We start from the raw sequence: 72,089 nt of genomic DNA, 5'->3' as shown, positions 1-72,089 counted from the left end.
ATAGGTATACATTGGCAGCAGTGGACCTAGTACCCTATAGATGAGCACTGGCAGCTGCGCCACAACCCGTAGATGTTTTAGATCTACGGTAAACGTCCTAGCAGCTGCGCTCTAAGGACAGTATCGGCAGCTGCGCCTTATAGGGAGCCTTATGACCATGACAGTAGCGTCTAAAGGTCAATACCGGCAGAAGCGCCTCATAGAAAATGTCCCAATTCTGGCAGCTGGGCCTAAGTGACAAGATTAGCAGTTGCGCTTGACCAAAGTGTCATTGGCAACAATGGACTTCATGTTGTTTCCTTAGGATGATCCTTAGGAATGAATGAATGAGAAGTAGCTGGTTCTTAGGGTAGATCCTTAAGAATAAAGAGGATAATGGGGATGGGTAATTGGGTTGATTGTTTGATTGTTAAAACATAATAATTATATTATTGTGGGTTGAAAACCCTATGTACTCACCAGGTTTCCCAACCTGACCCACTCAGTTTATTTATATCACAGGTGTTGATATGAAGTGACATTACACTGAGAGATTTAAAGAGATGTAGATCACTAGTGTAAATAATTGTAAGTTCTGTTTATGCTTATGTTTCTGTATTAACGATGACATCCCAAACGTTTTAAAATGAAATAAATACGTTTCTTCGAAAATGTTTTAATAACGTATTTACCATGTTTTTCTAGGAACAAATTCCGCAACATTTTTATAAAATGAAGTACTCTGATTTTTATAAAGCATAAACAAAAATCGGTCTTTTCTGGCCGTGATTTTGGGGATGTCACAGCCACCCAAACGTCGGCCAGACCATATAAGGGATCACTCCCAAGGTGTAACCAATGTGGCTTCCAACACAATGGGGATTGCTAGGAGATGCACTGTAAAAACTGCAACAGGAAAGGGCATACCGTCCATTTCTGTAGGGCCCCGACTCAGTACATCGCTTCAACCCCCAATACCAAAGTAATTCCAGTGTGCTTCCTATGTGACGAAACAGGACACTTCAAGAGAAACTGTCCAACTGAGAGTAATGACAGGGGAGCCGGAGGAGTGTTACAAACAAACCAAAAAGGGTAACAGGGAACCATATTAGGACTTTTGTAATGTTTCCAACGACAAAAACGTTTAAGTACCATATGTTTGTAATGAATTTGGTATGTTTGCTAAAATCACCGTCTTTCTAAAAATAGTTAAAATACTCTCTCGTCAAATCAAACCAAAGACATTCATATATGACCTTAGGATCATTACCTGTAAGATGTGATGACTCTGTACATACATCTGGGTTAATTATAATCAAAATACTGAAGTCTTGAAACAAATAATTCCATCCTGACTCCTATTCCATGTCTAGTAGTAGGAATTGAGTGGGGCCACCCACTCGACGATTTCACCAACATCAACTTACATACGATGTTCATATACCGCTCGATCGTAGGGAGACCTGTCAGGGATCATGATATCAAGTATCATTACTGGCTATCGAAACACACCCACTACCAGTGCTAGACGCTGTGGTATGAATCATCTACAGTAATAATAATATCAAACAAAACCGAACACCCTAAAAAGAAACACAAGATACTCTATCACTCTAGTGATCTCTTCTTATGAATACAGCTTAACACATGTTATCTAAAAAGATATTGTCGTCATCATCCAATTTTGATTGATACAACCCTCATCTTCCCGATTTAACTGCTACAATAGGACCCTTCACCTAACCCACCGAATATCGGAACCTTTGTCTCCCATAAACACGTCCAGCTCGGATCTCCGGGTCATCTCTCGCTGTGAAACTCAAAAACATGCACCAGAGGAGTGTTATACTTCCCGAAACCTTATCACAAGTAATTACAGGAGACCTTCGGGAATATCACACATGCAGCAGACAAGGTTCAAGCACAAAAGCTTGGGACGGATACGGTTAGTCTACCACTACTACGTGTATACGCGAGGATAATGTATAATTAAGATTCTACGGACATTGGATGTGTGCTTCCGCCTTATTTCCTGTTCCATGTCTGGTTGTGGACTTGGGGCAGAGTCACCCATCCAACTGTCTTGCCAATCTTAAGCACATACGACCTATATGCGCAAGTAAATGATAGATAGACCAGGTACGAGTCCTGCCATGAACTTCAGGCCAAGGTTTCCCAGGAGGACGAGTGAACGTCCTACCATCCGAAAAGGTCTAGTCACGTAAACCAAACCCACATGCTTCCTACCGAGCTACAAGAACTGTCAGGTCAAACCTGTCGAACTACTCAACAATGAAATTGAAGAACCAAGCTTCTCAACCTAGAGAGCTCCGGTCTTATTCTTCAAATAGAAAGACAAATTACTCGTAGGTCCATTGACCTCAGAGGCCCCGACAATATCTCCAGTAGAAACCTTTATTATCTGCCTCGCATAGACGAATAGGTCGACTGTGACATCCCCAAAATCTCGGCCAGAAAAGACCGATTTCATTTATGCTTTTAAAATAATTTTCAGAGTAAATCCTTTTGATTTGAAAGAGTTGCGGAATTTGTTCCCAAAAACAAGACATGATAAAACAATGTTTACCAAAGCATTTCGTAAAAGAAACGTATTTTCATTATAATCAAAACTCGGGGTGTCATGTTCCGATACAGACCAATAAGCATAAACGAATACATTACAAGTCATTTAACAAATATAAACATATGCAGACTTGTAAACAAAACAACTTGATGGTTCATCCATCTCATGCCCTTCCGCCACTTCCTGTAATACAATTAAAACTGAGTGGGTCAGGCTTGGGAGCCTGGTGAGCATATAGGGTTTTCAACCCACAATAAATATCATATTTAATTTTCACCAACCAACAATAACCCAATTACCCATTCCCGTTATTCTCACTTTAATGTCCCTAATACAACTAATCATAAGGGACCTAGTCTAAGAATAATTTATCGGGGCGACAACACATGCTTCGGGGGTACCTCAGCAATATAAGTCAAATAAGGCAACCATGAGGGGGATGGAGTGCAGCGAATGAACACCCAAGTTCATTAACACCTACAGGTGGTGAACCTGCTAATGTTTCCATAAGACTGTCTAGAATAGCCAGTGGTCGTCAGCTAAACTCCGCTAGATGACTCAATCAAACAACAACGAGGCCTCTCATCTGTTTATTACCCACCAACTATCTACCCAACATATTAGTAGATAAAAATATACATTTGTATACATAGTTAAAAACCTGTATAGCATGCTTTGATCAACACATATATCACATAACAGATGAGGCACACACACACATAGCACATATCTCATAGAGAATAAATCATATCTATGAGATAGAAGAGAGTGAATACACATTCACACATATAAACAACAATATACTATACACATAGCACGTATTTTATAGAAAATACTTAATATTTATGTGTTAGAAAAAGGTAACTACACACTCACACTTATAAACAACAATATACTTAATACACTCGAACCAAACTTGTATTATTATCGTGTTTATGAAAGTTAGTATACACTCACTTGATCAGAAGATGATCGGACAGCACTACGACTTGCAGAAGTAGTAATCCTCAGCAGATCTGGAAGATCTCCTCGAAAATCGAACTTCTCGCGGGCAGAGCTTCGACTCGGAAACCGCACTTCTCGGGATTTTCGGGATCTCGGGACTTGCCTCGGGGCTCGGGAATATTACCGGGGCTTCGGGATGGCTTCGGGGGTTTACGCGCAGAGCTTCGGCACAAAAACGAGAGGAAATTAGCAAATGAACCCAGAACCCTCGCATCCTATTTATAGGAGGCTGGAAGCCTCAATTACGTGGGGCGTACAGTAGTACGCGGGGAGTACTGCTCCAAGTTCGTAAGCGCATGTGTCATCCGAAGCCACTTGCTGCGATGTCGACACCTTCGAAGTACGCGGGGCGTACTCGAGTACGCGGCGCGTACCTCGGATCAGATCGATGACTCGCCTTCGGATAAGGCTTCCGAATTTTGATTTAAATTTAAATACAAAATGATTAATAAACTTCGTAAATTCATAACTTCTTCATACGAACTCCGTTTTCGACGTTCTTTATATCCACGCGAAGGTGAGACTACGCTCTACGACTTTCATTTAGACTTCGTCGGCTAATTTTGACTTTATTTTTATTATTTATTTTTAATAGGCCGGGACAGAAACTTTCGTTATAAATTCATAACTTCTTCGTTTGACGTCCGTTCTCGCCTAACTTTTTATCGCTTCGACACCAACAATGAGATCTTCGATTCTCATTTAGATTGCTTCGGCTAAAAACCCCTCGATCTCAAATCGAGTAAAACAGGTTGCATACTGCTAAGCCGAAACTTCGATAAATCATAACTTCCTCATACGAAGTCAGATTTGGGCGTTCTATATATATTCAGAAACCTCGTTTCAACTACTACAATATTAATCAAAGTTATTAAGTTTACATTACACTTAAATTTTGACGCTTATTTTTATTCTTAATTAATCAAACCACATAATTAAGCAATTAAGCACAAAACACATAATACTCAAATAATACAATCTTATTACTTCAAAATGGGTTACAAAGGTTGACCTAGACTATTATATTGCTACAAATGGCAAGCCCGGAAACACAGGCGTTACATCGACCAACCGCAAGGAACGAGGTACCCTTCAGGAATTGGACCCGAGATCCGAATATCACCAGTCGTGGGTATTGGATAAGGATGTCCGAGGACAATCCTCCAAGTTTGATGCGGACGCTACAAGTTCGTAGTGATACCCCTCGGATAGGACCAACCTGCTCGCAGTCTTCATGAACTTAACGAATAGGGTACGCCATTCTTACTGGGATCAGTTCGTCATTGTCCTTGAAAATGACTTGCTTATCTATCCTAGTAGTAAGAAGAAAACCAAAAAAAAAGAGCAGCTACAACCAACCGTGGGAACAATTCGATTAGAGAAGCCTTACCTGAAGTTCTCTAGATACGAGTTTTGGAATTGAAGAGTCAAATTCCTAAGACACACTATTATTGATGTGGAAATTCTTGAGGACCCTTTTCAATTAATCAAAACCATTGAGAAATTGTCAGCACCAAAGGCGTCGACAGGAACACGCCGAAATTTTGGGTCTCGCTGAACTACCGTCTTAGTCCCTAGAGAACTTCTCGTAAATTACGGAACCCCCCTTACGACTTTGACCCTGAAGGGATCAACCCTTTCTGGGAAGAGAAGCAAGAGGGAGAAACCTTTAGAACTCTAGAGTAAGAGACCAAATTCCTCTGGAAGCCTCACTCTGGGAAGGCTTAGTATGCTTCGGAAAGCGTGGAAAGCTAAAACTCAGGATAATTAGGTCCTTCGGGATTCTTGTCAGAATCAGCCCTGTAACTCGCAGCTTCAATCTACCTCCGCTAGCTTGGTAAAGTACATTCTACCTGAAACGTCTCGAACTTACAGAAGTATCTATCCGACGAGACTCTTGTAATCCCCCATGACGAGATCGAGTTCCACAAGAGCCTCACCTTCGGGGAAGAACCATAGTGACCATGGACGGAGAGGTCAAGCGGACGAAGCAACGCCGCTTCCCATTAGTGAAAGTTCGCTGGAATACTAACCAAGGACCTGGAGTCACTTGGGAGCGCGAGAAACAGTCGATTAGGAAGTATCCCCACTTCTGGGCTCGATTGTTCATGCCTACTCCTTGCCTAAATTCAAATTTTGGGACGAAATTCCCGCTAACGGGGGGATGATGTGACAACCGTCAATTTCCGGTCAAGTCAAAGTCAACTAAAGTCAACAAGTCAAACCGGTCGACTCAATTAGCCTGTGTGTTCTAAGGCTTACGTTAGGTAATTGATTCACAACTCGCTATTCTAATAAGAAGTCATAATTGAAAAGTACGTACATCTAGATCTCCTTAACCTAAAATTATGGTAAGTAACGAACCAAACCGATGAAACAATGTTGTATACTCATCGGGAGTGTGTAAGATCCTTAAAAAAGGCTTAACGGGGTTTACGGACCTTGCATTGCAAAGCCGGACACTCACATTTGTCACACACGAAACCTCTCTCAATCGTTTTCACTCTATCTCTCTCTATTTTGAAATCTCTCCCAAATCTCTCTAAGTATGTGAAATCTCTCCCAAATCTCTCTTTGTATAAGAAATCTCTCCAAGAATGTGAAATCTCTCCCAAATCTCTCTTTGTATGAGAAATCTCTCTAAGCATGTGAAATCTCTCCCAAATCTCTCTAAGTATGCGAAATCTCTCCCATATCTCTCTAAGTATGTGAAATCTCTCCTAAATCTCTCTAAGTATGAAAAATCTCTCCCAAATCTCTCTTTGTATGAGAAATCTCTCCAAGAATGTGAAATCTCTCCCAAATCTCTCTAAGTATGTGAAATCTCTCCTAAATCTCTCTAAGTATGTGAAATCTCTCCCAAATCTCTCTTTGTATGAGAAATCTCTCCAAGAAGGTGAAATCTCTCCCAAATCTCTCTCAAAATTTCCCGTAATTTTTTTAAGTCTTTCGGGCCATCCCGACCCTTAACCGAGTCAAAAACCGCTTAAAACGGGGTAAGAACGAATAAAAAGGACTTAAGGACCCGAAACCCTCTTAAAGACCCGAAACCCATCTTAGGAACCGAACTTGTCAGAAGCGAAGGCATCAGAAGCGAACCCTCCCTTCGGACCGAACCTCGCATAAGGACTGAACCCTCCCCTTCGGACCGAACCTTCGGTCCATTTCGGTCTATTTCGCTCCATTTCGCGTCTTACTCCTTTCGCCCCATTTCGCCTTCGGCCCATGATCAGAAGGGACCGAACCTCGGGCTAGGACTGAGAGGCTTCGCAGGGAGCTCATTCTCACCCGGTTTTCGACTAATTTTGCGTTTTAGGCCCGTTTTTAATTGTTTTAACGCGGGATTTTCACCCAAAACTTTATTTTAACATATAAGGCCCCATATTTACCAATTATCCACGTTTTTTGGGATAAACCTTATCCAAGAAGAGTGAGTGAAGTACAAGAGGTGGAGTGTTGACTTTTCTTTATTCTATGACACAAGCAACCACTCCCATACCCACTCCATGTCACTATTCACCATCAGCCCATACCTAGTCATTTCATGGTACTTTTCCCACCATTTTTCAGCCACACACTTGGTCAAGGGTAAGAAAACCCTCCTCTCTCCTCACATTTCTTTCATTTCCTCTCATTTTTCCATCAAGAACAAACTTCATTTTCTCTCATTTTCTCTCTCTAAAATTCGAGATTCAAGGCTATACTCCAAGCTTTTCTTCTACTTTTGGTAAGTATTAACATCCTCCATATGATTATTTCACTTCCTTCTACTCAAATCATAGATATCTTACACAAACTCCATCCTATTGGTGTTAGATCTTCGAATCTTCAAGCAATCTCCCAAACTGTTCTTGAGTTGAACACTTCTTTTCTCCACCATCCATCTACTAAAATCACCTAAGGTGAGTTCATACCCCTACATTTTCATGTTTTCTTAAGTTTTTTTTTTTTTTTTTTTTTTGGGGGGGGGGGGGGGGAATACAAGTTAAAACACTACGAACATAACTAAACATTTATAACAGCTTTCATCAGAAAAGTTAAACATTTTTGTTTTCAAAACTATTTTAGGTGTAAGTAGTTCCAGTTCTTAGCTTTAAAATGATGACTACTTGAACATCTCCATAAGATTTTTCTACAATTTATGGTGATTTTTACAAAACTGCCTACCATTTTAAACACCAATCCGGACCAGTCTGTGATTATGGACTTTTTCACTCAAGTTGGAAGTCATTAAAAATTATGAGTAAACTAGACATGTTTTGGAAACTCTCAGAATTTACGGATTTAGTTTTCGACTTCGTATGATTTTTATATGAATTTTCTAAAACAGCGCAGAAAGGTTAAAAATTAGTTAACACCTTATAACTTTCATAACACTTTGTATTATGTCGAGCAAAGTGTATAACAATAAGTTCTAAATATTGAATGTGTTTCCTTGTTAGTTTATCATCATAAACTGAAACTTAGTCATTCATGATAAGATTATTCATTCATTTGGAACACGTATATTAAGCTATAATAAGCATAGTTTATGGATTCATAACACTAATGCATTTTCATAAAAGAGTTCTTATACATTACAAACATTTTGGATAAACTATAATAGGTATAGTTTATGTATCATTTACTTCGCAAACTTATTTACCAAAGGTTTTCAGTTTAGTTCACGTAAATCTGTTAATGAATAAATTTGTGAGTCATTCGCTTCGGGTTACATCCAAAGTAACCAATTCAAAAAGTCTTGTAAATTGTAACCAGAGTCTCTTGTAGGGAGAACGTGATAGTTGTGTATAGATCTATATTGGGTCTGACAAACCCACACCTGAGCTGCTTGCAACAGCTAGACCGGCAGGTCTGGGGTGACAAGTGTCATTTAACGGCGACGCCTGAAGAACATCGCATTACGAGGCCGTCTAAGTCAAGTATGGTTATGATAGCTCACTTGTGGTATTAACAAATCATAAGATTTACGGGTTCTAACTTTAAATTAGCGAGTTATGTAGATTCAGCTCACAAAAATTACTTTAAGTATGGAAAAATACTTGTACGCCTTCATATCAAAAAGGGTTTTATGTCGATTTAAAATCACTTTTTATGTCAATAATTACAGATATTGCTGTATATTTTCAGTCTTGGTATTTAAGACTGTACACCATTCATTACGGGAGTTTTCTCAATTCAGAAAGGGTTTTTACGCCAATTTGAAACCACTTTTATATCTTTAAGTATGACAAATACTTGTTCATTTCGGTCCTGGTATTTAGGACCACATAACTTTTATAAGGAAAATATTGGATTTTTCTTGGTAACATACATCTCTTTACAAAGATCGCTTTTCAAACTCTTACTGTCAAAAGCTTATTAACTCACCAACCTTTGTGTTGACACTTTTCAAAACTACTTGTATTCTCAGGAATTCAGTGAAACAGGAAATCAACAGCGTTTTGAGGATGGGACGATAAATCGTCAAACAATTCATTTTGTATCATAATGTAATTGATTTGAATCATGTAAACATATACTTTGGTGTAACTTTTTCAATTATATTTATGATGGTTGTATTTACTTTGAGCACTATTATACTCGTTGTTGTGATACTCTACATGAAGTCCTCCACCCCCGGACGTTTCCGCCATCCTTGGTTTGGGGGTGTGACATATATGGTAAACATATAGCATTTAGCACATAAAAGCATTTTAGGCAACTTTCCTAAAATATACTAGTGCTCACACCTCACAATCATCGCTTAGCATTATAAGTTTAAGTCTAGAAATCCTACAAATTCCTAGTTCGTTTAAACTAATGCTCTGATACCAACTGTGACATCCCCAATTTCACGGCCAGAAAAGACCGATTTTGTTTATGCTTGTTTGAAAATCGGAGTAATATTTTACATAAAAGTGTTTGCGGAATTTGTTCCCAAAATAAAAATATGTTAAAGATTTATCAAAGCATTTCCGTAGAAATGTATTTCATTAAAAAGACTCGGGATGTCATGTTCGATACAGATCAAAAGCGTAAACAGTACATTATAAGCCTTACAACAGTTATTTACAACTACTGGCCTATAATCCAAAAATCCCTCATCATCATCCAAATTATGCTCTGGGTCCACTACCTGTAAAACAGAAAGCTGAGTGGGTCAGGCTTGGGAGCCTGGTGAGCATATAGGGTTTTTAACCCACAAATAATAATAATAAATTTATTAATTTCATCGATCAATAATAAATTTATTAATTTCATCAAACCAACAATAACCCTGATTACCCATTCCCGTTATCCTCACTTTACGTCCCTAAACACCTATACAAGGGACCTAGTCTAAGGATTTTATCATTGGGATGGACTTTACTACTAAGGGGATTCCTCAGCCATATATGTCCATAAAGCAACCATGAGGGGGATGGAGTACACCGGTGAACATCAAGCCCACAAACACCTACAGGTTGCGAGCGTGCTAGCGTTCCACTAGACTGTCTAAAACAGTCCATGGTCGTCATCCATACTTTGCTAGATGACTGGAACAACAACATCGAGGCCTCTCATCATTTTATCACACACCAACTATTTCATCTACCCATGTTATACCCAACATATTTGTAGATAAAATATATATACAGTTTAAATCATTTTAAAACTTGTATAAAACATTCATTCAACAATCATCTCAAATAAACAATCAATATATATACACATAGCATGTATTTATATAAAATACTTCATATATATATGTAAGATGGAAGTGACTATACACTCACTTGATTTGATGATAACCGGGCAGCACTTTGTTACTTAAAATGATCGTTTATGATAAAATTGGGACCTTAATGAAAAATCGGGCTCTGCGAGGGTGGAGCTTCAAAACTGAAAAGATAAAATTTTCGGGTCTTCGGACACTTCGGGACGTGTTTCGGGTGTTGGAAATGATACCGGGGCTTCGGGGGAAGTCAAAATAGTCAAAATATAAGTTTAGGGGTGAAAAATGTCATTTTTCTAATTCTAGCCAGGAGATCTCGCAGCCCCCCTATTTATAGGGTGCGAGACCGAAGTTTGAATGACTGAGAAGACTCCACGTAGCAGCTACGAGGCTCGGACACGGAGGGGAGACGTGGCTCGTGCAAGCTTCTGACACGCGAAGGGCAGGTGACGCGCATGCGAGGCTCGGAAGTGTGACACGGGGCGAGGCGCGTCGGACGTGCATTGGACCGAAGCTCTGGGCAAATCGGACTGCGACGCGTGTCGGACACGAGGCGTGATCTCGCAAGGGTGACGTGGCCAGCTCCAATCCATGCGAATTTCTCGGAAATTGCACCCAAACCTTCTAAAATCCATAATTTTTGCATACGAGCTCCGTTTTTAACGTTTATTATATGCACGCGTAGGTAAACATACGTTCTATAACTTTCGTTTAGACTTCGTTGGTTAATTTTGACTTTAATTTTTATATTATTATTTTTAACAGACCGGGACAGGAAAATCCGTTAAAAATTCATAACTTCATCATCCGACGTTCGTTTTCGTCAGTCTTTTTACCGTTGTACTACTATTGAAGAGACCTTCGATTCTCGTTTACGATGTGTCGGCTAAAAACCACTTGATCTAAAATTCGAGTTTTTAGCTGTCTACTGCTAAGCTAAAACTTAGAAAAATCATAACTTCCTCATACGAAGTCAGATTTGGGCGTTCTTTTTATGTACGCTCTCGGTTTAACGAACACTACAACTTTCGTCTAGACTGCTAAGGCTAAAAAGCACTTTATTGTAAATTCACTTTTTACGCTTCCCGATGTCGTACCGGTTCCGTTGCGAAACTTCGACAGGTCATAACTTCTTTGTTATAACTCGGATTTTGGCGTTCTTTATATCTCCGGAATCCTTGTTTTGGCCACTACAATTTTCTTAAAAGATATCGGCTTTTCCTAATATTTATTTTCAATGCTTATTTTTATTATTAATAAATTAAATCATAATAATTAAACAAATAAGCACATAATTCACATAATATTCACATAATTCCTCTTTATTACTTCAAAATGAGTTACAAAGGTTGACCTAGACTATTACACCATTATTAATGCTTTTAGCTCAGAAACACGGGTGTTACAGAAACCTTGTATGATTGATAACAACGCTCTAGGTGAGCACCTATATTATCAAAAATAACAATTAATGAATTTAATTATATTTGATTTAAAATAAATTAATCAAAGAGTTTTCAAATCATATATGATTTTATTCATATATAAGTAAAATCATATGCGATTGATTAATCCGATATGTAATTATTCATGTCTTAAAACATACTGTCATTAAGAAAGCTATACCTGTTTCTAATTGTATCAAAATGCTTATTTACAGTCTTCTTCTTTCTTTTTTAGTCTCTTTTGTTTCAAAAACTGGGTCTTCAGCTTTTCTTTTCTTTTTTGATTCATTTTTCTTCTTTGTGATGGGTTTTGAGCATTCTAACACTTCCTAAGTGTACATGCAACCCTAATAACCTTGGATCTATGTTTGTCTAATTATCATGCAAAGTGAATTCCAAGGTTATATTCCTATCTAGCATACATGGGGAACAATTTTAACTTGAATCATAGATAGAATAACTTACCTTGTTGTTGCTTGTGTTCCTTGAAACCTTGTGAGCCTAGCACCCCAAGTGTGATGCCTCAAATGCTTCACACAACACCAAATGCTCTTGGAAAGACTCTTGAGATAACACACACTTCTCAAAATCGGCCAAGCCCTCTTGTTTCTTCTTAGTCTAGCCGTTTTTGGTGGAGAATGGGATCCTTATATAGTGTTGACACATCTAGGGTTACACCATGTAAACCCTAATGTGTCATGACTCTTCATTTCCATGACCCATGGGTTTGTAACTCCCATGGAGCATCCATGGAGCATCCTATGGGTAGAACCCAACTTGATAATCCATGGAGCCTCTTAGCCCACTATACAAGATATGGATGAACCCATATATTTAATTAGTTAACCTTTGATCACTTAATTAATTCCAAATTAATTCTTGATCAAACTAATCAAATAATATTATTAATATATTAGAACTTATAATATATTAATAATCTCCAAGTGTTATTTCTCTCATTTAGTCTAACCAATTGCATGGTGCCATGCAACCCAAATGGACCATGCCGGGTCGGGTCAAGTACAAGCCCGAAATAGTTATGGACTTAGACACCTTATCCAACAGTCTCCCACTTGGATAAGTCTAATAACTATATCTCTAGTACTTCAGGAACCGACCGGCAATCGTAGCTCTTTCAAGGTTTCTCGGAACTGAGAAGATGCTAGTACGCCATTTAAGATAAGTGATCATATAATCCTCCGTTCTAGATATCAGCCGGACAAATACATGGAACAATGTCTTACTTATTGTCCAGCAGTTTGTTTCCCGATTTCCGATTTGTTTGACATAGAACTTAATTGAACACATCAACTTAGTTCTGACCGGGCCCGGTACATGGGTCAAAACAAAATCATCGAGGGGCCCAGATATCAGCTTCTAATCCAAGAAGGAACAGATAAACTTCGACTCATATGTTTGTTCTACCACTCATTGAATTACACACAAAAGTACGTTTTATAACATCGAGTTACCAATGCGGTTTCATACAGTCAATGCATAACCAACTTGTAAGTAACAAATCATATCTCTAGGTTTGAAGACTTATATGATATTACCGTCTCACGATCACTCGAGATAGAATTCCATGAAGTGATTCCAGTGAGCGTGGGTTGAGTCCAATGCTCAGAACTTATGAGCACTCATGATTGTTGTAGCCTTGTCCAACACCTTAGACCTCTACAACCCATCATGACAGTCTTGATTCATACCTACTTCCGACATATGACCGACTGTGGAGGTTTGAATAATATGTTACACCAAACAAAATTATTCTGGAAGTCAAAACATGCAAAAGAAATATAGTAAACGATTGACAAGAGATAGCAACACTTTACTTATAAATAAAACACCTTTTATTCATCATCAAATGTCAATTACACTTTACAAATTTCTGGGTTATCTAACTACTAAAACTTATATCATCCTTCAGCCCTATGCTCCGAGCATGCTGGAGATGCTTAACCCTACTCAGTCCCTTCGTGAGGGGATCTGCTGGGTTCTCATCCGATGATACCCTCTTTGCCACGAGGAGTCCTTCTTCGATCCGATGTCTAATGAAATGGTATTTTCTGTCGATGTGTCTGGATCTCCCGTGATCCCTTGGTTCCTTAGCTAAGGCAACAGCACTTTCACTATCACAGAAAATTTCCATTGGCTCTTTAATAGCTGGTACAACTCCAAGGTCTCCAATGAAGTTCTTCAGCCATATAGCCTCCTTTGCTGCTTCGCTAGCTGCAATATACTCTGATTCACAAGTAGAATCTGCCACTGTCTCTTGCTTGGAACTCTTCCAAGAAATTGCTCCTCCGTTTAGGGTAAAGACCCAGCCCGACTGAGAGCGGAAATTATCCCTATCAGTCTGAAAGCTAGCATCACTATACCCTACAACTCTCAAGTCATCACTTCCACCAAGGGTAAGGACCCAGTCCTTAGTCCTCCGTAGGTACTTGAGAATATTCTTTACCGCAGTCCAGTGTGCCTTGCCAGGGTTCGCCTGATACCTGCTAACCATGCTCAAGGCAAAAGCTACATCGGGTCGAGTACACGTCATAGCATACATGATCGATCCTACAGCCGAAGCGTAAGGTGTTCGACTCATTTCTGCTATCTCAGCCTCAGTGCTAGGGCTTTGTGTCTTACTCAATCTGGTGTTACTCTGGATGGGTAACTCTCCTTTCTTGGAATCCTGCATGCTGAATCGCTTCAGCACTTTATCCAAGTAGGTACTCTGACTAAGTCCAATTAGTCTTTTACTCCGATCTCTCAAGATCCTTATCCCTAGAATATAGGCAGCTTCACCAAGGTCCTTCATAGCGAAACACTTCCCAAGCCAGGACTTTACTTCCTGCAGGGTTGGAATGTCGTTTCCTATGAGTAGTATGTCATCCACATACAATACCAAGAAGCTAACTATACTCCCACTAGCCTTGACATACACACAAGATTCATCTTCACTCCTAGAAAAGCCAAATTCCTTGACCTTTTCATCAAAGCAAAGATTCCATCTGCGAGGTGCTTGCTTCAATCCATAAATGGATTTCTCAAGCTTACACACTCTATTAGGGTACTCGTTGCTGACAAAACCCTCTGGCTGACTCATGTAAACATCTTCAGCCAGCTTCCCATTAAGGAACGCGGTTTTGACATCCATCTGCCATATTTCATAATCATGAAACGCAGCTATGGCTAACAGAACCCGAATAGACTTAATCTTGGCTACTGGAGAAAAGGTCTCATCATAGTCCACTCCAGGAATTTGAGAGAAGCCCTTTGCAACCAGTCTAGCCTTATAAGTGTGTACTTTACCATCCATGTCGGTCTTCTTCTTGAAGACCCATTTGCACCCTACTGTCTTACGACCTGGTACATTCTCAACCAAGTTCCAAACTTGATTGTCATACATGGATTGTATCTCGCTATCCATAGCCTCTTTCCATTTAGCAGACTCGGGGCCTGCCATGGCTTCCTCGTAGCTGTTAGGGTCATCTTGACTTACTAGTGTTTCATCACTAATAAGTGTCTCACCTTCTGCAGTAATATGGAATCCATAGTAATGCTCAGGTGCACTCCTAACTCTCGTGGAACGTCTCAGAGGTACAGATTTGTCAATTTGCTCAACAGGAGTTTCCTCCTCAAGTTGAGGGCTAGAGTTTGAAGTTCCTTCACCGCTTGATTCTTGAATTTCTTCAAGATCAATTTGCCTCCCACTGTCTCCTTGGCTTATAAACTCTCTTTCTCGAAAGACTCCTCTTCTTGCTACAAAGACCACATTGTCACTAGGTCTGTAGAAGAGGTAACCAAAGGAATGCTGTGGGTAACCGATGAAAATACACCTCTCGCTTCGGGGTTCGAGCTTATCATGAGTCTCGCGTCTCACGAAAGCCTCGCAACCCCAAATCTTGATGTGGTCTAGTTTAGGTACTTTACCAGTCCACATCTCGTGAGGAGTTTTGGCAACTTTCTTTGTAGGGACTAGATTGAGGATATGGGCGGCAGTCTCTAAGGCATACCCCCAGAATGAGATTGGTAGCGTAGCTCGACTCATCATGGAACGAACCATATCCAACAAGGTTCGATTACGCCTCTCAGCCACACCATTCAACTGTGGTGTCCTGGGAGGTGTCAATTGTGAGACTATCCCACATTCCCTTAGATAGTCGAGGAACTCTGAACTAAGATACTCACCACCACGATCGGATCGAAGCATCTTAATGTTCCTGCCCAATTGATTCTCGACTTCCTGTTTAAATTCCTTAAACCTCTCGAAAGTCTCTGACTTATGCTTGATCAAGTAGACATATCCATATCTACTATAATCATCAGTAAAAGTCAAATAATAACGATTAGCATCCCTTGTGGCATGTTTGAATGGTCCACACACATCCGTGTGTATAAGGTCCAACAAACCTTCACCCCTCTCACATGAACCTGTGAAGGGTGACTTTGTCATTTTTCCAAGTAAGCATGATTCGCAACTATCATCTGACTTTAGGTCAAACGACTCCAAGACTCCATCCTTTTGGAGTTGGCCTATGCGTTTCTTGCTTATATGTCCAAGACGACAATGCCATAATGATGCTTTATCCAAGTTATTATTAGTAGAATCAATACACAAAACATTATTTCCCAAGTTATCTACAACAGATACAGCTTCATACACACCATCACAAGGTAATGCTTTAAAATAAAAGACATTATTATAGAACACATCTATAGAACCAACTTCATTATTAAATGAAAAGGTAAACCCTTGTTTGTACAAAGCATGAAAGGAAATAATATTTCTTGCCATTCCTGGCGAATAACAACACTTATTCAAATCTAAACTAAACCCACTACTTAGCGATAAAGTATAAACTCCAATCTTGGTAACAGGTATAACTTTCCTATTCCCCATGATCAAGTTTATCCTTCCTTGCTCCACATCCTCACTTGTTCTTAGTCCCTGCAAGTCACAACAAATGTGAATACCACACCCGGTATCAAGGACCCAAGAGTTAGAATGGGGTGAGTTATTAGAAATGATAGTGTAAATACCTGCATGGTTGGGTTTAACTTTCCCATCCTTCACATCTTGCTGGTATTTTGGGCAGTTCCGCTTCCAATGAGCTTTTTCATGGCAATAGAAGCATTCAGCCTCTTTTGGGTCAGAAGAAGGAGTAACGAAACCTTTCTTGGTTCTACTTGAAGAAGAGCCATCAAGGGTCCGAGCCTTGGTACCCTTAGAAGAGCTCTTTCTCTTCCTCCCTCGACTTTTCCCGATTGCCAAAACCGGAGTAGAGTTTTGAGTAGGAGTGATAGCAACCGACTTCCCCTTAAGACCTGTTTCTGCGGTCTTGAGAAGTCCCTGAAGTTTGCTGAGAGTGACTTCTTCCTTGTTCATGTGATATGTCATGCGGAATTGATCATAACACGATGGTAAGGAATGCAAAATAATATCTATTGCAAGATCCTCCGGGAAGTTCACATTAAGCTTCAGCAAACGATCCACATGCCTTTGCATTTTCTGCATGTGGCTCGTGACGGATTCCCCGTCCTTCATCATGGTTGTTATCATGGAGCAGATGATTTCATACCTCTCTTGTCTTGCACTTTGATGGTATCTTTCCATCAAATCTTGGTGCATGTCATAAGGGTAGAAATCCTCATAAGACTTTTGGAGTTCCGCTGTCATCGTGGCCGTCATGATGCAAGCCACTTTCGTAGCATCCCTTTCATGTGCCCGAAATTCAGCGATCTCCTGAGGAGTTGCAGTGGACTCATTAATCTCCTTAAGCTCCTTGTTAAGGACATATTCTTTGTCCTCGTAGCGGGTAATCATCCTGATGTTTCTGATCCACTCATTGAAGTTGGATCCATCAAAGGTGACTTTCCCACACAAGTTCATAAGGGAAAAGGAGCCATTAGGATTAGAGCCAGAAGCATTGTTGAAAGACATCTGAAGGAGAGAGGACAAGATTAGTTTAGATATAAGAGAGTCCTTAATAAAACACCCAAATGTAATATTAAGGCTAGGATCCAATCACAATATAATATAACTTAGAAGAGGTATGCCGTAATCTAAGCTATATCATATTTGAAAGGTAGGTGAATGACGATTCACCAATTTCCACCACGAAAACCGCAATATTTTAGTATTAGGTTTTTGAATGGTTCTTAGAAATTCCTAGATTCTTTGAGATTCAATGAACTTTTCAAAGGCATGTTTCAATCTCGAGTGTGCCCTCCAGGTTTTGTGACTGGGATGCCGAGGATCACAAAACGAGGTGTGAAGTAACCATGCAAATCACTTGGTACCCTTAAAGTTTATCACTCAATCGATGTGCCGGTTAACCACACACGCTCCATCGATACTATAATAAACCCTAAGTCACCCTTTACCTACCTTGTTAAGTCCAAGTTAGTGTGCCGGTTAACCACACACGCTCCACCAACGACTTAATCAAAGTGTAAAGTGTAATTTCATGGAATAGCACCTTATTCACATTTTTCCTAAAGTAACTAAGATTGGGAATTTAATAAAACATTTAGTTACTTTATAATATTCATCATACTTTGAATGAGAATTAATAAGTCCTTGTCTTACCCGTTCGGCTAACGACCCTCCACCGATCAAGCAAGCGGTGGGTGAGAGTGGACACCCATTAAGTCACCATTTTATAGGCAACAACCTTATACCCACCTTATAGACCGGCTTCGTGAATGAGGCGTACTAGCGGTAAGACGACTTTGTTCTTATACATATATATATATAATTATTATTAAATCATAATAATATAAGTATAAGGGTTGAATTTTAACTTTTAAAATTCTAGGGGTTGGAACTAAAGTTTTAACTTAACTTTACTTGTTCCAAAACTTGAGGGCAAGTTTTGTAAACTTTCAAAACTTTTCATTTCTTGTAACTTATGAGTTTAATAGAGTAATAAAATGAGGACTTTTCATTTTTCTAACTCTTGTGTTCTTTTAATGGTTTTTTAATCCAAGGGACTTTTGGTTTTCCATAACTTGAGGACAAGTTATGGACTCCATTAAAACACATTATGATCATGAATTAATCTACCACATAGGTTACAAATAATTCCTATGATCATCTAAACATCATAAGAACAAGAACATGAATATGAACACTTTCAAGAATCAAAATCACATTAAATCTTTGTAATTTTGATAACTAGTTGTTGTAAATGAGTTAGAAAAGACATTACACCTTCTAAAATAAGTTTTCAAGTACCAAAACATTTTAGGGTAATGATTCTAATCCATTTCCAGCAACACAAGTCGAAATTCTGCACTCTGTCGACCTTACTCGCCGAGTGCATAAACCTACTCGCCGAGTAGGTTGAAGATACACATGAACTCGTCGAGTCCTCCCCATGGACTCGCCGAGTCCATCAGTCAGACAGCAAGATTTTCGACTTTCTTCAACTTTTAAGCACAAATAACAAACAAACAAACCTGGCTCTGATACCACTGATGGGTTTTGAGCATTCTAACACTTCCTAAGTGTACATGCAACCCTAATAACCTTGGATCTATGTTTGTCTAATTATCATGCAAAGTTAATTCCAAGGTTATATTCCTATCTAGCATACATGGGGAACAATTTTAACTTGAATCATAGATAGAATAACTTACCTTGTTGTTGCTTGTGTTCCTTGAAACCTTGTGAGCCTAGCACCCCAAGTGTGATGCCTCAAATGCTTCACACAACACCAAATGCTCTTGGAAAGACTCTTGAGATAACACACACTTCTCAAAATCGGCCAAGCCCTCTTGTTTCTTCTTAGTCTAGCCGTTTTTGGTGGAGAATGGGATCCTTATATAGTGTTGACACATCTAGGGTTACACCATGTAAACCCTAATGTGTCATGACTCTTCATTTCCATGACCCATGGGTTTGTAACTCCCATGGAGCATCCATGGAGCATCCTATGGGTAGAACCCAACTTGATAATCCATGGAGCCTCTTAGCCCACTATACAAGATATGGATGAACCCATATATTTAATTAGTTAACCTTTGATCACTTAATTAATTCCAAATTAATTCTTGATCAAACTAATCAAATAATATTATTAATATATTAGAACTTATAATATATTAATAATCTCCAAGTGTTATTTCTCTCATTTAGTCTAACCAATTGCATGGTGCCATGCAACCCAAATGGACCATGCCGGGTCGGGTCAAGTACAAGCCCGAAATAGTTATGGACTTAGACACCTTATCCAACACTTTGGTCCTATAAAAGGTGTTAATGAAGTCATAACAAGCAAATCCAATCACAAGTGAGTATTATATGTCTTTTATGAATCATTTTGGATTATTGATATATATATATATATATATATATATATATATATATATATATATATATATATATATATAAAATCATTTGTGATTGAAATATACCTTTTTCAGTTGTCTTTCTTGCTGATTTTCTTAGTTGTTTCTCTTTAGGCACTTCTATGTTTTGTTCTGAAACTATATAAATTCAAACATAATTAGAAAACCATATATGATTAAAACAAAAGCATAAGGTGTTCATAACAAGCTTTAATCCCATGTGATTGAATCTGTTTTCTCTATTTAATAAAAATCACATATGATTAAAACAGGTCATGATAAATAAAGCATACAATATTTATAATAAAATATATTCTTTTATGATAGTATTTGCTTGTGTGTATTAGAGATGCTAATCACATGTTATAATAAAAAATACATTGTTATTTCATAGATGTTAAGCACAAGTGATTGTATATATTTTTTTATAGATAAAAGATTGTAATCACATTTGATTGAAAAACACACATATATATATATATAATGAGAAAATCACAAAGTCAATTTTAATCACATGCGATTAAATTTCTTTTGTGTACATATGATGTTCATAACAGATAATAATCACATGTGATTGAACCTGTTTTGGTACATAAAAAACATCAATCATATGTGATTAATGATTGAGTGTACCTTTTTCAACTATAATTCTTGGTGATTTTCTTCTTGTTTTGCTTTCGGTAGTTTTTTTTTTTAGATTTTTCTTTGTTTTTTTTTCTGAAAAAAAATACAGATATAATTAGAAAATCATATTTGATTGTAATCACATTTGATTGAAAAATACATATATAATGAGAAAATCACAAAGTCAATTTTAATAACATGTGATTAAATATCTTTTGTGTACATATGATATTCATAACAGATAATAATCACATGTGATTGAACCTGTTTTGATACATAAAAGACATCAATCATATGTGATTAATGATTGAGTGTACCTTTTTCAATTATAATTCTTGGTGATTTCTTCTTGTTTTGCTTTCGGTAGTTTTTTTGTGTAGATTTTTCTTTGTTTTTTTCTAAAAAAAATACAGATATAATTAGAAAATCATATTTGATTATAAACATAAAATATATGAATCAGAAGTGATTATTGAATGATTTAACTGTTACCATTTTCAGTTGGTCTTCTTGTTGTTGCTTTTGTAAATTTTTGAGTAGTTTGTTTAGTTTTTGGCTGCTTTTTATTGGTTTATGAGATGTACAAGTAGACGTATTATAAGAAAATCATATATGATTATTTCAAGTCATCATAAATAAATAATATATTGTTTATATAGATTGTGATCACATGTGATTCAATCTTTGTTCTATACATAAATATAATCACATGTGATTCAATCATTTCCAGATTATAACATCAAAAAATCATATATGATTGCAAACGCTCATTATAAGTAAGATTTCATCAGGAAATCATATATGATTGAACATATCATATGATTTATCACCTTGATTCATGTTTATTGGATCTATCATCTTTCTGGAATGTTTTTACTCAAACATTTAAACAAACCAACTTTATTTACACAATAAATGAATAACAGAACACTAAATCGATAAATTAACCGTTAATATTGGTAAAACTGAGTGTTATTTAACAGAAAACTACAGTAATTTTTTCGGTATCGAAACTAGGGTTTGATTTCAATTTTTTTTGAATAATTCCGATTTCTTGTATATTGATGAAACTAACAGCATGAAAACTCGAAAATCGAATGATATTCATCAAAAAAAGTTGATAATCATGAAATCGAGTGATATTCAGCAAAAAAAAAAGTCAAATGTGTGTTGTGATACCTTTCGATGAAGCTTTTGATTGCGTTTTCCATGTTTTTGACGACATTTTGTTTGTTTTCATTGAAAATACTTGAAAATGGAAGAATCATTGGAGAAAAGTGAGGGTTTCTGTTGAGAGAAAATGAGGGTTTTTATTTTCGTAAATCGAGGATTCAGACACTGTATGTATGGAAACAGTTTATATTCATTTTAACGATTATACCCCCTTATTTTTAAAACGTGATATGTTGGAACCAATTGTTAAGTTATTTACAGTTATGCCACCTTGGAAAATTAAAATGTAACTTTTGTTCTCAAATGTTCTCGCGGGAAAAATGTTCTCGATTGAACGCGCCCATATATATATATATATATATATATATATATATATATATATATATATATATATATATAATTTTTAGTAATTATTCACGAAGTGAGATCTTCGTGTGTATTTTAGTTTTTATGTATTCACTTGTATCTAAATTTGTTATATATTTCAGTAAACTTATAATTTTAACCTATTATTTTGAAATATATAATTTCCCTAAATATATTTCTACATGAATTACCAATTTTAAGTATTCCTTACTCAGCAGTTGGCCAAACGAGTATCGAATAACGAGTTCTACAACCTTGTCACCATCTATAGTGGCTATGGTGGTTCGAAAACCCTCGATCTAACATTGTCGCCATTGATAGCGGTATCGGTAATGAATTGTCAGGTGAAGGTTGTATGTTTTTTGGGGTTTGTTGCGCATTGTGTGAGTAGTCAATCAATGTAGTTTTCGTTGAGAATGGCTGACTATAGGCGATAATCTATGATTTCCAGCGAGATGATACGACGGCGCAAGGTGGTAGAAGGCAACAAATGGAGGAGTTGACCAAGGGTGTTTCGATTGAACCTCTTAGTGGTTGTAGCAGAATATGGTCGGCTTAGTGGCAGATATAGAGGATTCTGATGGATTGTGATGAGGTTGTCCTAGGTGGCTAGTGCCGACATTGGGTGTAACAAGCTGGTGGGGTTTCTATCGAACAATCGATGAAGATGATTAGCGGTTGTCCCACCGATTTTTAACGATGAGACACGACAATTTTGCATTTTCTGGCAACTTTGTGGTGGAACCATTAAAATTTCAAAAACAAAATTAATATTATACATTACAATTTATTAATCCTAAAAAATTATATTCATTATATATAATAATAATAAATTAAAAATAATAATCAAATAAAAGAATTAATATAATAAAAAAACAAAAAAATTAATTAAAAGAAATTAATAATATAATAAAGTAATATTAATTAATAGAAAATTATTATATGTTACAAAAATATTTATTAATATATAATAATCCAATAAAGAAGAAATTAAAAAAATAATTAAAAGAATTAATAATGTAATAAAATAATATTTATTAAGATATAAATATAATATAATAAAAATAATATTTACTAGTATATAATAATCCAATGAAAAAGAATTAATCCAATAAAGAAGAAATTAAAGAAAGAATTAATTAAAAAATTAATAATATAATAAAATAATAATTATTAATATATAAATATAATATATTAAAAATAATATGTATTAATATATAATAATCCAATACGAAAGAAATTGAAAAAAAAAAATAATGTAAATAATTCAATAAAATGAAAAAGAAAAATTGTAGAAATGGTCTTTGTAGTTTGGTAAAAGGATAAAACTGCAAAAATGGTCCCTATAGGTAAATCCATCATTTTCAAATACTTAACAGTCAAGCTGTTAAACTTAACGGGATAAGGACCAAAACCACAACAAAACCACCAAATATGGACATTTTTTAATAATAAACTCTTTTTTGGACCTTACCCAAAGAAATTGTCAAACCACAAGGACCATTTTTGCAATTTTGTCTTTGTTAAAAAGAATGTGATATTTTAGCCCAAAATCAATTTTCAATAAACAAAAATAAATCTTGTGAATGTAACTGTTGAGAGAGGTGCATAACGATTTTCTTAATGGGAATCTCATGTTTAAATTTTTCGATTTCTTTTTTCATACACTTTACGATCTTTTTAAAAGAAGAGTTTTGTTTGTGCTAAATGTTGATATAGGGTTAAGCATCAGAATCGGCCCAAACTAGAATCAGCCCGAACCGGAATCGTCCCGGGAACCGAACTTGGTGGAAAATAGGAACCGAACAAAACCACCGGTTCTACCGATTCTGGTTCCTACCGGTTATTGTCGTGTCTCCAAGTTGGAACCGATCCTCTATAAATAGCAGCTTACGGTTCCGATTTTTGCCGGTTCTACCGGTTTTTTCTGGATCTACCAATTTCGGTTCCTACCAGTTCCTGGTTCCAAAAATCCACAATAATATCGTCCCGGTCCTGGCCTGATCGGTTCTATGCGGTTCTGATTCCGGTACCGGTTCCAGTCGGTTCCCCTGACCAAATGCTCATCCCTATGATGATACACTTTATCATGTAAATTGTTGACCAACGCTCATTTTATGCATCCCTTCGAATCTATCCGTAGAAAACTTTCTTAACCTCAAGGTATTTTTGGTTAAACCCGCAAGCATACATATGGAAAAATAACCTAGAAATTAAAATAACAAATAAAATAAAATAACAACTTTTGTCTTGAATCTTTGATAATTTGTAGCTCTTCCTTATTTCTTCATAACTTATAGATTCTTTCAAACATTGCAACACTTTTTCTTAATCAACACACTTTTTTCACTCAAATCTAAAAATCCTAGAAAAACATATGCTTACGCAAAGGGTTTTAACTTCAACCTTTATTGAGTAAAGGTATTAGTCTCATGTGCAATGACTACTTAAACTTTCCTCGATACATTTCAAGTACATGATGTTAAACATGTTTCGTCTCTCAAACTAAGCAAGGCTATGTTTTTGTTTCATTAGTCCACTGGGATAAGGAAGCCACAAATGCACTATAACGTTTGTTGGCTCAACTAAACATTTAGGTCCGCATTGCATCATCAAACATAATACTAGCATGGAATCCTATTTGCTTTACCATAATTTTCTGAATTAACCTACCAATTTTTATGCAAAAACTTTTTAATTTTTACCTGGATTCTAATGTAACTAACCCCCTACCCCACACTTATTTCATGAAATGTCCCCATTGCATGCTATGCAAAATAAATAACAAGTAAAAATGGAGAAAAGGAACAGACTCCCCTGGATAGAAGTGGCGAGGTTGATTTTCCTCTCGTTAGCTTCTTCTTAAGCTAACTTTGGCATGGGAACAATTCATCCATACCCTTGGTTGTCAATATGTCTCGTGTGGTTGACATCTCGTAATAAAACCGAAGTTGGATTTATAGATGTTGTGGACGATGGTCAGCAGAGCGTCGACGACTCTGGTCAAAATACCTTCAAACAACAAGTCGACCAACTGAAGAAATTAGGTAGAGATAAGAGGAGGTGGGGACAGAGATAAAAGGAAGGAGGTGATATGACGGTGGTTATCTGATTGGTTTAAGGAGATGACAAAGCCAACTTAAGCCTAAGCCACTATTCATAAACCAACTCTCTTTTAACGTTATATATGAGAAAATTACAAAATTAGCCATTTTTGTTAATTATGTTGTAGAAAATAGCCAAAAAAAAAACCCCAAATTACAAAAATAACCATTAAAATCGTAGGTTGATTAAGCCCATCTGCGATTTTCAAATACCATTTGCTAACGTACAAGTCGCTAAAGCACGGGTACGCATTAGTGACTTGTACGTTCATAGGTGAGTTTTATTTTAGTTTTTTCATTTTTCCCCATATAGATACCTGCAACCTCACACTAAAATCGCAGATGCTTAGTTCATCTGCGATTTCCTCTCCCATCCACCTGCGATTTTGTGCAATTTATTTATTTATTTTATATATTTTTTTATTTTGACTTCGAAATTGATAGGGTTTGACTACGAAACAACCATATTATATATAAAGTTTTGCAAAAAATTATCACTTTAGTTGTTATTTTTTTGGAAAATGTGTTTAAAACCTCTCTAATAAAATGAATGAATATTTGGTTTGCGTTGTAACTGGTGGGAGGTGGAAAGTTATGGAAACAAGTCTTGAATGTGTATGTCCACAATGAGGTATTTCTGGATTCACTTTGATATTTTTTGAGTATATTAGTTATAGTGATTTTATATATTTGGTGAAAATGAAAACCATTTTGCTAGATAGATATAAAATTAGTCTTCGTTTCCAGCATCCTGAACTGAATAATTATATAACCATAATTGAAGACATGGATGTTAGAATGTTGATCAACGTAATCAAACTGATTGGAGGAAGGGTTGTGAAAGTCTTTGTGGTGGCTGATGAAGGTGATGCGGTTACGGAGGGTGGCAAGAGTGGAAATAAGTCAGTTGCAGGCCCAGTTTTAAGAAGGGGGGGGGGGGGGGGGGGGGGGGGGGGAAGAGGGGCAGCCGCATAGGGCTTTGAAAAAATAAGGCCCAAGTTTTAATTAAATTATATATTTAATAACTAAATATATATATCAATTTGTTCAAGATATTGCATAAAATTTGTGTAGCCCAATTAGCAAAGACGTGTCCCTTATGTAAATGCTAAGGGGGTTTAAATCTTGTGCACAACATTTTGACTTTTTAAATTAGAGTTACAAATTTGGCCATTTCTTTTTGCTAAACATTTCATAAATAACCCATCCTTCCAATATGTTTAACAAAGCAATTTTCAGAAGTTACATAATTAGCCCTTGAACTTTTTATAAAACTCTCTATATGTTCCTTTTTAATTAATTTATTTACTTTTAAGTTACAATTCACCATCTTAAGTTTGTTTTCCTTATATATTAAAAAATTGTATCTAGCGCCCCATTTTTCTTCTTAGCACAAGGCCCTTAAAATCTACCAGCCGGCCCTGGCCGGTTGCTAACTTATGCAGCGATAAAGGGAGTTACAATTAAATATGTACTTTCATGACTCCTAGTGTACATCGGTTTCATAGTGTTACTGAAAATGTCTTATTTACTATGTGGATCCTGAAAATTACAAGTACGTTGGTGATGATGATGTTGGTACGTATCTTAATGACATGGGTGGTTGTTATGTTGACATTTCCCAACAATAAGTTAAAGTTATGAATGGGGTGTAGTAGATAATAGTAAAAAGAAAAAAGTTATGATTCAGAAAGATGAAAATGTACATGGTTATGAGGATTTTGTTGATGTTGCTGATTTAGCTTTAGATATAACTGCCTTAGAAAGCAATTTTGATGGAAATAAGTTGGGTGATGAACGTAAAGCTAAGCTTCCTGATAACCTTTTTCACGGTAAGCCCCATCTACCAGCATGTCCAATTGATGTTAATGAAGATATCCCATCACATATGGTAGACGTCAATCAAAAGATTGAATGTCTCTGTATATTTAATAACAAAGACCTTCTAAAACGAGGGATTGGAAAAAATGTCTTCAAAAAGGTTTTCAGATGAAGACAAGTAGATCGACCAAATCAAGGTATGAGGTTGTGTGTGTTGGGAAAAAATGTTCTTGGTTACCAAGAGCAAAAGGATTTAACAATTTTGGCGGACTTTTCTAAATGAATACATTTGTTGACGTACACACATGTTTTTCAACAATGTTGCAACCTAATCATCGACAGGCAAACAAACATGCTTTTGGTGAATATCTTGTTAATGTTTTGGCTGAAGATTATAGTAGAGTATATCGAGGACGAGATATTATTAATGATATGAATGCTCAATTAAAATCAGTATCTCATACCATCAAGCTTGAGATGCGAAACAATATGCATTGTTGTTGTTATGGGGTACGAAAAGGATTCTTTAACCAAACTTTCGGCTTATTTCCACAATTTGGTCAAACATAATTCCGACACGGTGACACATATTCAAATAGATACTACTGATCGGTTTGTGTTCTTGTATGTCGCACTTGGTTGCTTGGTTAGCATTACTATATTTTATTATTTTTATTTTTATTTTGGTGTACATAATTATAATCGGTGTATTTGAATAGATATACAATGTATTGTAGGTACGTGCTTTTGTCAATTCTTGTAAGCCGGCTATTGTAGTAGATGGAGCTCACCTAAAGGGCGAGTTCAAAAGTACCATATTACTTGCAGTTAACAAGGATGGACAAAACCAAATATTACTGGTTGCATATGGTATATATAAAAAGTAGTGCACAGATTCTTGAATATGGTTTTTTCAAAAACTACTTGATTGCATAGACAATATGGAGGATCTTACAATTATATCTGATTGGTCTCCATCTATAGCAACATCTGTTGTAATTAGGGTTTTTTTTTTTTTTTGCTATTTTCTACAAAATAATTAAGGGTTTAGGCTATTTTTGTAATTTTCTCTATATATAATTGGTATTTCCCATTATCAATTTTCCTCTATCGTTCTTGCATCATATATCATGGCCGCTTACATGATTATCAGCTAACCCGTTACAATTTAGGAAGAACTAGTTTGCATTTTGCAACATAATATTATACTAGTATAGTATCAAAATATCAAGATTCATAATATTTTATTACATAGTGGTTCTAACCAATAAAGCAGTTTAGATCCACAAGGATACATTCAGGTAAAAACGATCACACACATTACAATCTTATTGTAGTACAAGACAAAAACAACATTCACATACTGATGTTTTATTCACTTACTTAGTAATAGTTACTGGCATCAGACTAGAGTGTGCCAGATCAGTTGATACGCATAACAGTTCTTCAGTAGGGTTCAAGAAGGCCAGTTTGGTCATGGCAACAAAGGAAAGCAATGTATTTCTCCATCAAACGATGGCACTCAGGGCAACGCATGCCTTCTGGGATTCTACCTGTTGCAATAGGAAACTCAAATCGACAGCAGTTATTTGCTGCAACATGAAGCTTGTCATGGTAGTCTGTAAATGACAAATCAAAACCCCTTGCAGGGACATGTTCCTTCCATAGATCAAAGTCAGTAGAGGTCTGCAACATGGTGGATCCATGGCCATTAGTTAGAATCCGTGATCCTCTACAAAGTAAAGCCCATGATCCATCCTTATCATAGCTCAGTAGTTTCTTGATCTGTAGAATTATAGGGTCTTGATCATCAGCCTTCTTAAGTTGAATCTTGGAGAACAACATGCTCTCAATTCGTGTCCAGAAGAACCAAATCAGAATGGTATCTTCCAAGCAGTAACTAAGCTTCTCCTCATTGATGATCACAGTCTCCCTACGAAACGTTTCCTTTTTCTTGCTTTTTCCAAAATACACCATTTCTAATGGGATCTGTGCAGCAATCGCCATGGCCCTTGCAGTGTGTGTGAATTTGCGAATCCACTCCATATCTTCCCCTCCATACAAAAAGATGTATTTGTCATCTCTTATCTAAAACACAGAATACAACCACTCAATAGTTAATATATATAGTATGTTATTTATAAGAATACAACAACAATACCTAAGTCCCAGAAGAATAGGGTAAGGAGGACGTAAGATGTAGGCAGCCTCTACCCAAGGGTAGGAGACTGCTTCCATTCATGATTCTAGCATAAGTAAAAACAAGGAGCCCATATTGGCTGATGAAAAAAAGCATATACAAGTAATAAAGTTGAAAGTAAAGAGGAGCAAGGGTAAGCTGGTAAATACTGTCGGATGCACAAACAATAGATACTAGCAATAAAGCATGAAGCAGTACAAGCTCACCCAATTAAGAATGGTGGGGTCCATGGCACTGACTAGCAACTCAAGCCTCCAAGTTTCTTCCCTCCACAAGGCTTCCTCTCTAGCACTTGTGAAAGGGAATGCATTGCTTCCCCAAATCCACATCATATGAATCGCATTGGGGCTCAACTCCCTTCCCTGTGGGTCCAACACTACGAGTATAGGCTTGCTCCTAAAGTGCCACCTGTCACCAATTGACCTTTTGACTGCCCTATCAATGATGGAAGGGTGGTACACTGAGAACCATGGCATGTCGTTCTTCATCTCTTCAAATTGTTTGTTCATTGCTTCGGTGTACTCTATCGAGGGGTCCACAATAGGCATCCATACAACCTCATATAAAGCATCCATTCTTGTTTCATGCATTCGTGATTCATGGTAAATTTGGTCAAGAATGGACAGCTCATGGAAAGGCATGTCTAGCCCTGATATCAGCAACAAAACATTCTTTTTCCTAAGAACTTCTAGGCTGACCTGTAATTATGTAAATTAGAAGTTGCATTTAAATATAAGTCAATATATGTAAATATAAATCATTGTTCAAACCCTTTTCTTAGTCACGCCATCAAAAATTGGCAGATTGTCATCCCTTGGACTAATTAAGATCTTGAGGATTTTCATGTTGTCGATATGGATTGTGTCAAATAGCTGATTGAATGAGTTCCTGAAATCCATCTCCCTTCTCTCTCCTACATTATTCGTACAGGAATATAGTTGCCTTAGGGGATTTTTTTTTCCTCTTTATGTGTTGTATGTGTAAAGTGGTAAATGGATAAATATGTTTTAAAAAGAAATTTTAAAAAAAAAAAAAAAAAAAAAAAAAAAAGTTTGGTTAAAGGGTAACAGCTTAAACAATGAGGTCTAATGGATAAGCACACCCTCCACTAACATAACCCATTAAGCTAATCTGTTTATCTTAAGTAAAAAAGAAACAACACCTATATAACCATGTTGCTATTATTTGTATAAAGCATCAACAACATACCTACAACACGGTGGCAATCTTCGAGTTGTTTCTTGAGAAACTCTTGTAAATGATTAATCTTAAGGATTAAGGTGGAGAGTTCCCATGACTGCAACTCCAAGGATGATTTCCCGTACCTGAAGTCAACAAACCTCGTTAGTCAATACACATTCTCATTTCATATAAGATTTTAGACAGTGTATCAAAGTACTGTATTATTTAGTATTTACTCGTGTCCCTTGCTAGTGATGCTTGTAATCTGTGCAGCACAAGAAACAATCCCTCTAAAACTCCAGTAAACAGCAGTGGGTAGAGTATTCAAAGCTTTAGCCATTGCTGGCACATCAGGAGTAACATACATAGATGGAAGCTCTTTAAACTGCATGATGCATCGAGTTAATTCCAGGACAGAGCGAATGAGTTTATTTAGGATGTCAAATCGAGGTTTCAAAGATGCTGAATTCTCCATGATCATTGGAACTTGTCTTAGAATAGCCATGGAACTTCCAAGTTGGTTTGATGAATAGATTTGAGCTAGAAGGCAGAAATCCCCATGGTTGAGAGCAAAAGCTGAAAGGGTTAATACCAGTTTTGCATCCCAGTGGAAGTTTCCTACCATGTGAAATAGGGCGAGAGCGGTTGTGTGTCCATCCCCGACACTTAAGCACCTCAAGGACATCTGAAATATTTACAAAAATTAGTTTCTTATTATCATTATTATTATTATTTTTTTATCACATTTTGGTTTGTTAGGATGGGAATAGTAATATACCTCGGAAGCAAGTTTTTCGATTACATGTGACAATGAGTTAAGCATCACAACAGTGTTCATTTCGTGGGGTTTGCTGCCCAGTTTGCCCTCGACCTTTCCCACATCTGTATGCTCAGCCTACACCAAATTCAAAAACAACGGGCCGTGTTTTTTATAATGGAATGGAATGAATAACATAATTAAATGGATAATGTTTGGTTGGTTTGAAGGATTATAAATATAATGAAACATTCAAATATGTTTTTTGTTATGTATAGTTAGAAAACTAAGTAAAATTAAACTGATAAATATAGAAAAAGGGTTGCTTCATAAAACAAACTGTAACCAAATTAAAGATATATCGTTAAATAAATTACATTTAAATGTATTTCATATATATATATATATATATATATATATATATATATATATATATATATATATATATATATATATATATATATATATATATATATTAGTATAGAAAAATTTATCATCTAAATTTTTTGATAAATAAATAAATAACATGAAATTTAAGAGAAAAAAACATCTACTTATTCTTGGAGAATAAGTAAAATCTAATTGAAGTTTTGGAAATTTTGGAAAACATTAGTATTATTGAAAGATTATATAAATAAAAGAAATTTACAATTATAATATATCATTCCATTCCATCAATGAATGAAAAAGAAAAACCTAATATTGAATGAGTTTCCATGAGGAATGTTCAGTTCTATTCTTCTTCGATTACTGCACACCTAACCTAACGCATGTTAGTAATAAAAGTCTTATCAATAGATAAAAAGTGGACATATTGATAAACAAAAATGTTAATACCGATGAAGTGGAATCGACATTAATGGTGGCATATCGGAGTATGTCTTCCACGATGTCGAGAAGTGGTTTGACATCAACATCAGTGCCATCAGGGAGATGAGTATCAACCACTTGCTTCGTGATCACATTGTCATCCGAAGCACTAAAAATGGAGTTCTTTTTACTTCTGTTTTGTTGATGCATCAGTGGATTGTGTACAGATGTCGCCATCTGGTTGTGCAATCGGGTGGTATGCATTGTGTTTGCCATTGGATTCACCATTGGGTTCATCATAGGATTTGCCATTGAGTTCATCATGGGCTTGTTTCTGAGACCCATTAACTGCTGCAATGGTTTGCTTGAGACATCCAGTAGCTGTTGAGCCACCAGATGTGGCTGTTGCTGCTGCATTGGGTTCATTGATGAAGTAGCTAGTCCCTGTTAAGGGGTTGATGGGTGTGGGTGTTAAGAGCCGTTTGTCAGGGTTAGATGATGGTGATTTGTTGGTGTAAGTGGATAGCTATTGATCCATTTTGATGGAAGAAAGGTGAGGAGGCTATTGGTAGTTTGGTTTTGAGGGTAACCTTGGTTGGGTTTAAAATTTAAATACATGTTAGAAAATGGAATAAAGTGGTAGTCCAGGTATATAGCTGAATCAACTTCCTTGCTTACATTGGAGTCAAAAAAATAAAAACTTAGATGTTAAGCTCAAGATTTGTCTCTTTACACTTTTATCATTTGAAACCCAGGAATCTAAAAGCCGCAAAGTTTCAAACGGCGTGTTTCTTGCATGTGTACTATTTTGGAAAACATTGTCTTTCTTAAATGTCTAAATATCATATTTGTCCAATCTAAACTCTAAATATCATATTTTCCATTCTTAATGTTTTAAAATATGAGATTTGCCCAAATCTATTTTTTTTAACATATTTTATTATTTGATAATCCTTTTTAATATTTTAAAATCATTAATAATAATAATAATAATAATAATAATAATAATAATAAAAAAACAAATGAACCATAATACCATTGCCTTCTAAATCACAGTAATCCCCTGCTGGGATATTTCTAAGCACGATCATCTTTAACCCATAATATGATCATCTTTAACCCTTAACAGGATCATTTTTTTTTTCTGACTTGTCGCCAATTATTTGTTGCAATCGGATTATATGCGGAACCATCTTAACAATACTCTTTAAATTAAATGATTTTGAATAAGATCAAAGGCACCTGCCATTTTCAGTCAACTTATTAAAGCCAAAAAACTTGCTTGTCTTGAGAAAGACAACGGAGTTGCATCCCTACAAATCATCAGAAAAGGTGGGTGTGGAGAAGTATACAAGTGTGAATTGGCAGAAAGCAAAGTCAACACAATTGCATCTAAGATGAGTTTTTCAGTGGACATCTAAGATGAGTTTGGTGGAATGGATGAGAAATGTGATGACTTCGGAGGATCTAAAACAAGTGGTTGATCCGAAGCTTTTGAGGAATGGTTATGAGGAATAGATGCTTCGTGTTCTTAAGATTGCTTGCTTCTGTAAGAAAGGCCCACCAGTAAAGATGCCAGGTTGATGTTGGCTCAGATTAATCATTAAGTATCCAATGTGGAAATTAGCATAAACATGTGTTAGGTTTTATATTGAGTGTTTATATATATCGTTGTTTCATGTACCAAAGTCTAAGAGGATAAGGACGACGACTAGGGGCTGAGATGCCAGAGAGGCTAATGTTTTTGGAGAATGCTCAATTCTAAAACGACGTGTGTTGAAGATGATTTTTTAAAGAGAGGGCAATATGACCATTTAATTTATCTTTTCTAATTATAATAATTTTAATATATAAATGTTTAAAAATATTAAAAATAAAGATTATAAGTTAGAAAGGGTAAATATGATATTCAGAAAATAGATCGGACAAATACGTTTAATTATATATGAAATTCTCCCTTTAAAAATTTACATTTACGTTAGTTAATATATAATTCCATTAGGTTTCTAGGGTTTCAACTTTCAAACGGCACATACAGTTGCAAATGAGTATGCAATCGAAGTCTGTTGGAGCTTTACAAAATCCAATGACAGATGGATTTCAATATTCCATCTTAAAACACATTGCATTTTATTCAAATTCTTGCATTTTCTCTTGGTTAGAAATATTTTCTAATAAATAAATGTTTTTTTTTTTGCCATTTGTTACATTTCTCATTCAATTTGTCAAATGTCATTTTATGGTTATTTTAAATAATTTTTTTTACATATGTCATTTTATTAATTTTTCTATTTTATTAAATTTCACATTATATTTTAATGTAATAATTGCAATAAATGTATATAAAATTTATCAATGAACTTACCTTTTAATTTCAAAATTCCCAAAATTTAAACTCATTTGTTTCTTTTATTTATTTAAATTATTTCTTTAAATTTAAGAGGTAAAAAAAAATATTTCCATTATAATAATTTATTAATTTTCTTATTTTCTTATAAATTTAAAGTTCACAAATATTTTGACTTTTATATATTTTTTTTAATTAACTTATGTAATACATGGGTCTCACAACTAGTTCTCGTATAACGGTATAACCCCTACAATTCTACAAGTAAACACCAATTGCCTCTTGCATATCCATCTGCTTTCCTTCTTGTCACTAAGGAATCCCATGTTCCATTCTATTACCTCCCAACCAAACATATTCCAAATTCTTCAAATTTCAATAATTCAATTACTTTGACAGAATCCACTTCCTTCCAAAACAATCTGTAAACCAAACTCCCCCATGAAACTTTTAGGAACTATGTAGCTTATCAATGCCAGTCTACCAAACTATTATTCTTAGCACATATACTCAAACAACAAAAGCAATTTTGGTTAATCCAACCACAACTCATTGCCTAAAAGCTGAAATATATCATCTCTAGCATCCAGAAAATGGAATTAACTTATAGATTGCATTTAAATGGCGCCAGAGATGCAGAACAAAAACACATATAGAACAGCAAGATCCAGCAAGATCGTATCAGTAGGCATAGTTTGGCTATAAATGGAATTGAGTGCTCATCAAACATGATAGACGACAGTAAGTTCAATTTATATCAAATTACGCCTGAAACCTCCAAAATTCAAAACACGAAGATACCATTTTAACTGATATTGATGTTTGAACTCACAACCTAAGGCTAAGGGTTGTAGTTTGGATCAAAGACCACATGGTTGATACAAATCTGAATTATTATTTATTAAGCACTTCCAATTCGAGAAATGAAATAAAATTAGGTCATGAAAATTGGTATCTCCGGAACGTGAAATCAAAAGAGGGGATGCTACAGAAATGAAGGTAGATTTTTCTCTTGAATCAATAAGAAATCCAGCAAAAAACGATAACCTGGCATCCTCACCAGATTGAAGAAAATGAAAACTATGTTTTCCTCCGCAGACGCTTCCTCAGCTTCTTTAATTTGTGCTTGTTCATCTTCTTCTTTCTCTTCTTCTTCACACTATCAGCCCAAATCCCTCGTTCATCATCTCCCGAAACAATGTCTTCTTCAGGTACAACATGTTGAATAAACCCAAGTTGAGAAATTGGATTCAAAAAACTCTCAAACGCAAAAGTCGGGTAGAAAGCTGAAAGATGAGGAGGATTAAGGTTTGATTCATCAGTAGTTTTGGGTAGGCCATTGAAGAAGGGGATCGGAGCGACGGTTAGTCCGGGTTTGGGATCGAGTAAATGGGTCGACTGGGAGAGAATTCGTCTGTTTAGATTGGTAATCAGGCTTGTACTGGATTGCTTTTTTCTAAAAAGCTTTTGAAGAAAGGATGCCATTGACGAGGGTAGAAGATGAAAACATAAGAAGTTTACAATGAAAAATGCCGAAAAACTAAAAAACTTTGGAGAAAAAATATGCCCCCATGCAGGATCGAACTACAGACCTCCAGTTTACAAGACTGGCGCTCTACCACTGAGCTATAGGGGCTTTGGTTTTCGATTATCGACCAGACTACTTATAACAATGTATTTTCTACAACTGATTTATAAAGACATATCCATTCAAAGTACCGATTTCTGTTTATTAAATTAAACAAAATGAGTGTAGGTTGAGATCAACTACTAAGAAAAACGGAGTATCCAAGTCAATAAAATTGGTCATCCAAGCTGTGACGGTGATACCATCACAAAGACTTGTTAAAGAGTACGAGATATTTGAGCTCAAAATCAATTTTCAATAAACAAAAATAATCTCATGTTTATGTTTTTGATTTCTTTTGTCAGACATTTAATCGATATTTTTAAAAGAAAAGTTTTGTTTGCGCCGATAGACTTTATCATAAACATTGTTCATCAATACTTGAATATTGTGATAAAAAAAATAATAATAATAAAATAACTAAATTGTCTATTATTTTTTTTATGTTCTTTATATTATAATCATTAATTTAAAGTTTTATAAAACTAGATGGCCCAACACACAATCCCACCCTCACGGCGTTGCTCCTCCCCTTACCGCCATCAAACCACCGCCCCTCAGGAGACACATCATCTTTTCGGCGAACCCCCTTGCCTCACTTTCATCATTCTCCTTCCACGTTTGCCCAAATTTGCTATGAACTATGTATATATAATGTTATATGTTCTATAGTCTCATAAAATGTGTATTTTTTTTCTAATTCTTTTCCATCTAGAAGATAAGTCAATAATACATCGGATCTTATTTATAGTATACAAGAAAAACCACATATCAATTAACATTTTTTCTATGGTGGATTTGATGTTAGATGATTATAATATGCAAGGATCTCACACCTATAAATTTTACTTATTCACTGGAAATCGTTTGATTAGAAATTAATTATGAGTTTGCATCCATTAATGTCAGCATCGTTGTTATATCAACACCTAATATTTATCCAAACTAGGAATCAAAAACCGAAGTTAATCGAAGTATAGATATCATTTGCTAAATCAATTTCCATGACCACAAGAAAAAAAATGTTACTAAATTGATTAAGTAACCACATGTTGTTTGTCTAAACTTTTTCAATTCAATTCAACAAACTTTTTCAATTCAATTCAACAGGTTACCGGTGGCCAAGTTCATACAGAAGATGACAAAATCAATACAGTTATACATTAAACATGTATGATTAAAAATTCACAAAAACACTTAAAAAAAAGGAAAAATAATGTTGAAATCGATATTGGTGTGGTGTCATTGGTAGTCGACGAGAAGAAAATAAGGAGAAAATGGGGGTCAATGACAATGGGAGTTGTCTAGGATTCGAGTGGTTATTGAGTGATCATGAAGTAGCACGAAATTGAGAGATAATGGTGTTTCTCAATGAGATTGTGGTGGGCGACAAAGTCTACCACAACAAATAAAGGGGGTCAGGGTCAAAGATGAGAATATGAGATAGATCGAGAGGTTAGAGAATGTAAAGTAATTATGTATGTCTTTTTCTTTCCTAGAAACCCTTTTCACAAATAATGTAAAGTAAACACTCTTACAATGTCCTTGTTATCAATGTGGAAAAAAAATCTTGTTATTGATCATCGGATCTAAATAATCAACTGTCAACAAGATATTGGTTGTTCGGCAACGTGTGTTGCCAGAACATGGAATCAACTCTCCTTATTTCCTTATTTACATAAGGATGACGATCGAATTTGAATCTAGTAGTTAAACAAGATTCCTCCTTTCAAATGACTCGTCTTGATCGCCAAATAAAAATCATGAAAGCTTATGTGCAATATATTGAGCATCCGGTCGGACCTCATGTAACATAACCCCATGACATAGCAACCCCCCCCCCCCCCCCCCTCTGAACCTTACACCTCCCTATTATTTAAATGTCGTGAACTTAAATAACGTTACCCATTATCCTCTTAAACAGTCTATAACTCCCCTAACATTATATGTGAACGTTTTGGAACTTATCTGCCTACTAAATGATTTGATTTCATGTTATGTTTAAAATAAAATTTTAAAGCTCAATAGCACTCATAAAACTGTTTTTGCAGATAGATTTGACATTTTACAAATGTTATCTTTGAAAATTTTAGATCTATATGAGAAATGACATTTTATTATATAGATCTGCATTTTTAAAGATAACATTGCAAAAATATAAAATTTATCTAAAAATTACTTTTTAAATAGATCTATTATTTTTGTAGATGACATTTAAAAAAAATTATTATATTTATTTGAAAAAACAACATTTTCACATATATGAAAACGTAAACAAATGTTGCCGGCAAAACTTATTGTTGATTGTTGTAATTTTCTATTTTCTTTGAAGGAAAGTATCAAATATATTTTTCTTGACAACTGGATGACTATCTATAGGTCCAATGTGCAGATAGATGTACCCATTTCTTGGCCCGTCAACATCATTTAACATCGTTTTGTTTTTTTCTTCACTAATATTTGTTTTTCGGTCAATTTGAGATGTCATCTAAAATTGTGGTTATTTAACTTATTTTAAAGATTTCTCAAAATTTTAATTATTTCTTAAATTATTTAATGTTCTAAACTCTATTCCCTCAATGATCCATTTCAAATCAAGGTTTCGTAACTTTGTTTGCGTGAACTATTTGCCAGAGAAAAGCAACAAAATGAAAGATGTGGGGAAAAATAAGGGTATAACCTCTTTTCACCTTTTTTTTTTCTTGTCACATAAGCGTCATCTCATTTTCCCTCATCATTCATTTTATTGCTTTTCTCCGGCAAACGTTTATCATAAGACACCCTCCGATCATGTAATACAAGGTTCCTAACTTGCTCCTTTTAGCCCTTTGTCAAAATATATTTATTTTTAGGTCTAAAATTTATTATTATTAGTTGCTCTCTTTAAATTTTAAAATATTTTCATTCTAGATTTATAAAATAGTAAAATACAAACTATAATATATTAACGATAAATTGGGTCTTACATGTTCTAAACTCCATTCTCTTGCTAATCTGTTTCAAATCAAGGGTTCATAACTTTGTTTACGTAAACTGTTTGCTGGAAAAAAACTACAAAATAAATCGAGAATCGGTTAATTAGGTATCCTCTCCTTTGTATTCCTATTTGTCGAAATTAAGATTTCCAAATCCTGTTATCCCCTTGATCAGACTCATAAATTATACAAAATTTTCATAAATCAGTTGTATGTGCTCTTTATTTGTTTCCAGAATTAAAATACCCATCTTTGACGATGATTTCAACCTGCATTGTAGTCGTGTTAATTAAAGATATCCAATCGGTCCTTAAGATTTGTTACAATTATTATTTTTTTGTGGATTGTTACCGAAGGAAAGCCAATGGTATAGTTGATCCTGTTTGTAAATGCCTCTGGTTGTTGATGATCTATTGGGTGTAGTCAAATAGATAACGTAACATTTTACACAGGCATGAGATTGAACTTACACAGCTTAGTAGATTCATTAACAATTGGTATTTCTAGTTATTGTTGTGTTCCAGCCTCCAAAGTCTCCAAAGCTACAGTAGCCATCTTTGTTGACAAAATGAAACCTACGGTGACAAGTTTTTCTTCCTACCCTATGATGAACACAATTAATGAAGGTTACACAAATGGTGGCTGTCATGGGGATAAATAGAGGCTTCATCTTCAGTTGTAAGCATCCCAAACACAGAGAAACAGATAGTATAACACTTGGATTGAGAGTGTTAGTGAGAGGGTTGGTTTTTTGTAATAGTTGAGTGTGAGAGTTGCTCCTCCTATTGTAATTCTATTTTAGTGTTTAATAGAAGAGTTTTCCAACCCCAACAACTGGTATCAGAGCTTGGTTTGGTGTCCAGGAACTTTTTACGAATTTCTCTGTTTTTTCGTCAATTTTTTTTGTCTCAAAATCGATTTCTGGGTACACCATTAGAAAGGCCTCGTTTCAAGGATTTCGAAAATATATTTTTCGTGATTTTTTGACCACGGGAAGACCTCCAAAACGCCGGTCAAAGATTGGTCAAACTCGCCGGAAAAACCAGGTGGCCGGAGAAGAAGGGGTGACGTCATCATTGACCAGAAGTTCAGAAAAGTTGCGTTTTAGCCCCTGAAGTTCCAAAAAATTGTAGAAAGGTCCCACTATTTTTAAAAAACTGCAGCTCGGTCCCTGTTGTTCTGAAAATAACTATTTTGGTCCCTGGAATTCTGAAAAGTTTCAGAAAAGTCCCTGGTTGGCAGAAATATTTTAGATTGGCCCCTGTAAGTTCCGAAAATTACAGTTTAGCCCCTATAGTTCCGAAAAGTTACAAATTAGCACATAACTTTTCAAGAAAGTATATTTTGACCCCGAAAAACTCTACCTCACCATTTTTGACGCTTCCGAATCCAACCGAGAGCTCGGTTTTATCTAATTTTTCCTCGAAATATTTGTAAAATAAATTTTCAATTATTTTCGATGGAATCTACAAGTACGATTACGATGGTTCGACTTACGCCCACAAATTACAACATGTGGAAGCCAAGGATGGAAGATTTGCTTAATCTGAAAGATTTAGCAGAGCCTATAGAAAATCAAGGCGTCAAACCCAACACGAAGACAAATGAAGTTTGGACGAGAATAAACAGGAAAACAGTGGCACAAATTCGACAGTGGATCGACCACAGTGTTTTTCACCATGTCTCTCAAGAGACAGACGCGTACAAACTTTGGGAGAAGCTCGAGAATATGTATCAAGCAAAGACGGCACGCAACAAGACCTTGCTGATGAGGCGCCTTGTAAACCACAAGTTACGAAGTGGTATGTCCATAACCGAGCATACGAGTCAGTTCTAGGATCTCGTAAACCAGCTCGGTGCTGCTGATTGGGTTCTCAAAGACGAGGAACAAGCCATATTGCTCTTGAGTTCTCTACCAGATAATTGGGAGACGCTTGTTGTGACTCTCAGCAACTCTGCCCCCGGTGGCAAAGTGTCAATGGAGATGGTCACAGACGCCCTAATGAACGACGAAGCCAAAAGGAGAGAAGTTGGTACAGACCAGTCTTTTGCCCTCGTGTCAGAAAATAAAGAAAGAGGCGGGGGCAGAACTGGAGGCCGAAGTCGAGGTAGAGGCAGACATAGTCAAAGTAGAGGAAGATCTCAAGATCGTGGGAAATCACAAGATCGAGGGAAATCGCGAGAGCGAGGTAAATCTTCAAATACATGGTTCGAAGGCTATTGCAATCATTGTAATTATTATGGCCACAAAATAAGTGATTGTCGAAGGTTCTTACGAGAGCAGCCCGAGTCAAGTCTGAATCCAAGCAGGGAGAATGGTGAAACCATGGTCACCATAACACAAGACGTTGCCCTTGTTACATACGAGGAAGAAGCATGCCTACATGTTGGAACTCATGATGATGAGTGGGTGATTGATAGCGCCGCATCATATCATTCGACTCCAAAACGGGATTTTTTCACTACTTATAAACCCGGAGACCATGGTACCGTGAAGATGGGAAACACCAGTTTTTCAAGCATTGCTGGTATTGGTGATGTGCATTTAAAGACCAATGTTGGATGTACATTGGTGCTGAAAGATGTTCGACATGTCCCAGAGCTAAGAATGAATCTTATCTCAGTTGGAGCTCTTGATGTCCAAGGATATGATAATCAATTCAAAAATGGCACCTGGAAGTTGTTAAAAGGTGTAATGGTTGTTGCAAGGGGACAACTTAATGGTACTCTTTATAAAAGCCATGCAAAGCTACTTCAACCAAGTCTCAATGCTGTTAAAGAAGAGATATCACCAAACTTGTGGCATAGAAGACTAGGCTACATGAATGAGAAGGGATTGACGACTCTTGCAAAGAAGGAGTCCATTTCAATGGCAAAAGATGTTGCCTTGGATCCTTGTGAATACTGCCTATTTGGGAAACAACATAGAGTTTCCTTTAGCTCCACAAGAAAGAACCGCTCTGAGTTGCTGAGCCTTGTCCACTCCGACGTATGTGGACCCATTGAAGTAGAATCTCTTGGTGGAAGCCGCTATTTTGTGACATTCATTGACGATGCATCACGAAAGGTATGGGCATACTGTTTGAGGACGAAGGACCAAGTATTAGACCGCTTCAAAGCTTTTCATGCAATGGTGGAAAGACAAACAGGCAAGCAGTTGAAATGTCTCAGGTCAGATAATAGAGGTGAGTACTATTCCCGTGAGTTCTCTAAATACTGCATGGAACATGGTATCAGACATGAAAAGATTGTCCCACGAACCCCACAACACAATGGTGTAGCGGAACGGATGAATCGCACTATTGTTGAGAAAGTTCGATGCATGCTCAGCATGACTAAACTCCCAAAGCCATTTTGGGGTGAAGCTGTATTGACAGCTTGCTATCTAATAAATAGGTCACCTTCCGCTCCATTAAAATTTGAAGTTCCGGAGAAGATATGGACGGGTAAAGACATATCATATTCTCACTTGAGAGTATTTGGGTGCAAGGCGTTTGCACATGTATCAAGTGAATTGCAGAAGAAGTTGGACCTCAAATCCACTCCATGCATCTTTATTGGATATGGAGATGAAGAGTTCGGGTACAGGCTATGGGACCCAGAACTAAAGAAGGTTATTCGAAGTAGAGATGTGGTTTTCTATGAAAACCAATATTATGATTTCAAGGCACCGATTAACAAGCAACAAAGCTCCAAAGTTTCAGATATAATATCTGAAAATAAAGATGATGTTTCCACTGAAGAAGAGGATGAAGAAGTTGATGATGCAAATCAAGAAGGTGTTGAGCAGGGGGAGCTTCCACCCCATGATACTTTAGATACATTTCCAGAAGTTACAAATGAAGGAACTAAAGTTAGACGATCCGAACGAGTTCGTGCTCCATCAAGAAGATATCCGACTTCAAACTACATCCTTCTTACTAGTGAAGGGGAGCCAGAGAGCTTTCAAGAAGCTCAATCTCATATTGATAAAGCAAATTGGCAGAAGGCCATGGAAGAAGAAATGAATTCTTTGCAGAAGAATCAAACATATGAGTTGGTGAAACTCCCCAAAGGAAAGAAAGCCTTGAAAAACAAGTGGGTTTTCAAGTTGAGCAGATGGGTGTGAAAACAACCTTTCTCCATGGTGATTTGGATGAAGAAATATACATGGAGCAGCCTGATGGCTTTAAAGTCCCAAAGAAAGAGCACCTCGTCTGTAAATTAAAGAAGAGCCTTTATGGTCTTAAGCTGTCACACCCCCGAACCAGACGGCGGAAACGTCCGGGGGCTGTCGTGACTCAATTGAATACCATAACATTGAATATATATGAAACAAACAACATTCGTCACCATTCATCAACATAATACAACCAGTAGTGTTTACATGTCATACATTGTTTGAGATATTACATTTCCAAAAATTAATATTGTTTGGTTCATTCAAAAATAAACTGCAACCGTCACTGAGCATGATTTCCCTTGATTCACTGGTTTCCTGAGAATACAAGTATTTTGAAAAACGTCAACATATGAAATGTTGGTGAGTTCATAAGTAGTGTTTGAAATCGAATGTTTATATTGTTTGAAAAACCACCAGAAAATCCGATATTTTCTGAAAAGAAAAGCTTTCAAAAACGTTTGTGAAGATCCATAGGTATGCTTGTTTGTTTCTATACTTGCAAAAATTGTTCATTTAAGATGTATGCGTTTGAAATCTGTATGTGATAAAAACCCTAGGGAAACCCGATGTTCCCCTAGTTCTTTTGAAATCCATTGAGTTGCGTTGAAACCATTACAAAAATAGTGGTATCGGTCCCAAGCGACGTTGGAAGGTTCTCGAGCATTGATTATTTACTACAAACCCGCATTACACAAATGCCCGGTTTATAGATATACCAACGATTCCCGAAGGCGTCGTCAGTACTAATCACGTTATCCAATCGCCCGGACTATGAGTGGTCCCACATCCGAAGAGAAAGAGGTCACGAAGACCCCGGTAACTCTATTAACCGGCTGGGGAAAAATGTGTGCGAGGGGTCCCCGACCCGCCTCGTAAAAATGTGTAGACTTTTCTAGCAATACCATGGCCCTTGGGGTCCAATGATACAAGCCATTGAAAGTCACCCTACGTTGTGCCAAGTCGGTAAAACTCAACACTTCGTAGAAAAAAAATGTCTTCGGGCCTTAAGATCAGGTCATTGGGCTAGCTAGGCCCAACAAACAAGATTTTACACTTTTGGGGCCCGAAGATGGTGCGTAGACGTCTGTGCACACTCGCATGTATGTGTATTACCAATCGTTATTTGTATGTATCAAAGAGTCAGTAGTTGTAGATTTCCATTGGCTCGAGACCGAGCCAATTCGTTTAGCAACGACTTTTGGTATTGTAATGAATTGTATTTCGTTGATAGTTGAGGTGTCATTATTTGATCACATTGTACATAATGAATCAGCCTTGAAATATTTCTGTTTTCAGCCCCTCATTATTTGTAAAATTTACATTTCCAACCCTTTTATTTAAATATTTCCCGGTTTGGTCCTTAAACTATTTTTCTTGACATTTTAACACCAAAAATTATTGAAATTAATATTTTCCAGCATATTTTTCAAAGAAAACAGTTTAAGTCCCTGAAAATGTAGTTTTTCTCGGTTTTAGCCCATCTTTTCGCAATTTTGACAATTTTGGCCCAAAATGGAAAATTTTTGCAACTTTGGTCCTTTTTAAATTTAAAAAGCATTTTAAACCTTTGAAAAGGGTTTGGGATACTTATAGTCCACTGTTTTACAGAATTTCACAGTTTTGGCCCTTCAAAACAGAAAAATTCGCATAATGGGCCTTATTGGGCCGAAATTTGCATTTTTAGCCCAATAGGCTTGAAATTTATGTTTTTAGTCCACCAATTGAATAGAATTCCAGAAATAGCCTTATTGAAACTGTTTTAACACATTTCAACCATCAGAATCTGTAAAATGTCATTTTGGGCCCATAATTTTGTATTTTTCACATTTTTGGCCCAAAATGTGTGTTTTTAGCTTAAAGAAAATTGTTGCTAACCACTTGGCCATTTATCTAGTATCACTTATTATGTAGTAACATATTTGAAGCTAATATCATAAAACATGAGTTATATCTCGGTTTTGAGGGGTTTAATGGCTAGATCCAACATTAAAACACATATAAGCATACATATAAGCATGGAAATCATACAAGGCATACAAATACATATAGATCTACACTTTGACTTGTATTCCCCCCCCCCCACAAAAACTCTTAAAAACAGAAAATAGGGGTATGAATCTCACCTTGAGTGTGGGGGCTCGGTTTTGTAAAGAAAATGGAAGGAAAATGATGTGATTTTCGGCCCTAGCTTTCCTTGATGTAGATCTCGAGTTTAAGGAGCTTTCTAGGAGCATGATTACCAAAATTGTTTAAGAGAGAGGATCTAATAATGAGAAAAAGAGTTACAAATTTCTTAGATATGTGTGACTTACCAAGAAGTGATGATATTTCCTTGAAATCCTCTTGATGCACAAGCAAAGTTTCGAGATTTTAAGTGAAGAGGGAGGATGGTTTCTTGAGTAATCTAGAGAGTGTTTGTGAGATATTTGTGTGTGTTTGTGTGTTGGGTTTTGGCCGAGAGCAAGAAGGAAAAGAGAGAGGAGTAGACATGAAGTGATATATGCATAGAGATATGAGATATGTTGCATGGAAATCCAAGAGATAAAAATGAGGTGGCATGGTAATAGTCAACTCCCCCTCTTGGGCTTTTCTTTTGGGCCGAAAATGGGAAGGAAAAAAAAATGTTTGGGCTTTTTGCTCCTAAGCCCAACATTAGTGTTAATTAGGGTATTTATTGGACTTATAAAATGAAATTGTGATTTTTGTGCTTTATTAAGCTAGGTTAGGTTTAATTATGGATCAAAACTTGTGTTTTATTTCCTTCTAGGTTCTACCTAGCCCAAAATATTGAAATAAACAAATGTGGGTCCAATTAGAGCCCAATTAGGGTCCTAAACCCATGATAGTCCAATTGAAAGCTTATTGGTCCATTTGGATCCAATAAGGAAGTCTTAGTCCAAAATGGACTTAACCAAAACTTCTAGGGTTTCCAATTGTTTGATGACTATCTATAGTACTTGTATCTTGCATTTGATTAAAGTTTTTGATTCTCATTAACTTGAATGCGTAGATTACATAGCTTAAAATTTACAGTTGTGACATCATCCCCCCGTTAGAGGGAATTTCGTCCCGAAATTCTGTTTGAAAGCTAGATTTGAGAAAACTAGAATAGGTGAGGGTACTTCTGCTTCATTTGATCTTCGCGTTCCCACGTGAATTCTGGCCCACGCTTTGCGTTCCACCGTACCTTCACGATCGGGATGCGACTCTGCTTAGTACGCTTCACCTCCCTGTCCATGATTTCGATTGGTTCTTCGACGAACAGGAGATTCTCATTGATTTCGATTTCGTCAAGAGGAATGACAAGGGTTTCATCTGATAGGCACTTTTTCAGATTAGAAACATGAAACACAGGGTGCACACCGTTTAGCTCCGCGGGTAGTTGTAGTCTGTAGGCTACCGGACCTATTCGGGCGACTATTTCGAAAGGTCCAATGTACCGTGGGTTTAGCTTTCCTCGTTTTCCGAAACGTATAACCCCTTTCCAGGGTGAGACCTTCAACAATACTCGATCACCGACCTGGAACTCTAAGGGCTTTCGCCGTTTATCAGCGTAGCTCTTCTGCCGGTCGCGCGATGCCTGTAATCGAGCTTTGATCTGGACAATCTTTTCTGTGGTCTCGCGAATGATTTCCGGTCCTGTCATTGCCCTATCCGACGTATGTGCTCTTGCTAGCTGGGTGTCGCCTACTTCAGCCCAACATAGCGGTGATCTACATTTACGCCCGTACAGTGCTTCGAAAGGGGCCACCTTAATGCTCGAATGATAACTATTGTTATATGAAAACTCGATCAACGGTAGGTGGGTATCCCAAGACTTTCCGAAGTCTATCACACATGCACGAAGCATGTCTTCAAGCGTCTGAATGGTTCGTTCGCTTTGACCGTCCGTTTGTGGGTGATACGCGGTGCTCATGTCAAGATGAGTTCCCATTGCCTTGTGGAGCGACTGCCAAAAGCGTGACGTGAATCTACTGTCCCTATCTGAGATGATAGATTTTGGCACTCCATGAAGTCTTACAATCTCTCGTAGGTACAAACGCGTCAGCCTCTCCATCTTGTAGGACTCTTTGATGGGCAGGAAATGGGCAGATTTCGTCAGTCGGTCGATTATTACCCATATGGTGTCCAATCCGCCCGACGTCTTGGGCAGCTTGGTCACGAAATCCATAGAAATCCCCTCCCATTTCCACTCAGGGATTGCCGGTTGCTGTAGCAATCCGGAAGGTTTCTGGTATTCTACTTTCACTTTGGCACACGTAAGGCACTTACTAACATAAGTTGCGATTTCCGCCTTCATGTTAGGCCACCAATAGTGCTGCTTAATGTCCAAATACATCTTGTCCGAACCAGGATGAATGGAGTATCGCGTCTTGTGGGCTTCCTTCATAACGATCTCCCTGAATCCTCCGATTTTTGGAACCCAAATACGGTTCATGAAGTAGTATACCCCATTCTCTTTGACTTCCAGGTTCTTCTCCATTCCGCGTAATGCCTCGCTAGTTCTGTTTTCCGTTCTCATGGCCTCTGCCTGGGCTGATGCAATTTGAACGGTCAGATGGGACTGAATGGTTATCGAGTGCGTTTTCGTACGTCGATTTGTGTATTCCTTCCGACTTAATGCGTCAGCTACCACGTTGGCCTTGCCTGGATGGTACTTGATCTCGCATTCGTAGTCGTTTAACAATTCCACCCATCTTCGTTGTCTCATGTTCAGCTCCTTCTGATTCAAGATGTGCTGGAGGCTCTTGTGGTCCGTAAAGATGGTGCACTTTGTACCGTACAGGTAGTGCCTCCAAATTTTTAGAGCAAAGACCACAGCTCCCAGTTCTAGGTCATGGGTTGTGTAATTTACTTCGTGCGTCTTTAGTTGACGGGACGCATATGCTATCACTCTTCCACGTTGCATGAGAACGCAACCTAAGCCTTGATTTGACGCGTCACAGTAAACTACAAAATCTTCCGTTCCTTCAGGTAGAGATAGTACAGGAGCGCTGCAAAGAGCTTGCTTCAAGGTTCGAAACGCAATCTCTTGTTGGTCTGTCCACTTGAACGGCACACTCTTTTGTGTAAGCAAGGTAAGTGGCTTGGCGATTTTCGAGAAGTTTTGGATGAATCTTCTATAGTAGCCTGCTAGGCCTAAGAACTGACGAATTTCTGTGGGCGTAGTCGGAGTTGCCCATCCTTCCACAGCTTTGACCTTAGAAGGGTCCACATGAATTCCGTCTTGGCTAACTACGTGGCCTAAGAAATTCACACTCCGAAGCCAGAACTCGCACTTGGAGAGTTTGGCGTAAAGCTTTTCCGATCGCAGCGTTTCTAGGACTTGTCGAAGATGTTGGCCATGCTCCTCTTTGCTTCGCGAATAGACGAGGATGTCATCAATAAACACAATGACGAAGTTGTCCAGGAACGGTCGACAGATTCGATTCATTAAGTCCATAAATGCGGCAGGTGCATTTGTTAGACCGAAGGGCATTACGACGAATTCATAATGTCCATAGCGGGTTCGAAAAGCGGTTTTTGGAATATCCTCTTCTCGGACTTTGAGTTGATGGTATCCGGACCGTAAGTCTATTTTAGAGAAATAGCTAGCTCCTTGGAGCTGGTCGAATAGATCATCGATTCGCGGGAGTGGGTAGCGGTTTTTGACAGTGAGTTTATTCAACTCTCTGTAATCGATGCACATTCTGAAAGATCCGTCCTTCTTTTTGACAAAGAGCACCGGAGCTCCCCATGGCGAGTAGCTAGGTCGGATAAATCCCTTGTCCAGAAGCTCACTGAGTTGGCTGGATAATTCCTGCATTTCAGCAGGAGCCAGTCGATATGGTGATTTAGCGAGGGGAGTTGCTCCTGGAACGAGGTCGATTCGGAATTCAACCTGTCTCTCTGGGGGTACTCCTGGAAGATCTTCGGGAAACACGTCCGGATATTCACACGCCACCGGAATGTCTTGGATGTTAGTTTCTTCTTTGGTCTTGTCCACTATGTGGGCCAAGAACGCTAAGTTGTTCTTTCGCAGATGTTTTTGCGCTTTGATGCACGAGATGAGGCGGAGATTCGTACTGGGTTTGTCTCCGTAAATTACTAGGGTTTCGTGATTTGGGAGACGAAGGCGAACGGCCTTCTCGTGGCACATAATCTCAGCATGGTGGGGGCTTAACCAATCCATGCCGATAATCACATCGAAACTCCTAATTGATACTGGCATTAGGTCTATCCGAAAGACGTGCTGGTTAAGGGTTAGGGTACATCCGATGTAGATCTCCCTAGTGGATTCGGTCTTCCCATTGGCCATTTCCACCGTATAGGTTTCATTTAGCTTTTGGGGTTGTTGTTTTAATAAATGTTTAAACTTCTCGCTTACGAAACTTCGCTCCGCTCCGGTATCAAATAAGATGCATGCATAAGTGTGGTTTAGGAGAAACGTACCGGTCACAACTGCGGGATCTTGTACTGCATCACTCTGACCCATGGTCAGCATTCTTCCTGTTCCTCTGTTTCCGGAGTTGTTGTTGTTGTTAGGGCAATCTCGACGGAAATGTCCCGTCCTTCCACACCCGAAACAGGTGTGGCTAGGCCCTGCGTTGTTGCCACCGGCATTGGTGTTGTTGGTGTTGCGGTGATTGTTGTTGTTGTTCTGGTTGTTTCCCTGACTCTGGTTCTGAGAAGGATAAGTCCTGCAGAACTTTGCAGTGTGTCCCCTTCGATTGCAACTGGTGCAATGGAACTCCCTACATTCTCCTTGGTGATGGAAACCGCACTTGTTGCATTTGGGATGAGTGCCGGAATAGGGTCTTGAAGTATTTGAAGTAGCTGAGGCTGGAGCATGTGATGTGACTGGTACCGGCGCAGTGACAGCGTGAACTGCCACCGTTTGCTGCTTTTTAGAGGTCTCGGGACCTTGACGCCCCTTCCTCTTGTTGTTCCATCCTTTCTTACCATCGCTCTCCTTCTTCTTCTCAGTCTCTACCGGTTTCTCGCCCTTTTTGTGGTTATGATCATACAGCCTCTTTGCCAATCTCTTCGCACTGTCAAAAGTTTCAGGGTTCGCAGCTATCACATTCCCTTGAATGGGGGATGTCAGTCCCCAAATGAATCGTTCAATCTTCTTCCCCTCTGATGTGATCATACCCGGGCACAACAGAGATAGTTCGCTGAATCTCGATATGTAAGCATCGATGTTCCCATTCTGCACCGTGAGATTCCATAGTTCCTGCTCCATCTTCTGTATTTCGCCTCGGGGGCAGTACTCAGCCGTCAACATCTCTTTCATCTCTGTCCAGGGAATAGAGTTGGCGACAGGAAGTGTCATAGCTTCCACATGACCATTCCACCAAGTGAGCGCTTGGTCCACCAAAGTGCAGGCCGCGAACTTCACTTTCATCTGCTCGGGGCACTCGCATATCTCGAATACCGACTCTACTTTCTCGATCCATCGCTTTAGGGCGATCACTCCTCCGGTACCGTTGAAAGTTCGGGGTTTAGCGTTCGCAAAATCCTTGTAGGTGCACGTTTTAGTGAGTCCTTGGTTCGTCCCGTTGTTCGAACTTCCGGATCCTTGCCCGTTACCTCCTCCGTTGTTTCCTCGGTGAAGTTGTGCCATAGCCGCTGTGACTGCAGCAGACACGGCTGCCTGGAAAGCAGTGGAGTCAACTTCCGGCGGGGTTGGTTCGGGATTTCCGCGAGTAGCTGGGCGAGGCATCTTTCTGTCATGAAACGGAAAGATGTTGGGTGTACGTGGTTTCCGTGAGGTTGTGGTCCTACTGACTAGGTGTATGGCACGAACTTAAGTACTTCTATCATTTAGCATACAATCATAGATTCGTAACACATAGCAAAACACGTAAAAGTTCACTAATATTATCCTATGCCTCTTCCACTATTGCAGACTAAATAGACGTTCTCTTTTTGGTGATATAGGGTAAAATTTTTAGGTTCCCTGGCTATTCCGATCTCATCAAGACATGTGTTAGTTTTACCTTGGAGAGAATGTAGTTGATCAGGCTACATTCACTCCTTGGTATCACTAAGAACAGTCCCGAATTAACCGAGATACCAGTATTATGGTGTTTGATTCAGCGTTAGGTCCTTACTCCTAATGCAAGCAAGTGTATTTTATTCATTTGTTTTGTTCAGAGTTATGTTAGTCCCTCTTATTGGTTTATAGTTGCATATCAATGTATGGCTCGACATGCTGGTTCACTATAAACAAAGCTCTGATACCAACCTGTCACACCCCCGAACCAGACGGCGGAAACGTCCGGGGGCTGTCGTGACTCAATTGAATACCATAACATTGAATATATATGAAACAAACAACATTCGTCACCATTCATCAACATAATACAACCAGTAGTGTTTACATGTCATACATTGTTTGAGATATTACATTTCCAAAAATTAATATTGTTTGGTTCATTCAAAAATAAACTGCAACCGTCACTGAGCATGATTTCCCTTGATTCACTGGTTTCCTGAGAATACAAGTATTTTGAAAAACGTCAACATATGAAATGTTGGTGAGTTCATAAGTAGTGTTTGAAATCGAATGTTTATATTGTTTGAAAAACCACCAGAAAATCCGATATTTTCTGAAAAGAAAAGCTTTCAAAAACGTTTGTGAAGATCCATAGGTATGCTTGTTTGTTTCTATACTTGCAAAAATTGTTCATTTAAGATGTATGCGTTTGAAATCTGTATGTGATAAAAACCCTAGGGAAACCCGATGTTCCCCTAGTTCTTTTGAAATCCATTGAGTTGCGTTGAAACCATTACAAAAATAGTGGTATCGGTCCCAAGCGACGTTGGAAGGTTCTCGAGCATTGATTATTTACTACAAACCCGCATTACACAAATGCCCGGTTTATAGATATACCAACGATTCCCGAAGGCGTCGTCAGTACTAATCACGTTATCCAATCGCCCGGACTATGAGTGGTCCCACATCCGAAGAGAAAGAGGTCACGAAGACCCCGGTAACTCTATTAACCGGCTGGGGAAAAATGTGTGCGAGGGGTCCCCGACCCGCCTCGTAAAAATGTGTAGACTTTTCTAGCAATACCATGGCCCTTGGGGTCCAATGATACAAGCCATTGAAAGTCACCCTACGTTGTGCCAAGTCGGTAAAACTCAACACTTCGTAGAAAAAAAATGTCTTCGGGCCTTAAGATCAGGTCATTGGGCTAGCTAGGCCCAACAAACAAGATTTTACACTTTTGGGGCCCGAAGATGGTGCGTAGACGTCTGTGCACACTCGCATGTATGTGTATTACCAATCGTTATTTGTATGTATCAAAGAGTCAGTAGTTGTAGATTTCCATTGGCTCGAGACCGAGCCAATTCGTTTAGCAACGACTTTTGGTATTGTAATGAATTGTATTTCGTTGATAGTTGAGGTGTCATTATTTGATCACATTGTACATAATGAATCAGCCTTGAAATATTTCTGTTTTCAGCCCCTCATTATTTGTAAAATTTACATTTCCAACCCTTTTATTTAAATATTTCCCGGTTTGGTCCTTAAACTATTTTTCTTGACATTTTAACACCAAAAATTATTGAAATTAATATTTTCCAGCATATTTTTCAAAGAAAACAGTTTAAGTCCCTGAAAATGTAGTTTTTCTCGGTTTTAGCCCATCTTTTCGCAATTTTGACAATTTTGGCCCAAAATGGAAAATTTTTGCAACTTTGGTCCTTTTTAAATTTAAAAAGCATTTTAAACCTTTGAAAAGGGTTTGGGATACTTATAGTCCACTGTTTTACAGAATTTCACAGTTTTGGCCCTTCAAAACAGAAAAATTCGCATAATGGGCCTTATTGGGCCGAAATTTGCATTTTTAGCCCAATAGGCTTGAAATTTATGTTTTTAGTCCACCAATTGAATAGAATTCCAGAAATAGCCTTATTGAAACTGTTTTAACACATTTCAACCATCAGAATCTGTAAAATGTCATTTTGGGCCCATAATTTTGTATTTTTCACATTTTTGGCCCAAAATGTGTGTTTTTAGCTTAAAGAAAATTGTTGCTAACCACTTGGCCATTTATCTAGTATCACTTATTATGTAGTAACATATTTGAAGCTAATATCATAAAACATGAGTTATATCTCGGTTTTGAGGGGTTTAATGGCTAGATCCAACATTAAAACACATATAAGCATACATATAAGCATGGAAATCATACAAGGCATACAAATACATATAGATCTACACTTTGACTTGTATTCCCCCCCCCACAAAAACTCTTAAAAACAGAAAATAGGGGTATGAATCTCACCTTGAGTGTGGGGGCTCGGTTTTGTAAAGAAAATGGAAGGAAAATGATGTGATTTTCGGCCCTAGCTTTCCTTGATGTAGATCTCGAGTTTAAGGAGCTTTCTAGGAGCATGATTACCAAAATTGTTTAAGAGAGAGGATCTAATAATGAGAAAAAGAGTTACAAATTTCTTAGATATGTGTGACTTACCAAGAAGTGATGATATTTCCTTGAAATCCTCTTGATGCACAAGCAAAGTTTCGAGATTTTAAGTGAAGAGGGAGGATGGTTTCTTGAGTAATCTAGAGAGTGTTTGTGAGATATTTGTGTGTGTTTGTGTGTTGGGTTTTGGCCGAGAGCAAGAAGGAAAAGAGAGAGGAGTAGACATGAAGTGATATATGCATAGAGATATGAGATATGTTGCATGGAAATCCAAGAGATAAAAATGAGGTGGCATGGTAATAGTCAACTCCCCCTCTTGGGCTTTTCTTTTGGGCCGAAAATGGGAAGGAAAAAAAAATGTTTGGGCTTTTTGCTCCTAAGCCCAACATTAGTGTTAATTAGGGTATTTATTGGACTTATAAAATGAAATTGTGATTTTTGTGCTTTATTAAGCTAGGTTAGGTTTAATTATGGATCAAAACTTGTGTTTTATTTCCTTCTAGGTTCTACCTAGCCCAAAATATTGAAATAAACAAATGTGGGTCCAATTAGAGCCCAATTAGGGTCCTAAACCCATGATAGTCCAATTGAAAGCTTATTGGTCCATTTGGATCCAATAAGGAAGTCTTAGTCCAAAATGGACTTAACCAAAACTTCTAGGGTTTCCAATTGTTTGATGACTATCTATAGTACTTGTATCTTGCATTTGATTAAAGTTTTTGATTCTCATTAACTTGAATGCGTAGATTACATAGCTTAAAATTTACAGTTGTGACATAAGCAAGCCCCAAGGCAGTGGTACAAGAAGTTTGATTCATTTATGATGAATCATGAGTACAAGAGAATTGTTGCAGACCATTGTGTCTATCTAAAGAAGTTTCCAAATGGGAAATTTGTCATCCTTTTGCTCTACGCGGATGATATGTTGATAGTGGGCCAAGATGCAACGATGATCAACAACTTGAAGAAGGATTTGTCTAAGTTCTTTGATATGAAAGACTTAGGCCAAGCACAACAGATATTGGGCATGAAAATTATCCGTGATAGAAAATCAAGAAAATTGTTCTTATCACAGGAAGAGTATGTTGAACGTGTAATCAAAAGGTTCAACATGGAAAATGCCAAGCCCGTTGGTACACCCTTGGCTAATCACTTCAAGTTGAGTAAGAAAAATTGTCCCTCTTCTCAGAAAGAAAAAGAAGAGATGAAAGCAGTCCCTTATTCCTCGGTCGTAGGAAGTCTTATGTATGCGATGGTATGTACAAGACCAGATATTGCTCATGCTGTTGGTGTTGTGAGTAGATATCTAGCTAATCCGGGAAAGCAACATTGGGAAGCAGTCAAATGGATACTTCGATACCTAAAAGGTAGTTCAAAACTATGTTTATGCTACGGGGGAGCAAAGCCAATCGTGGAAGGTTATACAGATGCCGATATGGCAGGAGATCTTGATAATAGAAAATCTACATCAAGTTACATTTTCACTTTGGCAGGGGGAGCTATCTCATGGCAATCCAAGTTACAGAAGTGTATCGCTCTGTCAACAACAGAAGCCGAGTATATTGCAGCCGTTGAAGCTGGGAAGGAGCTTATATGGATGAAACGGTTTCTTCAAGAATTAAGCTTTCCACAAGAAGAGTACATCATTCATTGTGATAGTCAGAGTGCTATGGACCTAAGTAAGAACTCGATGTACCATTCCCGCACAAAACATATTGATATCCGTTATCACTGGCTTAGAGAAGCAATTGAGGGACGAGAATTGAAGTTGTTAAAGATCAACACCAACAACAATCCTGCAGACATGTTGACAAAGGTGGTGACACAAGAGAAACACAAACTATGTGGTGACATAGTTGGGATGAGGATTGTTGGACGAAGACTGGAGGGGGAGATTTGTTGTGTTCCAACCTCCAAAGTCTCCAAAGCTACAGTAGCCATCTTTGTTGACAAAATGAAACCTACGGTGACAAGTTTTTCTTCCTACCCTATGATGAACACAATTAATGAAGGTAACACAAATGGTGGCTGTCATGGGTATAAATAGAGGCTTCATCTTCAGTTGTAAGCATCCCAAACACAGAGAAACAGATAGTATAACACTTAGATTGAGAGTGTTAGTGAGAGGGTTGGTTTTTTGTAATAGTTGAGTGTGAGAGTTGCTCCTCCTATTGTAATTCTATTTTAGTGTTTAATAGAAGAGTTTTCCAACCCCAACAGTTATCTATTTTCCTTTCTATCTTTTTCTTAGCGGCTTACCTGATTATCAGATCTACCCGTTACAATTTAGGAAGAACCGGTTTGCATTTTGCAATATAATAGTGTATAGTATCAAAATATCAAATACATATAACAATGACCTTATAATAAGATTCATAAACATTTTATTACATAGTGGTTCTAACCCATAAAGCAGTTTAGATCCACCAGGATACACTCACGTAAAAACGATGACACACCTTACAATCTTATCTCAATACAAAAGACAAAAACAACAACATTCACATACCGCTGTTTATTCACTTAATAATACTTACTGGCATCAGAGTAGAGTGTGCCAGTTTAGTTGATACTCATAGCAGTTCTTCAATAGGGTTCAAGAAGGCCAGTTTGGTCATGGCAACAAAGGAAAGCAATGTATTTCTCCATCAAACGATGGCACTCAGGGCAACGCATGCCTTCTGGGATTCTACCTGCTGCTATAGGAAACTCAAATCGACAGCAGTTATTTGCTGCAACATGAAGCTTGTCATGGTAGTCTGTAAATGACAAATCAAAACCCCTTGTAGGGACATGTTCCTTCCATAGATCAAAGTCAGTAGGGGTCTGCAACATGGTGGATCCATGTCCATTAGTTAGAATCTGTGATCCTCTACAGAGCAAAGCCCATGATCCATCCTTATCATAGCTCAGCAGCTTCTTGATCTGTAGCATTATAGGGTCTTGATCATCAGCCCTCTTAAGTTGAATCTTGGAGAACAACATGCTCTCAATTCGTGTCCAGAAGAACCAAATCAGAGTGGTATCTTGCCAGCAGTAACTAAGTTTTTCCACATTGATGGTGGCAATCGCCCTACGAACATTTTCCCTTTTTTTGCTTTTTCCAACATACGCCATTTCTAATGGGATTCGTGCAGCTGTTGCCATGGCTCTTGCATTGCTTGTGAATTTGCGAATCCACTCAATATCGTCCCCTCCATACAAAAAGATGTATTTGTCATCTCTAATCTAAAACACAGAATACAACCACTCAATAGTCAATATTTAGTATGTATTATAAGAATATAACAAGAAGCAGACTCACCCAGTTAAGAATGGTGGGGTCCATGCCACTGACTAGCAACTCAAGCCTCCAAGTTTCTTCCCTCCACAAGGCTTCCTCTCTAGCACTTGTGAAAGGGAATGCATTGCTTCCCCAAATCCACATCATATGAATCGCATTGGGGCTCAACTCCCTTCCCTGTGGGTCCAACACTACGAGTATAGGCTTGCTCCTAAAGTGCCACCTGTCACCAATTGACCTTTTGACTGCCCTATCAATGATGGAAGGGTGGTACACTGAGAACCATGGCATTCTGTTCTTCATCTCTTCAAACTGTTTGTTCATTGCTTCAGTGTACTCTATCGAGGGGTCCACAATCGGCATCCATACGACCTCATACAAAGCATCCAGTCTTGTTCCTTGAATTCGTGATTCACTGTAAATTTGCTCAAGAATGGACAGCTCATCGCTAGACATGTCTAGCCCTGATATCAGCAACAGCACATTCCTTTTCCTAAGAACTTCTAGGCTGACCTGTAATTATGTAAATTAGAATTTGCGTTTAAATATAAGTTGAATATATGTAAATATAAATCATTGTTCAAACCCTTTTCTTAGTCGCGCCATCGAAAAGTGGCAGATTGTCATCTCTTGGACTAATTAAGATCCTGAGGATTTTCATGTTGTCGATATGGATTGTTTCAAATAGCTGATTGAATGAGTTCCTGAAATCCATCTCCCTCCTATCTCCTGCATTATTCGTACATGGACATAGAAATAAGTGGGTTTAAATATGTTTTAAAAAGAAATTAAAAAAAAAAAAAAAAATAGAGTTTTGCTCAAGGGTAACAGCTTAAACCATTGAGCATCAACAACATACCTACAACACGGTGGCAATCTTCGAGTTGTTTCTTGAGAAACTCGTGTAAATGATTAATCTTAAGGATTAAGGTGGAGAGTTCCCATGACTGCAATTCCGAGGATGATATCCCGTACCTGAAGTCAACAAACCTCGTTAGTCAACACACAATCTGATTCCAAGATATTATAGAGGATCAAAAGTATTATTTACTCGTGTCCCATGCTAGTGAGGCTTGTAATCTGTGCAGCACAAGCGATAATCCCTCTAACATTCCAGTAAACAGCAGTGGGCAGAGTGTTCAAAGCTCTAGCCATGGCTGGAACATCAGTAGTAACATACATAGATGGAAGCTCTTTAAACTGCATGATGCACTGAGTCAATTCAAGGACAGAGCGAATGAGTTTATTTAGGATGTCAAATCGAGGTTTCAAAGGGGCTGAATTCTCCATGATCATTGGAACTTGTCTTAGAATAGCCATGGATCTTGCAAGTTGGTTTGATGAATAGATTTGAGCTAGAAGCCAGAATTCTCCGTAGTTGAGAGCAAAAGCTGAAAGTGTCAACACCAGTTTTGCATCCCAGTGGAAGTTTCCTACTGTATGAAATAGGGCGAGGGCAGTTGTGTGTCCGTCTCCGCCACTTAAGCACCTGAAGGACATCTGAAATATTTACAAAAATGGATCTTTTTAGTTTATTTTTTTAATCACATTTTGGTTTTTTAAGATCAGAATAGTAATTAATATACCTCGCAAGCAAGTTTGTCGATTATATGTGACAACGAGTTAAGCATCACAACAGCGTTCATTTGGTGGGGTTTGTTGTCCAGTTTACCCTCGATCTTTCCCATATCTGTATGCTCAGCCTAAGCAAGTTCAAGAACAATGGATCGTTAAGGTCTGTTTGGTATGATGGAATAGAATCATAAAGAATGAAATGAATAACATAATGGAATGGATTGTTACATTCCAGTGTAATGTTTGATTAGTTTGAAGGAATAAAATGAAACGTTCAAATATGTTTTTTTGTTATGTATAGTTAGAAAACAAAGATATGCTGTTCAAAAAGTGGAGTTAATTAATGATAAAAGATATGTTAATACCGATGAAGTGGAATCGACACTAATGGTGGCATGTCGAAGTATATCTTCCACGATGTTGAGAAGTGGTTTGACATCAACATCAGTGCCATCAGGGAGATGAGTATCAAGCACTTGCTTCATGATCACATTGTCATCCGAAGCACTAAAAATGGAGTTCCTTTCATCTCTGTTTTGTTGCTGCATCAGTGGACTGTGTGCAGGTGTCACCATCTGGTGGTGCAACGGGGTAGTATGCATTGTGTTCCCCATTGGGTTCACCATTGAGTTCATCATTGGATTTGCCATTGAGTTCATCATCGGATTTGCCATTGAGTTCATCATCGGGTTGTTTTTGGGACCCATTAACTGCTGCTGCAACGGGTTGCTCGAGAGACCCAGCAGCTGTTGAGCCACTGGGTTGCTCATAGGACCCATGAGTTGTTGCTGTTGGTGTTGCTGCTGATGTGGCTGTTGCTGCTGCATTGGGTTCATTGATGAAGGGGTCCCTGTTAATGGATTGGTGGTTGTTAAGGGGTTGGTGGTTGTTAAGAGCCGTTTGTCGGGGTTAGATGATGGTAATTTGTTGGTGTAAGTGGACAGTGATTGGTCCATTTTGATGGAAGAAAGGGTGGGAGGCTATTGGTGTGAAGGATAGGTAGTCTGGTTTTGAGGGTAACCTTGATTGGGTTTAAATACATGTCAGAAATGGAATAAAGTGGTAGTCCAGCTATATATCTGAATCAACTTCCTTGCTTCTGTTGGAGTCAAAAAATAAAAAACTTAATGTTAAGCTCAAGATTTGTTTCTTTACACTTTTACACATTTGGAGTCCAAGAATCTATAAACAGCAAGTTTCAAACGGGCGTGTTTCTTGCATGTGTACTGTTTTAGAAAAAAAATGTGTGTGTGTGTTTTTTTTATTTACACTAGTTTAATATATAGTTTCATATAGAGGTATGTCACTAGGTTTCTAGGGTTTTAAAGGACACACTATAGTACTAAATTCAAAATTATTTTTGTAATACTTGTTTATATATAAAATTTAATTAACGACTAAACAATTTGTTTGTATCTTTATCTAGAGATTAATATTTTAGTTATATATTTTTTTAAATATCTAAGTTCTAGAAAACCAAATTGTAATTTGGTTGGTTCAAATTGGATTTTAATTTACTTTAAATTATTCCTTGCTAAAAATCAAGATCAATTTGGAGTAAGTTGATTGGATCTCCAAACGAACGCCTATAGACTTGCAATAGTGGTGATCAGGTCCATAAGGAGTTAGACTGCACAACTCAATTGTGATTACAATTTTCATTAAATATTTTGCTTCTAATTGTAACTATTTTTATTCAGAATTTTGTGTAATACCTTGGCAAGTCTTTTTGTATTGGAATATATTTATTCGTAACTAGACAAATGGTAAATAAAGCAAGCAAGCACAGAGAAAAGGAAAAGATTGCTTCTTTTCCTAGATTTTATACGTGCTGTTTTAATAATTATCGTTTTGATGCTATGACCCAAAAGGAACTTCAAAAGGACAAATATATTATTTTTCTTATTGGCTTTGTTGTTCATTGTTTAATGCGTTGATCTAATATGGTCTTAGGAAAGAAAGCATTGCAGATAGTATAAAGTTCTCGGTAAGTTTATACCTATGAAATTAGTTATTATTTTATTGTAAAATATATATTATTAACTATGAAGTAGTATATAGGGATGAGCATCGCAATCAGGTACCTGTTTTTAGAACCGGAACTGCCGGTTCCGGAACCGAAACTGCCTTAAGCGGTTCGAGTTCCGATTCCTAAAGTTATGACTCATTTTTTCGGAACCGCTACCCGTTGGGTATCCGCAGGAACCGATGAAGATATATATATAGACACACACTTTTCCGTACATGATCGGCAAATAATAAAATAAACAAAGTATCTACTTTAAAGCCTTAACATTACCAAAGTATCTTGTTGTAGTTTGATATTAAAAAAAATGTGTGTAGTATTATTTAGACTGGTTTAGAATATATTTGTCTGATTTTGTCTATTGTTGGTTCAAATTGATTCAATTTAGACCAAACTAAATTGAGGTTTTTAAAGACAAAAGTAAATATGTATTCATGTAACCGGGTTACTCGGTCCTGGAATCGGAACTATCGGTTCCGGGACTGGTTCCAAAAATTTAAGAACCACTTAGACCGGTTCCAGTTCTAACTTTCTAGGAACCACCGGTTCCAATTACAGTTCTCGCATAATGAGGTGGGTACTGTCAATGCTCATCTCTACTAGTATATTATACAAAAGACAACATTGCAAAAATGGTCATTGTGGTTTGTCGAAAATTGCCATTTTACTAGAAAAAATTTGGATTAGCATCATTAATCCAAAAAGTAATTCTTGTTGTTGTTTGGTCCATTTTTTTTAAATTTAAAATATTGATTATGCCCTTGATAATTTTTTTTTATGTTTTATTTACTTTTCAATTTTGTTATTAAAAAAATATATCTGCCCCATCCTACTAACCCACCAACCCCCCTCACTCTTTAACAAATTGACCCATTGACTCCTCACACTGACCATCACTACCTACCGGAGCTGCCATTTTCGCCTAAGCACTGCCATCTCTTCGTCATTTGTTGTAAGGAGCAACACATTCTTGTTGGATCTAGAAAGACGAAGAAGGGTGGTTCTAGAATTTGATTCTGTGAAGGGTTTGTAAACAGGAGGTTGGTAATGGTGGAGGTCTGGCGACGAAGATCCGGATCCAACAAATAACACATACCGACGATGGCAACCCACAACAGGCGTAATAAATCGAAAATCGTAGGATTATCTAGTGTCGCCCATTTCGCCGCTACCTTTGCATATAAGAAACCCTAACTCACGACTTCATATTTTTAGGTTTGCAGATCTGTTGTTCATCGGGGGGTTTCTATAGCTCGTAGTTCAACACTGTGGTTGGAGAAGGAGAAAGACGAAGACGACATTGTGACCTAGATCTGTACACTGTCGTCAGAGTCGGCGTGTCATCATCTCCTCTACAAACTCTGTGTAGTTGCAGAACTTTGGTGGTGGTAGTGAGTAAGTGAGGTAGGGCAGGTGACTACTTGGGGGTGTTTGTAGATCTTTGTTGGTGTTTGCAAATCATATTCGTCGGATCATTCCAAGTCTCTGACGGTCGTCCGACATTGAGTGGTGTTTGGGATTGCTTTTTAGCCTAAAAATCATTTTCAACAAAAGGTCCTTTTGACTTATACCTTTTTCCAGAAGGAAGTTTTAAAATGGGGTTAGATTAACTTTTGAAGGAGCAAAAGCTAAAAAGTCAAAAGTCACAAAAAGTTACAAATTCCTGACTTTTAAAACCACTCATTTTTCTTCTTGCCAAAAAGTCATTCTAAAAGGACATTTAGAATTTCCAAACAATTTTTCAAACTTCTAGCTTCTTGAAAAAACCAAAAGTCCAAAAAGTCATTTTAAAAGTAATCTCAAACACTCCTAAAGATGACTGAGATAAAATGGAGGACAATATAGGTGTTAAAGATAAGGGTCGAGTAGGTGGGGTGTTTTCTTTTTGTCTTTTTTTAAATAGAAATATATTAAAGTAAATAACAAAATGGAAAAAGAAAATACCAAGTGAAAGTCTAGATTTTAGATACTAAAAAAAAAAAAAAAAAAAACTTATTTTGGACTAACGATGACCATTTTTGCAATTTTGTCTATACCAAAAAGAATATCTTGTATGTATCGTTTAGATTGTCATCATAATAAATTAATAACATACTTTTTTCTAAAAAAAATCCTAAATCTAAGCATTTTGTTTGAAGTTCAACCTTTGGTTAAAGATTATGTCCATCAATTTATGATATTGTTAGACTAAAAAGCCTTTTGGTCATCACAATAATATGATATTGTTAGATCAAAAAACCTTTTGGTCATCACAATAATATAGTGATATTATCTAGCAAGTTTGTCCATCAATTTATGATATTGTTAGATCAAAAAGCCTTTTGGTCATCACAATAATATACTGATATTATCTAGCAAATACCTTATCATGGACTTACTAATTCGTGTAAGGCGATATTGTTTTCTTAGAGTACCGGATATATTGAGTTTAGTGTTGGATTCGTTATTTTTTTTTTTCAAATTAAGTCTTGCTAGATTTTGGATTTAAGAATATCAACGTAAACTTAGATAATTCTAATCATGATTGCAATCATTTTTTTAAATTTGTGATTTCGACCATATAGCCTAATATCACGAAATCTAATTTGGAATAATCCAAGAATGACAATTTAAAAGTCAAGCCAGTTCCAAATTTAAAACACATAAAATACTTTGTTATTTTGCATTTTGAGATATAGATAAATTCAGATAATCAATTTTGAGTATAAAAAGTGTTAACCATTTCCATATAACATTCATCTTCATCTTATAGAAGGAAGATGGCAGTTGGAAGTTGATTGTACAGAAAATGATGCCAAAATGGGTGGTTATAATGGTAGTTATAAGACATAACCGATTTTTACATCACAATGATGTCGCAACCTATTTTTTACGGAAAATGCATGCATGGGCTCTTTCCTTTTATAGAAATTCGTTTAGGTTTCGAGACGTTGTCCGTTGACCCCATCTGGTGGTTGAATGGTCAACGGAACCACGGCCAAGGGGTCTGCCTCTTGGACTACGCAAGGGCGCTGCTCCCAGACCTCCGTATTCCCTGGTTCATATTTATCACTTTGAATGTACACCACGCACCTCTGGTCTTAGTGAGTAAATAGAACTCAGTCTATCTCAAAATTAAAAATAACTACCATAACACTAAAATCATCAAGTCTTGTATGGATAAACCTTGAATGATAACATGACTGAATGGTTAATGATTTGTATTTTATAAGCAAAGCAAAGGCTGATTCTTGAAAAAATATAACATCTTATCGAACACCATTAACTCTAGTTTACATTAACATAAAAGATGTCATATAATCTATAACAATTAAAAAATGAAAAAAGAAGCAGGTCCTCTTCAAACTTCAGTACTTCACCCTCATGTGATTACCCTCCGATTCAAAATCAAAAGAAGCTACGTTTAGGACGTTCCTCAGCAACATTAACCCTAATTGCCCTCCCATCCAAATTCTGCATCGCAAATTCAATAAGAACAAGTTCCAAAAATACATTTATATGATTATATCATCATATGGGGTTAATATGTAGCAATTTACAAATTGCAATATACCTGTCCATCAAGAGCAGCAATGGCGTCGTTCATGTCTGACTCACTTGCCATTGTTATAAAACCAAACCCACGTGATTTTCCACTTTCACGATCATAAATCACCCTTGCATCGACCACTTTCCCATGTTCATTAAACGCCTGCTCCAGACGTTCACTATCCACCTGCCATGCTAGGTTACCCACGTAGATCTTGAAAGAAGTCCCTACCACTCGTCTTTCTGGTTGTGAACCTCTTGGAGCAGCCTTATTTACAGTAAGAGCCCTTCCACTCAAATCCTGTTTTTGTTCATAAAAATGTTACAGATTAATGTGAATATGCAGTAATTAAGATGGATGGATGGAGAAGAAGATAAAGTTTACATAGCCATTGAACTTCTCCACAGCTTTCTCAGCTTCTTCTACTGTGCTCATTGTCACAAACCCAAATCCTCTACTTTGTTCTGTATCCCTGTTGTATATAACCTAAAACCAGACATCAAATCGGCCATTGTAAGCACATGCTGCAACAGACGGAATTAATTAAGAAATTACTGAAAAGTAAAGGGTTCAATCGATTAATACCTCGGCGATATCTACTACTCCGGCAGAATTGAAGAGATTAGCCAATTTCTCGCTGTCAAAATCGTAGGGTAAGTTACCGACAAAAAGCTTTGCCTCTTCAGGTGGTTCTGAATATGATTCTTCTTCCTCTTCTCCTTCTTCGTTAGTTGCATCTTCTTCGTCTACTGGTTCAGTTTCTTGTGTCAATTGTTGTGACCAATCTGAGGTGTTGGTCACGAATTGGAGTGATTTGGAAGGTGAAATGGTGGTTTTGTGAGAGATCCATGATGAAATTCGAGAGACGTTTATGGTTTTGAAGGGTTTAGGATATGGATTTGGCCCTAATGGGGTAGAAATGGAAGTGTATGTAGGTATAAGCAATTGGAATGACAGAAATGTTGTAGCGGAAGTCATAACAAGAAGAAGGGGGGAGGAGATGTAGGAAGATAAGAGTCGGAAATGGAAGAAGAGGCAAGGCCAAAGATTATTGCAAGGAACACTGCCACTGGGTAGATAGATATTTTTATTTTTTTGGGAGATTTTTTTGTAGTGTTAACTTTGCCCTATATGTATTAAATCTATCTCTTTTGGTCCCTGAAGTTCAAATAAACTATGATTTTGGAAAACATTCGATTTGCAATTTGCGTGTATATGTTTCCTTCAATTTTGGATACAATATTATTGTTTTTTCTTCTCTTTTATTATTAACTACTAAGTACTAACTATATGTATGAAGTTTGTATATAAAGTGTAACCACCAAACAGTGACAAATTCAAGACTTTTGTATATAAAGTGTAACCACCAAACAGTGACAAATTCAAGACATAAACTTACCTGTGTCCAATTTAAATGATATGACAAAATAAACTATTTATAAAATTTTTGTTGTCGGGTCGGGTTGCCAAAAATATTATTTAATGCAAGTATAACATTAAATTTAGTACCACAAATCAAACATAAGTTTATAAAAACAGGTAATATGTCTTATCTACCCTAATAAATGAAAATGATTTTGCTACATGTCCTCTTCTTATTCATTTGGACACATGGCATTTTCTAGAAATTTTAAATTTTTCTATTTTCCACTTGTCATTTTATTGTATTTTTTATTTTATTAAATTAAAATCCACATTTAATATATAAGGTAATATATATGTAAGGTATTTATTAGAAAATGGTTTATATATGTAATGTATCTAATGCATTAAAGTCTCATTAATTTTAGTAATTCAAAATTTTTTTATTTTTCTTATAAATTTAAAGTTTTCAAATTGTTAAAATTTTATATTTAATTTTTTTTAAATAAACCCATGTAATACATGGGTCTCACACCTAGTAATTATTTAAAAAGAGTTTTTATATTATAAAAACAATCTATAAATATATTATTGCCAATATTATATAACATAGATCTTAATAAATTATCAAATCAAGAAAATAAATTTGCATGCAATGTTTGAAAAAAATAAAAAAAAAATAAAAGGGAAATGAAACGTGTAATTTATGATCTCTATTCTATTTCAGGTTTTCAGTTTCACCACAACTTTATGAGTGTGTTGTCAGTTTCAATACTAACCACAGTAAATTACTTTTATTTTCTAGATACTAGACTATAATTTGACTTAGAATGGCTTTGTATATAATTTATCTTTCCAATGTAAATACTAACTTAAAAGAGAAAGATACAAGACCTCGAAAGTGAGATTTCAATAACAAAGCAATTAAATAATGTAAAGAAGCACTTGTCGGAGATAGGCGGAGTAGGGCGAAATCCTTGAAACAAATGACGACCAAAGGAACCAATGATATGGTTTGGCAAGGTAAGTGACACGATTCCGAGAAAACCAATAACGGGGTTATTTGTGGCGTTGAAAGGAGGTTAAGGATGGGCAGTGTCTTCCGGTGAAAATAAATTTATTGTGAACTTTGTTCTTTTAGGGTTTCGCCTTTTCAATACGCTTCTTTTATTTATTCTTTTACAATTGTATTCTACTTGTTTAAAATTTTAAAATAAGATTATGATATATATATATAGAAGAGATTTGTTTGGTTAAATCCCTTATACATCGGGATTATATGAAGATTTCACAATGGTTCAATTTTTTTTTCTTTTTATTTGTTTCCCATGGGTGTCCATTTTTTGTTCTCACAGGTGTCCCCATAAATTTTACCATATGACATACTAAAATTTTTTCGAAGTAAGGGGTGTCCATGGACACCTTTAGTCTCAAGGTAGCCTCGCCTCTGGATCCAAAGACATCATCAATATAATCCAAATCAAATAAGTGTATCAAACATCATCTCAAATCATAGTAATCACAAAAACGAAATTATGTGGTGTGTGCAATACAGTCATCCCAAGCTCTTCCCCTTGGTACTAGAAGTATCTGAAACATAAACTAAAAACCGTAAGCACAAAACTTACTGAGTTCCCCAAACTACCCAATATCATACATAATAAACCACATACTGGCCCCCCGCCCCCTATCGGGCCCGACTCGGTATCAAGTCTCACTCGGCTTCGAGCCCCGCTCGATATACAGATCTGTTATTCTTAGGCCCCGTCTGACATCGGGCCCCACCCAGTATACACATAGACATATATCACATAAACATACTAACACATGCAATGATCATAAACAATAACATATGATACAGTCATTGGACCTCACCCGACATCGAGCCCTGTCCGGTATGCATATCAACACATATCACATGCAAGGGTTACGCAGACTCCTCGCATCCTAACATAAATACCAGGAGTCGGCATTGGTGCCTTAGACCCACTAAACCTAGTGAGGAAACTCACCTCGACTTTTGAATCTCACCGACATCCTTGGCTGCCGGTCCGACGAATCCCCACGCTATCAACACAAAATAACACCCAATTTAACATTTGGGTTCCAATCCATCCTTGAGGTAAAAAGACTTAACCCTCACCTAGTTTGGTCCATGACTAAGGCCCAAACTCACCATTTAAAATGCCCAAAACCAATTAATCATCCAAGACCCACTTATGGCCCAATTTTCCAAATTGGACCCAAACCCTTACATAGGCCTTACTGTAAAGCCCAATAATTTTCCATAGTCCAAAACACTTGCTCTCAGATGGCCCATTAAGAGCCCAAAAGAGAGGCTCAACTCAAAGCCCAAAGCAAAAATATCCAACTGACTGAGTACGCCCAGTTGTACACTAAACGTACACGCAAAAAGGCTTGTACGTCGTGCGTACAAACTTGTACGTCCAACGTACTCACCCATTAAGCCATAATCCATTTTAAGCACTTAATGCTTAAGTCCAAAAGCTTAAACCATAGATCTAAGTCCTAATAAGCGTCTAGAACCATAAATTCACTGGCATGGTGACTTTGCATGCCTCATAAGGACCCAACTTCAAGATATAACACTTTACTTTCAGTAAAGGGACATAATCTCATGCATGGGTGATTCTAAACCCTAAAGGTGCCAACTTTATGGACCTTGAACCTCATAAACACCAAGAGTGGCAACTAATAGCTCCTAGAGTGGTATCAAACCACTAGATCTCATTCATGGGGCCAAAAAAGGCCCAAAACCCATATAAACTACATCTAAGCTTCTAGTGAGCAAGGTATAACGATCAACTTTTGAGGTATTAATTAATTTAATTTCTTGAATTTTAGTGGGCTATGATGGGTAATTGACATCTTGGATTGGATTGGACCTTCATGATTATTGGGCCGAGATGTAAGTTGCCCATAAGCCGTACGCGGGGCGTAACCCGTCGTACGCGGGGCGTAGTGTCTTTAGTATGTGCAGGTTATGAGAGGCGTACGTGCAGCGTACCTAGAGGTACGCCCAGCGTACGCGACCATGTGGCAAAACCCTAATTTTAGGGTTTGAGACATATTTAAACCCCATTATATGCTCCCATTTGGCCTCCTCACATATCATTCACTCCCAGAAAACCCTAGTTCGTCCCTTTCTCCTTGTTTGTGTGTGTGGTTGATCTTTTGGGCTTATTTTTGTGAAGAAAAGTTAGGAAGAAGACGAAGAGAAGTGGAAGAAGGAGAACTTGAGTATCTTGAGCTCAAGGATCTGGGATCATTTCTTCATTTTGTAACCAAAAGAGGTATAAAGCACTGAACTTTCTTCATCATATGCTAGATCTAGAGTTATTGAAGTTTTGGTCATCTTTAGGTCCAAAGGTTGGACCTTGATCATGAAGATCCGTTTTTGAGCTTGGGATTGCCACCCTTTAGGCTCAAAGCACCTTCTTAGCAATAAAGTTTCGATCTTGGAGGTTTGCATGAGGCCATGCAAGAGATCTTGCCATTTCTATGCAGTTAGGACATTACTTTTTGAAGTTTGAGCCTTTTTTTGAGTCACCCAAGCCATCAAGTAAGCAACTTTATGGTTTAGGACAGAGAATAAGACGTGGATCTGAATTTGTAGCTTTTGAATCAACAGATGAAGCACTTAATAGGAAGTTAGTTTAACAGGGTTGTACGCTAGGCATACGAGGAGGTACGCACGGCGTACAAGCCAGCGGCCAGTACGCTCAGCGTACCTAGAGGTACACCCCGCGTACACTGCCAGTTTAGGCTTCGAGCATTTGGGCCTCGGTGTAAGCTGTGCTTTAGACTTAGAATTTTTGGGCCTTAGGGGCCATCAGAAGTCAGTGAATATGGGCCAAGTATAGGTGTTGGGCCTAGGGTAAGGCCCAATAAAGAGATTTGGGCCCAATGTAGAAAATTAGACCATTAGTGGGCCTTTAGTGGGCCATTGGAGGGCTATGAAGGAATTAAGGGTTTGGGCCATGTTTGTGACCCACACCATAGCAGGGGTAAAATGGTCATTTTACCCATAGAAAAATCCCTTTTCTGATTAAGTATTTTATATGTACATGATAGTCGGGAAGCAGCCGGAGCAACAGTCAGGGATTCATTATTCAAGTGTTCAGCAGTCAGCATTACGAGGTGAATTTCCTTCCAGTAGGAACAGGTCTACGGCCACAATGTCGTCCCGTTTAGTTAGCAGTAGTTCCGGACTTTGGTCCGATGCAGTGGTTAGATTGTTTGATGTCTTTGTGATTCAAGCATGTTTTGTGTTATGTGTTCCGGACCCTGGTCCGATGCAGTATGCAGTATATGTGTTCATGCTAGTTGATATGTTATGCTATGTTATGATTCAGTTAGTTCCGGACTTCGGTCTGATGCAGGGGACAAGGTCCCAGTCAGTTTCGGACTTCGATCTGATGCAGTCAGTTCCGGACTTCGGTCCGATGCAGTTTCCAGACTTTGGTCTGATGCAGAGGGCAAGGCCCTGGTTAGTTTCCAGACTTCGGTTCGATGCAGTTTCCGAACTTCGGTCTGATGCAATGGGCAAGGCCCAGTATGTGCTTTATACGTTAGTGTATGGTATGTGGTAGTTTGGGGGAGATCACTAAGCTTTGTGCTTACAGTTTCAGTTTTGGTTTCAGGTACTTCTGCCAGTAAGGGGAAGAGCTCGGGATGATGGCATGACACTCACCACAGCTTCAGTTTAGCCTAGGAATTTACTCTGATATTTTAATATGATTGATACAGTCTTTGTTTTGAATACTGTTATTATGATTCTGAGTTACTCGTTCCATGGTTTTATTATATATGACGTTGATGTTGTGATTTTTAGTAATATTAAAACAAAATTTTTTGGGTCGTATTTTGGGTTGTTACACAAGGTCATAGCTTTTTACCTCAAACAAGCTGGAAATGAAGCAGATAATCAAGATCCACAAGCTCTTCCTTGATCTACCACCTTGCACCAAGCTTCTACTTCTTGATTATGGACCAAAACACACCAAAATGGACACAATGAGCTCAAAACACAAAGAAGAGGTTTAGGGTTTCGTGTATGAGGCTATAAGGACAGTGGAGGCTGAGAAATGAGGGTTCCATGAGCCATAAATATGTTTATATAGTGTCCAACCCTAAAATTAGGGTTTTCATTAAACCACACGTATGCCCCACGTACATGGATGTACGCATGTGTACGTGTCCGAAATCCCGTCATGGCCCCGCGTACTCGCTTCGTAGATTGTACGCCAAGTGTACCATGTGGTACGCCCCCGCGTACAAGGACCAAAATGCAACTTATAAATACACAAGGGGAAAAAATGAAACATATCAGGATTCAAGTGTTACAATTCTCCCCCACTTGAATCAAACTTCGTCCACGAACTCCACTGCCCCAAAAACCTCTGGATAAAGCTCTCTCGTCTCATCCTCGGGCTCCCAAATCCACTATAATCCCTTGCGGTGCTGCCATTGCACCTTCACCAACTCAACAACCTTAATCCTCAAGGCTTTCGTCTTCCGATCCAGAATCGCCACCGGTCTCTCAATATAATTCAGGCGGTCATCCACCTAAATATCCTCTAAAGGTACCACTGCAGAATCATCCACTAAGCACTTCCGCAACTGAGAGACGTGGAACATGATATGAATCTGACTGAGCTCATTAAGAAGATCCAAGCGATAAGCAACCCGGACCACCCGAGCCAAAACCTTGAAAGGGCCAATAAACTTGGGGCCCAGCTTGCCCCGATTCATGAACCGAATGACACATTTCCAAGGTGACACCTTCAGGAGAGCCATATCACCCACCTAGAACTCTAAGTCTGATCGGCACCTGTCGACATAACTCTTCTGTTGACTCTGAGCTGTCTGGAGCTTGCTCCGAACCTATTGAATCAGCTCAGTGGTCTTGAGTACCACCTCGGTACTCCCTATAACCCATTGACCGACCTCGCCCCAACAAATCGGGGTCCTGCATTTCCTCCCGTAGAGTATCTCAAAAGGAGGTCGATCAATGTTGGCGTGATAGCTGTTATTATACGAAAATTCCGTTAATGGAAGATACGTATCTCAACTCCCATTAAAATCCAAAACACACGCCCGCAACATATCCTCTAGGGTTTGAATTGTCCGCTCACTCTGACCATCGGTCTGCGGATGGAATGTTGTGCTGAAATGGAGACGAGTGCCCAACTCGTCATGATGCTTCTTTCAACACCTTGAAGTAAATCGAACATCTCTGTTAGAAACCAATGATACCGGCACCCCATGATGTGCCACAACCTCCCTGATATAAACCATGGCCAACTTTTCTGTAGAAATACTCTCCTGAGCCGGAATAAAATGCACTCTTGGTCAACCGATCTACGATGACCCATATTGAATCCACTCTGCGTGCAGTCCTGGGAAGCTATGTGATAAAATCAATGGTGGTATCTGATGGGTTTTAGCCATAAGAACTTTCCTATGTGCGCATGCAAAACCCTAATGCTTGGATCTAGGGTTTCTAATTAAACATGCTTTGAATCCAAGAATTCTAATGACTAATCAGGTATAAGAACAATACTAAATCAGATCTAGAATCATACCTTTGAATCTCTTGTTTGATCTTGTTGTCTTGGAGCTCTAGAGTCACAACTGTCACTCCTCTAATGGCTTACCAA

The 72,089-nt window shown here is 37.5% G+C and overlaps 2 protein-coding genes, 1 long non-coding RNA gene and 1 other non-coding gene across 7 annotated transcripts; 1 reads left to right on the top strand and 3 right to left on the bottom strand.

Moving 5' to 3' along the window:
* Positions 1-28,364: 28,364 nt before the first annotated feature.
* On the bottom strand, positions 28,365-35,642 carry LOC111876393 (protein SIEVE ELEMENT OCCLUSION B). Of its 4 annotated transcripts, none has more exons than XM_023872907.3 (8): positions 32,124-32,262; positions 31,983-32,036; positions 31,308-31,424; positions 30,766-31,214; positions 30,557-30,672; positions 30,118-30,260; positions 29,554-30,045; positions 28,365-29,235 (listed from the first exon to the last, which is right to left on the bottom strand). In XM_023872907.3, exons 3-8 carry the CDS (start codon positions 31,365-31,367, stop codon positions 28,594-28,596), a joined length of 1,902 nt encoding a protein of 633 aa, XP_023728675.1. In that variant the 5' UTR covers positions 31,368-31,424; positions 31,983-32,036; positions 32,124-32,262; the 3' UTR covers positions 28,365-28,593. The 4 variants fall into 4 exon arrangements, with proteins under 4 accessions (XP_023728675.1, XP_042755265.1, XP_023728674.1 ...); XM_042899331.2 differs by having other exon boundaries at positions 31,983-32,044; positions 32,124-32,213; XM_023872906.3 differs by lacking the exons at positions 31,983-32,036; positions 32,124-32,262 and adding an exon at positions 35,504-35,642.
* A 365-nt stretch (positions 35,643-36,007) lies between these two features.
* TRNAT-UGU (transfer RNA threonine (anticodon UGU)) lies at positions 36,008-36,079 on the bottom strand. Its single transcript has one exon. It is a non-coding gene; the product is annotated as a tRNA-Thr (tRNA).
* A 19,896-nt stretch (positions 36,080-55,975) lies between these two features.
* Positions 55,976-59,509, bottom strand: LOC111876394 (protein SIEVE ELEMENT OCCLUSION B). The gene is made up of 7 exons (XM_023872909.3): positions 58,855-59,509; positions 58,501-58,617; positions 57,966-58,414; positions 57,774-57,889; positions 57,501-57,643; positions 56,936-57,427; positions 55,976-56,859 (listed from the first exon to the last, which is right to left on the bottom strand). Exons 1-7 carry the CDS (start codon positions 59,443-59,445, stop codon positions 56,218-56,220), a joined length of 2,550 nt encoding a protein of 849 aa, XP_023728677.1. The 5' UTR covers positions 59,446-59,509; the 3' UTR covers positions 55,976-56,217.
* A 1,839-nt stretch (positions 59,510-61,348) lies between these two features.
* LOC111876396 (uncharacterized) lies at positions 61,349-65,061 on the top strand. Its single transcript, XR_002845006.2, has 2 exons — positions 61,349-61,652; positions 61,731-65,061. It is a non-coding gene; the product is annotated as an uncharacterized LOC111876396 (long non-coding RNA).
* Positions 65,062-72,089: the final 7,028 nt, after the last annotated feature.

This window comes from Lactuca sativa, chromosome 2, assembly GCF_002870075.4.
Source record: "Lactuca sativa cultivar Salinas chromosome 2, Lsat_Salinas_v11, whole genome shotgun sequence".
Taxonomy (NCBI): domain Eukaryota; kingdom Viridiplantae; phylum Streptophyta; class Magnoliopsida; order Asterales; family Asteraceae; genus Lactuca; species Lactuca sativa.
The sequence above is the reverse complement of the archived record's forward strand: the minus strand, read 5'-3'. Positions and strand labels throughout refer to the sequence as shown.

Bases quoted from the DNA above. Each gene is read 5' to 3' on its own strand.
- LOC111876393 (XM_023872905.3), bottom strand. From the start codon at position 32,522: ATGAACCCAATGCAGCAGCAACAGCCACATCTGGTGGCTCAACAGCTA. The intron at 31,425-32,123 runs GTATTAACATTT...AATTTGGTGTAG, and splicing joins ATGTCGATTCCACTTCATCG to GCTGAGCATACAGATGTGGG. The intron at 31,215-31,307 runs GTATATTACTAT...TAAATATTTCAG, and splicing joins TCGAAAAACTTGCTTCCGAG to ATGTCCTTGAGGTGCTTAAG.
- LOC111876394 (XM_023872909.3), bottom strand. From the start codon at position 59,445: ATGGACCAATCACTGTCCACTTACACCAACAAATTACCATCATCTAAC. The intron at 57,890-57,965 runs GTAAATAATACT...TGTTGACTTCAG, and splicing joins CTCACTAGCATGGGACACGA to GTACGGGATATCATCCTCGG. The intron at 57,644-57,773 runs GTATGTTGTTGA...CGAATAATGCAG, and splicing joins AGATTGCCACCGTGTTGTAG to GAGATAGGAGGGAGATGGAT.